Genomic DNA, 60,948 nt, shown 5'->3' on the forward strand with positions numbered 1-60,948 from the left:
TGGTTATAAATCGGCGCTGCCTAAGTCTTAACCGGCGCCGATCAAGAATAATCAGCTCCACCTAAATCTAAATCGGCGCCGGACAAGAATAATCAGCACCGCCTGGTTAAAAATCGGCGCCAGTCAAGAATAATCGGCGCTTCCTGGTTCTAAATCGGCGCCAGTCGATTGTGAATTGCCGCTGCCTGAATCTTACGTGACGTCGGTAAAAATAATCAGCACTACTTGTTATAAATCGGCGCCGGTCAAGAATAATCAGCGTCCCCTGGTTCCAATAAATAGGCGCCGGTAGAATAATGAAGAAGGGCCTGTTGCCAACCAAATCTAGATCGGCGCCGGTCAAGAATGATCAGCGGCACCTGGTTATACATTTTATTGTTGAATGGTCATAACAAAGCGTATCGCATGCCCTTACAGAGTGGACTGGGGCGGGGCAGTTGCCCACAGATGTCATGAAATCTTTAACGTATTAAAAAAAATCCCAGAATCATACAAAAGCGTAGAGCAAATCCTCTAATTTTGATCTTATTTTCCAATGCTTTAATAAAAAAAAAGATCAGTCACTTTTCTTCTTTACACATTCCACATTGTGCCACCTCTATGGCCTTTAGTGTAAGACAGATACTATAGTGTTTAATGAAGATGATTCGATATTTTAGTCCAAAACTTTGCTAAAACCCGTTGCTAGTACCGGGAGTCTATAATTACGCAACCAGACGTATATTCGTTAGACCTTAAACCACTAAATATCATTTTCAATGTATAAATACAGTTTGTCAGTACCTTTGTTTTAACGTTTAAATGTTTACGCCACAAAATTTGATTTATTTTCATCTTCCATTAAGTTAAATATTATTCATCTGATCACTCAGGAAGAAGTTAAAAACAAAGATAACGATACCTGTAAAACTGGAGAACTATTTCCAAAGCTCTGTCTTGAAGGATCTCTTTCTGAATTCAGGTCATAAGCATCATATTCAGTTTCATCAAAGTAGTTAGATAAAAATTACTCATCATTACAAATTGCATTAGATTTAGTGAAAAGCATCACAATACATGTATATACCAAATTCTGTATATAGGCCTATACATCATGTACATGAAAATTGAATGATAATTATATAAACATGGATTGGTGATGTATTCCGAATGATTTATGATGGAGTATCATTGTATATACAGAGGCGTCGATCCTGGGGGGGCGATAGCCCCACCAATGAAAATATTTAGGGGGCAAACATATCGTTTTGTCCCCCCCCCCCCAAATAATTCCGCATGTGCAAAAATAAAATAAGATGGCAATTATACACAGAAATCAGCAAGCGAGATTGAGCTACACCACTCGTTCTTCATTTAAAATCGTGCTCAAATTGTCCGCTTCTCAGATTGGAATATAAAGATTTTCAGCTCGCGCTTCGCGCTCGCATCATTTCTGTAGCAAAACCCCATACTTTTCATGATTAAATAGGTGAATAGAATGTCCCGTTTTCAGTTCTAAACGTCAAAAGAACTCCCGCTTCGATTTGCAATAACCTTTTGTTGGATATAATCTTGTTCTTTATTACAAACGTCCATTAAACTGTCATTTTATTTCAGATCGAAATATCAAAATTTTAAGCTCGCGCTTCGCGCTCGCATCTATTGTTTTTTTTAGATACCCATCTTAATCATTGGTACCAAAAATGCATAGAATATAAAGCTTTCTGGTCAGAATATAAAGAAATTTCAGCTCGCCCTCGGCACTCGCATTATCTGTGTAGTGATATATGTATCCTCTTAATGAGTTACTACAAACATTCCTAAACAGGCACCTTTTTCCTGTTTTCAGGTCAGTATACTTAAAAATTTCAGCTCGCGCTTCGCGCTCGCATTAATATGTTGGTGAGATATGTGTCTCTATCTCATGAGTCATATAAATATATATATATATATATGCATATGTGTGTGTGTGTTTGTTTGTTTTGTGTGCTATCGAGCGCCTTTGGAAAGTTGATTCATGATTTTGCCCTCCAAATCTGAAAAAAAGGATCGACGCTCATGTGTATATATATATATATATATACATATAGTAAAAAAAAACTTGTATCTCTATTATTATACAAAAGTATTGGCCTCATCGCAATAAAAGGGTTAATACACGAGATTTTGAAATCGCACATAACACGCATAATTTGTGTTACTTTTTGCTTGTTTCTTTCTTTAATAAGTTTTTCAATCTCTCTCTATTTATGTTTTAGAAAGATTATATGTTTAAATTGATATATATTTTCTGTTATAATGAGATATTTTTAAGTGGACTTCAGGGAATGGTCGTATGCAGCAAGGGGGAAGGGGGGGGCAAATTCGCGATCAGCTGTTGTGAAAAAAAAATTTCCTTAACATTTCATGATAACTATGAAAAATGTGCAAATGTGAGATGTGCACCAAATACTTTTATTACACTTGTAAAAAAAAATAATCGCCCCATTGAGCAGCTCGGTCCGTTTACTCTATCGTTTTTATTTTTTTTCAAAAATTTGTTCGAGTCTTGCCCCCCCCCCCCCGGAAATATTATCTGCGTGTGGTCATGCAAAATGGCATGACTGGAAATCCTACATTTTGAAAAGAGCATTTGACAGGGTCAGACTTTACCCCTTTTTCAACATTTTCTTTTATGGCGCCGGTGAAGTGCAAAAATATGTGCGCCGCTCGGCAGTGCGCCCCCCCCCCCTTCGCCAAAAGCTGGATCCGCCTATGATGTGAAAGACTATGTAAATGATTTGCGATTGTCGGATGTAATAATTATGTACATCGTAACATATCAAAAAAAAATACAGGGGGGATTTCGTGGGGGTGCTGCCTATGGAAAAAAATACACGCAGCACCCCCAGCACCACCAGCACCCCCAGCACCCCCGCTTCCCAGGTCCCTGGACTTTCAGGTCACAAAACCAAGGTCAAAGGTCAGTTAAGGTCAATAAACTTAGGCCATGTTGGGGTAATTGTTGAATTGCCATCATAACTTTGAAAGTTTATGGCTAGAGTGAATGTAATGTCGACATGGGTGTAGTTGACAAGTCTTAAGCCACCGTTCAAATGTCATTTATGGTCAATGAACGTGGTATTATGTCATTATATGAATGGTGTTTTTATGAATGATTATTTTATAGTAGTTTTCAAAGTTAGCACTGTTGCTATATTAAATCGCGTAATGCAGGCGAGACTGCCAGAGGCGTTCCACCTGTTTTACCTAAAGAATGGAAATTCTAAGCACTTTTTGTAACTTAAACAGAATCCAGCTATTATTAATAGGTATATAACTAAACAATTGATGCGAGCGCGAAGCGCGAGCGGAAAATTTCGAGATTTAGACCTGCTGAACGAGACACTCTATTCATGTTTTGTAAACCATTTAAAGGAGAATGAAACCCTTGAAACCAGCTGAATCCATATCAAAGAGAAAAATCAAAGAAACATATTGTTGAAAGGTTGAGGAAGATTGAATGAATAATAAGAAAGTTATGAGCATTTGAATATTGAGATCACTAATGCCATGTAGATCCTCCCATTGGCAATGCGACCAAGATCTGTGATGTCACACACGTACAACTCCCTCATTACTTTAGTACTTATTTCACTTATATTCTCACTTTTATAGAGTCTATCACAAGGTGAGGTGTTCTCTTTATGAGAGGACAATTACAGAGGTTTCACAACATTATATAATTGATGAATCGTTTGTCATATGATTAGAATGAGTAAAAAGAGATGTTTTGGGGTATATTTTCAGTGTCCAAAAGGGGAGAGTTGTTCATCTGTGACATCATAGATCTTGGTCGCATTGCCAATTGGAGGATCTCCATAGCATTAGTGATCTCGACATTCAAATGCTCATAACTCTTCTATTGCTAGTCCTATTTTACTCAAACTTTTGTTGATCTTATTCTTTGATTTTTCTGCTTTCACAAAAGCTAACTTGCTCCAAGAGTTTCATTCTCCTTTAAAGGATAAGTAATTGGGGATCTTCCTTACATTAATTTTATATACATTTTGAATTGATCGAAAAGGAACCTGTTAAGGACTACTTGAACTGAGCCATAAAGACGTTACATATTTCAAAAGTCAAATAACAGGGACGAATCCAGCCTTCGCCAATAGGGGGGGGTGGCCGGAATTTTTTTTTTCAGCCATATTTTCCCCGATCGGCCGCTCGAAGATGATTTTTGGGTCTTTGAAGGGGTAGTCCTAATAGTCACTTTTTAGCTTTATTCTGATTAATCAACATGAATATATAATATTATAATTCTTGATATAATGCGAGCGCGAAGCGCGAACTAAATATTTTGGAAATCTTGTGTATGTTTTCCTAAAATTTTTCCTAAAAAGTTATCCTGAAAAAGATGTGTATATGCAACTAAATAATTACTACGAACGCGAGCAGAAATGAACTGATGGAAAAGGTACCTGTTAAAGATTGCATGCAGTTAGCCATGAAGACGTTACATATTTTAAAAATCAAATAATGCGAGCGCGAAGCGCGAGCTGAATTTTTTTGACATTTTTACCCGAAGAATGGAAATTCTAAGCACCTTGTGTAACTTAAACAATGTAGGTATATAATTAAACAATTAATGCGAGCGTGAAGTGCGAGCGGAAAATTTCAAGATTCAGACCTACTGAACGAGACACTCATATTTATGTTTTGTAAATCATGAATAAGATGAGTAATTGGGGATCTTCCTTACATTAATAATGCGAGCGCAATGCGCGAGCAGAAAATTTTCATATGCGTTTTGAACTGATCGAAAAGGTACCTGTTAAGGACTGCCACTAATCCATGGAGACGTTACATATTTCAGCAATCAAATCATGCGAGTTAGAAGCGCGAGCGGAAAAAAAATCGAGATTTAGACCTAAAAACGGGACACTCTATTCATGTTTTGTAAATCATGAAAAGAATGAGTAATAGGGGATCTTTCTACATTAATAATGAGAGCACAAAGCGCGAGCAGAAAAGTTTATATATTGTGAACTGAAACTGGATATTGATAATGTCCTTAGGACATGTCATCATATGAAAATGATGACTATTTTTATATTACTCTTGCTAAGCGGGAGATGAAACAAAAGGGACAATTAAATTATTAAATCAATATCTTATTCATTAATGCCTAATGAGGGCGCGATAATCTGATATTATGGCCTGAACACTGGACATTTCAAGCACTTTTGTAATTGCATCAGTTAATTGCGAGCCAAATTTTTTTAATAAACTGTCATGAAAAGGGGATTTTAAGTAGTTTGTTGTATAATCAATATTGAGACATATATCACTCGCCAAACAAAATGCGAGCGTGCAGCGCAATAGCTGATACGTTTGGACAATCAGACCTGAAAAGGGATATTTTGAAAACTTTATGGAATACACGAAAATAATAGGTACCTGATAAATCAAAATTTGCGAGCGCGCAGCGCAAGCAGAAAATGTTAATATTCAGACCATAAAACCGACATTTTTACAGAACAATTTTTAAAAATAAATTTGTGTTTCACAAAAAATAATGAAAGTTGGATTTCCGCGGTCAAATATGTTTTGTATATTGACTTCCAAACTTGATAATTGAACTCCATATTGAACAAGAAATGAAAATCACCTAAAAAGGCAATGCGAGCGCGAAGCACGAGCGAAAATTTTATATAGTGACATGGAAGATTATTTTTATTTTTCCAAGTCTTCCCCTCATCTTATTTTATTCACTCGTCTTCCTCCTCTTCTTTTTTCTCCTCTCTATTCCCTCCCTTTTTTTTTTCTTTCCTTTTTTTGCTCCGCCAATAGGGGGGCCCGGGCCCCTCGGGCCCCCCATGGATCCGCCTATGGATATACCCGGCCCCATCCAATAAAAAATGAAAGAAAAAAGGCGGAAATAAATGAAATAAAAAGGATATTTTCTTTTTTAATGGAGAGAAATTAGAAAGAAAGAGGGTGTTAGGGAAGAAATGCCTAATTGTTTCCTTCTTTTACTAAAAAACGATAAGAGCCTAAAGTCCATAATTGCCTCACCTTGTAGGCCCTACCAAATGAATATAGAAATGAAATCAAAAGATATAGGCGAATCTGTATGGCTAAAAGTGAATGCGTTCCCTTATTGGTGTAAAAAAATGGATATAATTTTTAAAAATGGATGAAAAAGCTTAAAGAAGTGATGAAGAAAGGAAGTAGATGACAAAAAAGTTATCAATGAGGGGAATTCAAAAGATAAAGAGCATTAAGAACATGGCCCTGAGAAGCAGGGGTGTTGGGGGTGCTGCCTGCATTATTCCCCATATATGCCGCAAATTGGGAAAAATATATAGGAATTTTTTTCTTTAGTGAAAATGTTTTTTTTTTTTTTGCTTGTCAAATTTTTTGTGGCACCTAACCGACCTTCACTTTGTAGCGAATCCTTTTTCTTTTTGCTTGTCAGTTTTACCTCCGCACCCCAAGCAAAATAATCGTTCCCATGGCCCTGATTAGCAATTATAGCAAATCTTTCATATAGCAAATCTTTCATATAAAAAATGCTTGTTATACCGCTTCACGTATACGTTATTAGCACTGTCCGTTTCATTTAAAAAAACAAATATTTGTGTGTATTCTATTTTTTTGTTAGCTCGACTTACATCAGCATAATTCCCTGTTCTGATCCTTCATACCATGGGCGGAAATCCCAGGGGGAAGTGTCCCCCCTACTCAAAGTAGTATAGCGTATACCCGGGAGCGTATAGCGCCTCCCTGAGCTGTTAAAAACGGAGGGGATGTCACTGACATATCTACAGGGGCGGATCTAGGGTTTTCTAAAAGGGGGGCAAATTTATTATTATTATAATTATTATTTTGTTTGGCGTCACCTGTGCCTGGGAGGCGAAAAGCGAACTGAATCACTATGACCCGCAGGTCTCTCCTTCCGATATAACTGATTGGGGGGAATGCAGGGGGACCACTACACCGGGGTTTCCCCCTACTCTTATACGAATAGTGCAGTGGGTTCTTAACGTGCAAAGGTGGTGACTCTCCTCTACACGGGGCCTCCATTTAACCAGGCGCGTAGCCAGGGGGGCGGTGGGGGCGGTCGCCCCCCCCAAAACGTCCCCAAAAAGAAAAAAAAAAGAAGAGAAAAAGAGAGGAGAAAAGGAAAAGCGAAGGGAAGAAAGGGAAAAGGGTAGCTTTGTGGGTTTTTTCTTTTTATTTTATTTTTTTCTCAAAAGAGAAACTCCTTCACTCTTGCTCTAAATTTCTATTTTTGCTTCCGCGCTGCGCGCGGTTAAATGACAATATTGCAGTTCTCCATTGTTTCCCCCACCCTTTCTCTAACCTTGTTTTTCCACCTCAGCTATATGTGTTTCTTGCCAGTTAAAGTTCAAATGTATACATTAGGGCAGCCATTCTCAATTAATTTTGTTGAAGCGCCAAATTTCTTGTTGAGAATCTGGACTGCTCCACTATCCAATACGCGAAGAGCGAAATATTGTGGTATGGGGGGGATGCAGGACCACCTGAAGAGCAGAAAACCTTTTAAGGACGTTCCACAGTTATGTTTGTGTGCATTATGATCTGCGCATATTTTACACTCTGCGCGCTGACGTCACAATGAATGAACAGGTGATTAATTAGCTGTGGGTATGAACTGAATTTTCTCATCATCTGCACTCTAACTGCAGATCCGATGCGTTAGTTTATGAAGCTAAAAAACTTTAATTATTCCATGGACCATTAAAAAAAAAACATCTCTACAATTTTAAAATACTTTACTCTGCAGTGCTGCCAAAAATCACAAATATGACCCCGAGTTTAAATAAATGGTAGAGTGGTTTTGATTTTTTTCTTCTCATAGATACAAAGCATTTGGCGCATTTTTGGTGTTTTAAAAAGCACATTTGCTCTAATGAAAATGCTGATAGTTTGAAAACAAGCACATGAAGCCCTATTTTTTAATGTTTGCACCTCTTGGGTATACCTTCCTCTACAAATTTGCAAATTTTGGTGAAAATGACATGGATTTTGAATAAAGTGCAGCATTTATTGTACTTTTGTAGTTTGTTATTGAAATTTCACTTTTTTGAGATTGGGTTTTTGTTATGTTTTACGCCATTTTTAAGAACTCACAGTGCTGTTAGACTTAAAATTGCAAACAAATAACACTATAAATAGATTCTCCATTCTAACGATACACTTATTAACTCTCTTGCGAAATTTGATGACTTTTTCATGTATTTTGACTGAGTAATAGAGGTTTAAACTCATTGTAGTGATCTTGCGAGGTCTAAAAATGCCAAATTCTTTTGAATGCGCAATCCGTAAGAACATTCATTCGGGTGAACTTTGAAGCTCCATAGCAAAAAATCAAGCACATGGACCTATGTTAATTTTTGCATATTTCGAATATTCAGGTTCTAAAGTATCTATGTGCAAAGTTTGGTGAAAATGACATGGATTTCATTTTAACTGTGGAACGTCCTTAAATGGCAGAGAAGGATTCTCAATCAACAGAAGATATAAAAATACCAATATACTACACAATTTATTTGAAAAAAAAATGATAAGTGACTTGCTCAAATTAGTGTTAATTATTATGTTGCTGTATATTAAAGTTTGTTCTTGATGAGGGTCGTGTTTAAAAAGCAAACCGGGTATGTTGATCAGTGGTAGAGCGTCAGCCTCATGAACGGGAGGCCGTGGGTTCGATCCCCAACAGAGTCGTACAAAAATATATATAGGAATGGGACCTTCTGCCTTCTTGCTTGGCGCTCAGCATTTAGATTGGAGAAGGGTAGTAATAACATACATGGAAATGCAGGGCCCGCTGCAGTTCCCTAACCGAAATGGCTACCCTGAGTAAATAAAACGTAATTATGATTATTATTGTTATTATTAAAAGCACTGTTCACAAATCTATGTTCACATATTATGTACATAGTCTTTGTACCAATCGTAAATGAATATATTAAATAGTTCATCCATAATAGGGGTTATCGAATGCTAGATTACACAAAATCAGAGGAAATCAAAGCATTTAGATTTTAAAAAGAGCCGAGTTTTTATTTTCCCTTTGTAATTAAATGATCAAACCTCAATTCCAGATTAATAGTAGATCAACCTTTTATTTTCTAATGTCTTTTCTTTTTCTATACCGGCTCCCACGCGCCACTCCGGAAGGCTCGGTGCGCCACAAGTGGCGCGCGTGCCACCATTTGAGAATCCCTGCATTAGGGCATGGAATTAGAGTAAGGTTAGGCCGAAATATGAAGTTACCTTTTTTTTTATTTATCGCGCAACTTCTGGTCGGGTCGGCTCCGGGCAGGTAAAATCTTTATATCAATTTCTGCCGTCACCTCCATATAGGCAAATTCTCCCGCTTTTCATCTCATCACTAAACAACCATAATTTTGGGGCAAACAGGTTCCTAATTTAAAAAGAGGAAGGTATAAATTTCGTGTCGTATTAAATAAAAAAGTACAATATTTTTTTATCAAATTCTATTAAACTTCATGTCATTTCCCTGCACATTCATCTCCTGTTTTGCGCCCTCAGATTGAAATTTTGAATGACAATTAAGTTTCTTTATCATTCAAAATGAAGCGCTTCAGGATAAGTCAAAGAAATTAGGCATCCTTTTTTATATAATTTCAATAAATCACAGAAGTTTCAACTTTTTGCGCACTATTTTCCTTGTAATGAAGTTCAATAATCTTAGATAATCATTTGAATTAGAGCCAATGTGGTATTAGAGATATCTGCATTTGATGAAACGTCCGCCCTTTAAAATTTCAGAGTTTCATTGCTCTGCGCGGGGAGGAATATCTTCCTCCCGGCATATACACTTCTCCTCTGTTTTGCGAATTAAAGATATGCACTGTCGCTAATTGTTTGTAATCAAATCTTTTCAAGGGAAGTATTCAATATATCTTAGAGAATACCCTTTTCTTGGAACCCTTTTCTTTGAAAAAAATGATAAAACGCTTTAGCTTCCGCGCTTCGCGCGGGGTTATTATTACTTTAATTTCCTCCATTGTATTCCTTTTTTGTGCGTTCACAATCACTTTCGAAAACAAGGTTCAAAATCACAATATAGTCAACTGAATTGGAGCTGATATAGGTACTAGAGACAAGAGAGACGGCTCCTATTTTCATTTTAATTTATGAGACACCAAAAGCTTCGCGCTTCGCGCGGGAGGGGGAAACTCCCCCTCCCTGCACCCACCCCCTAGGGATCGCGCTTCGCGCGCTCTGTAAGTGTTGGCACGCTTCGCGTGCATTTACCGCCCCCTCCAAAATGAAATCCTGGCTACGCGGTTGCATTTAACGTCCTATCCGAGGGACGGAGTGTTTTCCATTGAAACATAGCCTGCATCTATGAAACATGGGAGAGACGTTTACACACAACGTACTGGCTTCAGTCATCCGCCCGGGGTGGACTAGAACCCACGATCTTTGGTTCGACGGGCAGACGCGTTACCGACTGAGCCATCACCGCTCTCGGAGGATATTTCGTACCCGACAAAATTTGCAAGCCAAAAAAAAAAGGTTTTCAACCACAAATAAGAATATTTCGTACCAGAAAAAATTTGACATGCAAAAAAAAAAAAAAGGTCTTTAATTGCTAAAGAGGGGGCACACCTCTGTTTTAATGGCATTTTTACATTACAAATGTTTAATTTTGCTTCTCAAAAGGGGGGGGGGGCACCTGGATCCGCGCCTGCATATCTGGATATCTTTTATAGGCCTATAGCAGCCCTGCAGCCAGGGATTTCAATCAAGGGGGTTTGCCAAATGTCGGCTTGAAGATTTGACAAGTATACATGCAGTGCATATAGGCCGGGACAGTTTTGAAAATTCTATAAAAAACTTTTTTCAAATTATGATATCTCTATTTTGATGTTAATAGATGCTCTGAAATCTTATCTTTGAAATGCCATTTAAAAAAATCTAAATTTTGTTCATGCTTGTGCGAACACGGGACGTTTTTGTCGGGGGTTCAAAAAGGCTTGCGCCAAAATGGCAGAAATGAGAAATTTGATGATCAGACTTCTTGCTAATCAGCAGACTTTCTCTTAACCTTTTCATTATCTTTGCAATGATTCTCGAATTATGCTGTCAAATTTCATTTACAAATTTATTTATTTACTTGAATTATTTTGTTTTTTCATTTAAACTTCTTTTACCTTTGAATTTTCCTTCATAAGTAAGAAAATAAGACTTTTTGTCAACCAGAAGCAATTAAGAATAGATTTGCATTATTAATTGGGAGAACTTGTAATTATTCAAATTCTTTTATATGTGAAACGAATAATGTTATGGTACCTGTAAAAAACATGAATCCTATTTTTAAGGGGTTATTGATTCCTTGACCAAATTTATTATGTGCTTGACAGGACAAACAGGAAAGGATTCATTCATTGGCAATGGTGTATTGAGTCAATTTTGAAGGAGCTAGATATGGCAGATTGGATAAAATGTATTAAAATGTTGTGAACGAGCAAAGCGAGCAAGCAAAAAAAAAATCCTTTTTTAAATTAAAATATCAAATTTTGTGATAGATTTTGACATAATAAAAAAAAAATCATATTTCACTTTCTATCTTTCGTTTTATTTCCTTTCCACTTTTTTCTTTTTTTTTTATTGGGGGAGCAACCCGAGCCCCCGCCCATCTGTATGCCACTGTTTAAAGCACCATAACCTTTGTAGCACACAATGAAAGGAATTGAAAAATAAAAATGCATGCTCTCCCATACTTCGGTTGAAAAAAATTTGTTTTTGCTTAACGAAGGAATATTCAAAGCTTAAAGAGAATATATATAAAAAGAAACAACAACAGAACAATTCAAGCAAATAAACAGATTTGAAAATGAATTTTGACCGCATAATTCAAAAATTATGGCAAAGATAATGAAAAGGTTAAGAGGAAGTCTGATGATTAGCAAACAGTCCCATCATATATATTTATCATTTTATGCCATTTTGGCGCAAGCCTCCTTTTTAACCCCACACAAAAACATTCCGTGTTCACTCAAGCATATGAACGAAACTAAATCTTTTTAATGGCATTTGAAAAATGAGACTTCAGAGCATCTTATATAGACATCATAATTTGAAACAAAAATTGTATAGACTTTTTAAAACTGTCCCGGTGTTTTGTCTCGCCTGCATAGCAGAGCGAGACTATAGGCGCCGCTTTTCCGACGGCGACGGCGGCGGCGGCGTCAACATCAAATCTTAACCTAGCTTCGGTTAAGATTTTGAAATGACATCATAACTTAGAAAGTATAGAGACCTAGTTCATAAAAAAATTGGGCATAAGGTTAATCAAGTATTAGTAAAGATCCTGCTCGAGTTTCAGGTCACATGACCAAGGTCAAAGGTCATTAAGGGTCAATGAACTTTGGTCAAGTTGGGGGTATTTGTTGAATTACCATCCTAACTCTGAAAGTTTATGGATCTAGTTCATAAAACTTGGACATAAGAGTAATCAAGTATCACTGAACATCCTGTACGAGTTTCAGGTCACATGACCATGGTCAAAGGTCATTAAAGGTCAATAAACTTTGGCCATGTTGGGGGTATTTGTTGAATTACCATCCTAACTATGAAAGTTTATGGATCTAGTTCATAAAACTTGGGATACAAGAGTAATCAAGTATCACTGAACATCCCCTGTGAGTTTCAGGTCACAAAACCAAGGTCAAAGGTCAGTTAAGGTCAATAAACTTAGGCCATGTTGGGGTAATTGTTGAATTGCCATCAAAGTTTATGGATAGAGTGAATGAAATGGGTGTAGTTGACAAGTCTTAAGTCACCGTTCAAATGTCATTTATGGCCAATGAATGTGGTATTAGTCATTATATGAATGGTGTTTTTGTGAATGATTATTTTATAGTAGTTTTCAAAGTTAGCACTGCTGCTATATTAAATCGCGTAATGCAGGCGAGACTGCCAGAGGCGTTCCACTTGTTTTTATACGCACTGTATATGTCCCCCAATCAAAGGACAAGTCCACCCAAACATAAAGTATATTTAAATAAAAAGAGAAAAATCCAACAAGCTCAACACTGAAAATTTCATCGAAATCGGATGTAAAATAAGAAAGTTATGACATTTTAAAGTTTTGCTCTATTTCACAAAACAGTTATATGCACATCCTGGTCGGTATGCAAATGAGGAGACTGATGACGTCATCCACTCACTATTTCTTTTGTATTTTATTATATGAAATATGAAAAAATTATATTTTCTTCTCATTGTCAAGTGAAACAACGATTAATTCCTCCCTGAACATGTGGAATTGGCATTGTTTAATTGTATATGGTATATGGTTGAACATGTGTGGACATAATGGCCGTACAGGACCAGCTGAACGTACTAAGTATAAGCAGAGAGTACTGAGGTTAAAATGTAAATTGTTGGTGAAAAAGAGGGATGAAATTGGAGGGCCGGGTGAAGTTTGGTAAAAAAATAAGTGAAAACTACGCAGGTCGCAAAATGATAAAAAAAGGTGGAGTCATTTGTGAGCGTTATCATGGATTTATTCGTGTTTCTGTGGTTATAGATGAGTGGTAGTTTCGGGGTAGTTTGCAGGTATCCGACTTGTCGCAGACCATGGGTGTCGATCGGTATTCTTGGTTGGGGGGGGGATGATTGACACAAATGTTCTTATGGATGGGGATCTTTCAACATTACCCCCACTAAAATCACAAGTTAGGACATTTGGGAGTGGTTGATATGCATGGTGTTCTTGCGGTGGCGTACCGTGAGTCACGACATTGGGGGGGGGGGGGTACCAGCAAAATGTTGAGTCACTTAGTGAGCGCGCGAAGCGCGCTCAGTTGCCAGGTATACTGACCTAATATAGGGACATTTTAAGGACAGTGCCATTAAACGGATATGTATCTCACTGCTCAAATTTTGTAATCATGATACATACCTGTCTCGCTAAACAAACAATGAGAGTGCGAAGCGCGAGCTGAAATTTTTGTAAATATTTACCCCAAACAAGGACATGTTAAGGACTATATTTTAGGAATCCATTAAGAGTATACATATCTCACCATAGTCATCTAATGCGAGTGCAAAGCGCTTGCTGATTTTGCTACATCTAAACACATGAAGCACTTTTGTAGTCATTGTAATCATGATAATACGCATCTCACTCATCAAATATTGCGAGCGCGAAGCGCGAGCTGAAAATTTAGGATATTCAGACCTGAAGAGAGACATTCTAAGGCCTGTTTGTAAGAATTCACTAAGACCATACGATACGTATTTCACTAAACAAATGATGCGATCGAAAATTTTTGATATTCAGATCAGAAAAAGGGACATTTTAAGGACTGATTTTTAGGAATTCATGAAGAGCAGTCATATCTCACCAATCTACTAGTGCGAACGTAAGCACGGACAGGGTATGTTTTATATTAACACCTTAAAATGGGGCAATCACTTTAAGTAGTCATGAAAAAGAACCATATGTTACTACATAAAACAATAATAAGTCAAAGTGCGAGGAAATATATTTGGTGTATATTGACTTAAAAACGTTAAACAGACAATGCGAGTACCGGGAACAATGAAGAAATCTAGGCCTGAGCAAAATAAAGTTATGAAAAAATGTTTCTTATATATTATAACATAACATCATTATAATATAACATTATAATGAACAATAATTTCTTCATTTCCACTACGTTTCTCTTCCTTTCTCCTCTTCCCCGTTTTTTTTGGCCAGCCGATTGGGGGGCACGTGCCCCCATGCCCCCCCCCCGTAGTTACGCCACTGTGTTCTTGGAAATTCTTTCATTATTGCAGTGTACTGTACTTATACATTTTTTTTTTAAATTCAATTTGTGTTACAAGTAAGCCTATTCTAAACTCATACGAAAGAAAAAAATGACAAAAATTGTATGGACCATGTACAAAGTGATCTGTTTATTGGACATGATGTATACAACTTCTCTCTTAAATCGAACCCGACTGGCGATATCTTTTTTCTTGTTAATACATGATGATAAAATGCAGATTCGGACAAATTAAGACTAGCACTAATTACAAACTGTGTGGCTTCTCGTGCGCCATCGGGCTTACCGTCATTCCTTAGACGATTTTAACCCTGGATTTTAACATGTTTTAAATGCTTTATAAGTGCATAAAACAAAAACAAACATAAAAACAATCAAAACTCAACTGTCATGTTATGATATTTCTCCAACATTTTCTTGAACCATCAGTGTGTGATATCAGCTAATATATGTGTTAAAATGAAATTTACGTACCGCATGAGTGTGCTCATATAGAATGCAAAACTGTCATTTTCCAAGCTCAAAAGAGATTTCTTTTTGCCAAAATAAGAAAGAGCCAATCAAGTTTAGTTTTTCAAGTCCATAACAATAACAAAAATAACATGAAAAAAAAAATCCGATGTTCATATCCGAATATACTCTTTAGAGAGAAATGAATGATTATTCTTTCTGAAACCATTAATTGATTTCACTTATTAAAAATTGTAAAAATATGATCATATTACCACTGGTGGGATGGAACACCCTATCAACAAAAGTTGTTTTTCGTCGGGGTCCTTTTATGTCATGTGTTAAAAAATATCATATACGTAAACATTTCATTCTTTTTTATCTTGAACCTCCACCCATCTGTTTAAAAGTCCTGGAAAAGAATGTTTTTATTTAATAACAATATACACAAATTGCGAGGGAAACAAACTGATTGATGGCATACTATAAATCATCACTATAATCATCATGATCAAACCTTTTCATTTTTTCATCATCATTATTATAAATTTTCTACCCTAAATTATTGGGGGGGATGATAATACAGGCCATCCCCCCCACTTGAAATATTGGGGGGGATATATCCCCCCCATCCCCCCCGTGATCGACACCCATGTCGCAGACTCTCCCGAATCCCGATGCAAAAAACAAACTGCTTACATTAATTTTTTCCTCCGCCCCCCCCCCCGTTTGTGTATCGTACTATTAGCCAATCACGTCGAGCGGATTTGCGCATGCGCGTATGTGTGATGAATTTGAAAACAAGAAAGGCAAGCGACGAACTGTTTCCGCAGGCCGCAATCGGTGGTGAATAAACTGAATCACGAAGAAACCGGTAAGATACAAGAATTGTAATTGTTTCCATGCCTTTATTATCATGATGTCTTTTGTTCTAATACCAAAATGTTATGTGTTTTACATTGTAACCATTATTAATTTCACTCCAGTGAGATTTGCCCCTGTACTGTCTGTGCACGCGAATCGGCTCGCTGAAGACTAGTGTACCGGCAACGCTGCCTGTCCCTGCCCCTGCGCCCGGCCTGGCTTTCGTATGAAGCTCCTTCGGCTTCGCGTTTGCAGCGCGGCTTCACATGAACAGCTAACCCAGAGAGCTCCCGTCCGCGCAGCGGGCGGGAGCCCAGAAGCTCACAGTGTATTCTACCATTGCCACCGGACAAGGGTGATTTATGGTCTAAATATTTCTCCAAATGAATTGTGAAAACAAAAAGTGTACAATTACCACGATTATATGGATGAAGGTCTAGCGAGTGGCAGATTCCTGACATCTGAGCACAGTCTGGAACCTCAAAAAAACGAAAAGTTCTCTGCTTCTACCCCGTCTCGATCGGCCATTTTTGTTAAAAATCGTAACAAAACGGCCGATCGAGACTGGGTAGAAGGAAAGAACTTTTGTTTTTTTTGAGGTTCCAGACTGTGCTCAGATGTCAGGAATCTGCCACTCGCTAGACCTTCATCCATATAATCGTGGTAATTGTACACTTTTTGTTTTCACAATTCATTTGGAGAAATATTTAGACCATAAATCACCCTTGTCCGGTGGCAATGGTAGAATACACTGTGAGCTTCTGGGCTCCCGCCCGCTGCGCGGGCGGGAGCTCTCTGGGTTAATGAACAGCCAAACTGCCCACAGCACAGCTCACACTTTTTCAGTCTCAACTAATAGTGAGTAGGTGACTGTAGGCTGTGTATGGTAGGGGGTCCTAAAGCTGCGCGGGTCTAGACTATAGACTATAGTATAGCTATGCCTATGCACCATTCGTCGCGCATGCAGTTTTTAAATTTAATGGCAAATGCGCACTCTGTTTGTGTGTGGAATTGTGACTGCAGAGTGACAGTTAATAATATGTCACCATCTTGATTTCATTGTCTTTCCCTTGGCGACAGCGCGCGATTTGCAGATTTGCCCTGTCCAATTTGGTGCATGTTCTAATGCCATGGTATGATTTTTTTAAAGATTTAGTCTTAGAAATCAGATCACAGTAAAAAAAAATGTGCCAAACTGAAGTTTCATTTCCCCATAATAAACACTTGGGGAAATGGCAAGATCAACACACACACACAAAATAAAGGGTTTGCAATTATCTCTTTGTCCTTATTTCAGATGATTATGTGTTCTTGTCCATAGTGTCAAAAGAAGCCCCTGATTTTCATCTTTCCATACACTGTACATCCCAAACTAAGCGGCTAAGCCTAGGCCAAACAGTAAAAAAAAATCAGTTCAGATCACACGCTGAATTCCCCCCCCCCCCCAAAAAAAAAAACGTGCCTTTTTTTTCTTCCGAAATTAGCCTGTTTCATGCTGACTCTTTGCAGTGTAGCTTCAGTCCAGACACCCTATTTTGAATTTGAGTCAGATCGACTGTGAGATGATATTGCAGCTCAAGTCTTGATGCTTCATTTCTGTTTCGCCCCTTTTCATTTTCTTTTTCTCCATTTATTTTCCTAGTGAAATGGGGGAGGGGGCATGCAATTGTGAAATTAATTTTAGATTCGAGAATCTAGGCCTACGTGTGCCCCCTTTTCAATTTCAGATTTTGAGCCTTTCTCCATGAATCCAGTTCTCTCAGTCTCAGTTATAGAGCCATTAGAGGCATGCCTTGATCTCAATGCAGACATTATCTGTCTTGTGTTTGAGGATGTGCAGTACCCTTGATCTCATTTTCAATGACGGTCCTTATTTTCAGAATGGTATACATGAGTCACCACAGGCTCCTCTATTTACAAGAGAAGTGGAGAAAGGCTTAAAACTCATGAGAATATGAGAATGGTTTCTCTTCACTTGACCGTCACATAGACAGCAATGACCAGAATTGAGAGTGCTAGTATATAAGCTGAAGGCTTTAGATTGTTAAAAACCTAACTTGTTAGTGAATTTGCACAATTATGCTGTGTATCCCTGAAACTTAAACTGAGCTCACTATAAAATCTAACAATATCTCTTCAATATATATTTTTTTCATGCAGGGAGAGAGGATCGAGGAGAGCTCTTTCATCGATCAGAATTCATCATGTCTCGTCAGGTAAGACAAGAATCCTTGAATTGTAAAGGGGATGTAGCATTAAACCAAGTTCTGTGTCTTGTGTTTATCACCACAAGAATTGGATGGTTTTTCAAGTGGTGAAAAAGAAGACAAGAGAGGAAGAAAATTGAAGATTTAAAAAGTGCACTCTGGATTGTGTAACTAAATTATAGTATTCTACTTATTTCTACACCAGTTATTCAATTCAGGAAAAAAATTTCATATTTACTCCCCCCCTATTAAAATACAATTTTTCCACCCCGGCCTCCCCCATATTGCATTGGCGGATGCGATTGCAAGATGAGTGGGTTAGCACAATTGGGAGTCAAGAGGCCCTCTACGTTTTAGTAGCTTTGGTAAGAGGGCTTCTGTATCAAAGTCCAATCTGGGGAGCGTTTCATGAAAGGACTTGTCGGACGTTTTATCCGACAAGTACTGTTTTATCCGACATTTACTATGGTAACAGTGACTCTCAGCCAATCATTATCAAGGAAAGTTGTCAGATCTGACAACTTGTCGGACGGAAATGTTGATGAAATGCCCCCCTGGACTACTCTAGGGGTTTCTTTTTCTATTTCCATGGGTGGCCTTGATATACGAGTTTGACTGTATTCATTAAGCTAATTCTGTGATTCTGTATCTAACTCCCATGCAGGGATCGGCACTGTCCACTCAGGATCCTAATGTGGTCAGCCGTGTAAGCAAGCTGAGACCTCCTTCTAAACTTCCTACCAAGCTTCCCCAACCTGGCTTCAAGAGGGCGCTAGTGGCAGACAATCAGGTAAAGTGTAATAATGCATCATTGAGGGCACTAATAATATGTCCATTTATATAGTGCAGTTACTATGTGCATATACTCAACTGCGCTTTGATACTTGGTATCATATTATTACCCCGGCTGTAGCTAAGCCGCCATATTAATAGGCGCTAAAGCGTTCAAGGAATAAATCCTACCGGGTACCCATTCGCCTCACCTGGGTCGAGTGCAGCACAATGTGGATAAATTTTTTGCTGAAGGAAATTACGCCATGGCTGGGATTCGAACCCACGACCCTCTGTTTCAAAGTCCGGAGACTAATCCACTGGGCCACAACGCTCCACTTATCTTTCAGATCGTGACGTTAATTAAAGTAGGCCCCACCTACCCCAGACCTAAATAATCATGGGTGATTGCTACACGATTGCGGACGAACTCAATAAGAGAATGGGACTGTATACAGTAGACTCTGTAGTCCTCCTTCCATTAGTCGAACAGTCACCATTCTTCAACATAAAATTCTGTTTGAGACAATACAGTGGGTGATTTCAAGTTCAGTGTTGACCTAGATTGGTGTTGGTGTTAGGTAAATTTTTACACGAGTTTAACACCAAACATAACATGAAGATGGTACTGAAAAGTCACTCACTAGTTTTTTAGATGTCAATAATGTGATCTGGATCAGTTTTACAAACTCAGAATAGATTTTAGAGCGAGGGGAAGCATCCAAATTCCAAAGCCAATGCCAATGCCAACACCGGACTTGAAATCACCCATCTTCAAAGTCAAATTTTTACGAGTCAAACAAATTTCTACGGTCCCAAGAGAATCTACTTGGAGACAAAGTGACAGATTCGTCGAACCCTCCTGCTCTCCCCCACCTAATTTCAAAGTTCAAAGTTTAATAGAATTGATATTCTTTTAATTTCTCTAATAAACAGGCAGAAAATGCTGCCCCAGAGAAAAAGAAAACTCGACTTGATACGACCGAGGCTGCGCCTGCAAGGAGACCTGCCCTTCCTGCTGTGCGGAAAACAGGTTCAGCCGTGTTAGCAAGGGGAGGAACTGCGAAACCAATTAGTAAACCGGTAGCTGCTAGACCTGGTTTGGCCACATCAAAGCCACGCCTCGGAGCGCAGTCTAAACCAGCTGCACCTTCTAAATCAGGTTTGTTATTGAATTCTTTTAAATTATTTTCATTAAAACGGTTACAAACGTTATAAAAGCATTGCACTATAAAGGAGGCCCCAGCAAATGTAATATTCATGAGCTAGTCTTGAGCACACTTATTATAGCAATGTCAGATATTGCTTTGAACTTATTTTAGAAAAAAACTTGCAGAGCTCTCAATAATCCAGGCTTTGGAACACATTTCATTTCTTTGCAATCATTAGCCGCCTACAAAGAGTGCTGTTATCAGGCAGTACCTTCGTTCATCACATACTTCTTGCTATTAGATTTATTGGAGCTCTTTCTCCATCTTATTCCTCATTTGTCCTATCCATTCCATTGGTTTTCTTTTGACCTGCTTGTATCACATTGTATTCTTTGTCATTCAGTTTGGTGTTTCATAAAGCCTTTTGTATAAAGTTGCATGCAATTTTATGAACGACTGGTGATCCTTTCTTGTGGTAAATATCATACTGCAAATTTTAATTGGTGTTGATTTAGCTTCTAAGAAAGGATCACCAGTCCTTCGTAAAGTCACTCACAAACAGCTTTATGAAACACCCACCTGTACAAGTTTTTTTTATATACACTGTACAGTCAAACCTGTAATAAAGACCGCTCAAGGGAGCCAAGAAAAGTGGTATTTTGAGCTGGTGTTCTTTATGGACTAATTCAATAGGGAATTCAAGGGTAAACAAACTTGTTGTCTTTATGAATAGGTTCATGAAATACACTTTGGAAATGGGGAATGTTGTAATGGAAACTGAGTTTGTGGCCTTTACGAACAGGTAATGGGGGAATGCTATTCAATGGAAACCCACAAAATTATGGTCGTAGTGAACATTTGGTCCTTCTTTACAAGTGGTCAATTGACAGGTTTGACTGTAATTTTCTTGCACCCCAGCGAAAGTGCACCCCAAAACTAGAGAAGATTGCATCTCCATAATGTGAAAATGCAAAGAATGTATTAAAAGCATCATTACTCCTGCATTTCGCCATAGAGCTGTTAAAATCTTGTGTCTCAGAATTTAGGAAAAGGAATATAGCAACCTCTTTGGGTGAAACATGAATGTACTTTTTATACCCGGAGAGAACTTTTTCCAGACAAGGTTGCCACTGAATTCATGAATAGAAAATCCAGCCTTTTAGTTTGTGTCTTGAATTTGTTACGTACATTTTGAGATACATAAACAGCCCAGCAACAATATATCAATTAGCTCACTAACTCTCATGCAACCATCTAACCCCCAAAAGTAAAACCAGCCCCTAAATCAAGAGCAGCCCCCGCTACCACCAGACCTGGCACCAGGACAACAGCTCCACCACCAAGCAAAACAGGTAACATCCCAAGACGTCTAGTCAAAGACAATTATGATCACTCTCTTTGCTCAACTTTGCACTTTGCTAGATTGAATTTTATACATTTCTTTATTTTATCTACTCATAGATGTTTATTCAATTTTTGTTGTGCATGCACTTTGTAGTGTCTGAAAACAAATTTAGTTTAGGTTAGGGTTGGCAAGTATATTTTCTTGAATCTTGAACAGATAGTTGGCCGAAATGGACTTTGCATATGAATTTCACTAATTGAAAATGCTTTTAAATGATATACATGTAAAAATAAAACTTTTCTTGTTTCTAATTCCCATAATCTAATTTCCTGCTTGAATGATTGTAGGTGCATTTGAGATACTATATTCAGTCACATTTTAAAGGAGAATGAAACCCTTGAAACCAGCTGAATCCATATCAAAGAGAAAAATCAAAGAAACATATTGTTGAAAGTTTGAGGAAGATTGAATGAATAATAAGAAAGTTATGAGCATTTGAATATTGAGATCACTAATGCCATGTAGATCCTCCCATTGGCAATGCGACCAAGATCTGTGATGTCACACACGTACAACTCCCTCATTACTTTAGTACTTATTTCACTTATATTCTCACTTTTATAGACTCTATCACAAGGTGAGGTGTTCTCTTTATGAGAGGACAAGTACAGAGGTTTCACAACATTATATCATTGATGAATCGTTTGTCATATGATTAGAATGAGCAAAAAGATATGTTTTGGGGTATATTTTCAGTGTCCAAAAGGGGAGAGTTGTTCATCAGTGACATCATAGATCTTGGTCGCATTGCCTATGGGAGGATCTCCATAGCATTAGTGATCTCGACATTCAAATGCTCATAACTCTTCTATTGCTAGTCCTATTTTACTCAAACTTTTGTTGATCTTATTCTTTGATTTTTCTGCTTTCACAAAAGCTAACTTGCTCCAAGAGTTTCATTCTCCTTTAACCCTATCTAGGCCGGGGGGGGGGGGGGGGGGCCTCCGAGGCCCCCCCCCCTCAACGATTCGCGCAATATTAGTGAGTAGTGAGTAGTGAGTACGTGGTTCTGAAATTACGCAACATTATGTAAGTGCATGTCAAACCCAAAATTGCTCAAAAACGTGATTTTGTGTACAAAGTCAATTCAAATTGTGTTTTCAACCAAAAATCATAAATGTATGATTATTTTTAGTTTTTCTGGTCTAAATGTATTAATTTTATGCTTTTTATGATCTCAAAAGAGTCCCCAACAAATTTGATTGAAAAAAACAATGAAAAACAAAAGGTCAAAAAAAATACATAAGAAATTGCAAAGAACAATATAATACATAAGAAAATGATTTGATATTGCAATTTTGTTCATGTACACTTGCTAAGAACACCACAAAGAGTTTCTATACCAAAAATTAGAACTTTTGGAGCTTTATTTAGGGAGTTAAAGGAAAAAGTATGATTTCGCATACTAATTACGCATAAATTAGCATAATCATTTAATAGCGATTCGCATGAAATAGATTACTATACAATTTTGTAGATTATGTCCTAGACAAAGCGCATGCCAATTTTCGGCGCGTTCGATGGCCGAGATCTCAAGGGGGGGCCTGGGAGGCCCCCCCCCCCCCCCCCCCCGGCCATATGAACTCCCAAAATACCCCGGCCTAGATAGGGTTAAACGTCTGTGGTTCACTAACGTATCAGACAGACGTGCAAGATGCAGTGAAAACATTTGTTTAAATTGTCATGTAGAAGGGATAAAGAAGAAAAATGCCAACATGAAAAACTTTCTCTCATTGAAGAACCTCTTGAAATATTGATTATTGTTAATCTTGGTTTTTTTACAGCTGGTCCAAAGAGCAAGAGGCAGCCATGGGACTTGAAAGGTCGGTTAGCAGACATGGAAGCCGCTATGGGAAGCAGGGTGGCAGCGAACCAGGTAATTATCAGAGGTGCCAGTCGTCTGGGTTTTACCCGATTTCAGGCCCTGACAACTTGCCAGTTCAGGCACATGGGTTTTTTAAAATGTTTTTTTTTCTGGCCCAGTGAATGACAGAAATTTTCTTTCATTTTTTGCCTTTTTTATGTACAAAAAGTATTTGCAGCCAGCTTAGGCTTTATAGTCCCAGGGTATTATGATTCTGCTCAGGTTAAACCCACCCCTATGAACTTGAAGCGGTTGAAACATTTGGTGTATGCTGCTTTTCAATGTCGAGAAGAAAAATCAGCTTTGGTCATTAGATGTCTATCATGGTTTAATTTCTCTACATTGTTTAGTTACATTACCAAGATGAGTTGAGTATCAGCCAGGGGCTATTTCTTTTGTATTTTCTCTTGGACCTCGAAGGAAGGATCACTGAAAACAATGACACAATTGCATACTTGGAACGCCTAAATCAACAGCTGCAAGGCACTGTTGAGTTAAGAGACTTTATCCAATCAAGATAGATCCTGTACATTCTAGTTACCCCGATATGTTGTCCAGATGAGTTTAGTATCAGTCACTGGCTATTTCATTTGTATTTCCTCTAGAACCTCGAAGGAAGGATCACAGAAAACAATGACAGAATTGCCTACTTGGAAAGCTTGAATCAAGAGCTGAAAGGCACTGTTCAGATCAAGGAGTCTTTATCCAATCAGGCCGAGGAGACTATAAGGTCTTTGGAGAGGAAACTCAGGTAAGAAATCTAATAAGCAATCTACTAACCATAAAACTAGCAACAATTCTAGAAACCAATTTAGCTACCTGTAGTAGCTTATCTAGAAATGCTGAATTTCAGACCTGCCAACTGTCTTGATTTTATTATGAATCAGGACATCCTGATTTCTGAAATATCATGTGAGGAAAACAATCACCCTAGACCCATTCATGTCCCCAGTCCTCAATCCATAGCCCAGTCCTTATAGGGTTAAAGTTGCTAAATGCAGGAATTTTAGAGGGAACCGTCTTCTTCAACCACCCCCCTCACCCCCTATTGATCCAATCAGCCTCTAACCAGCAATGCCACTACCTAAAATGCATGTTTGTTCAAAATGTTTTCTATATGGCATACTCCTGCATTCATCGCTGTCTTCACAATTCAATCTTCCTCATTTTTTTAACAAAGGACATTGTCCAAATTTCATGAACACTGTAGGGGAAAAAATATGACAATGATTGTTTTCCATATATGCATGTAGTTTAGGATGATTGGATCATTTACAAATCTTTGTAAAGATGGGACCATGAACTCGCATACTCTATCAGTGCAACCAATTCTAAAAGAGGGAATCATTATGTAGGAAATGAACTTTGAACATTCATCTCTTTATTTGTGATTATAGGGATGCTGAAGACGAACACGCTATAGTTGAACGGCGTCTAAATCGAGAGAAGGAAGACTTGGAGATGACGAGATCAAGTCTCAAAAGACAAATAGAGACATTAGAGGGTGACCTTTCAGCGTCTCGTCAGGAGTGTTCTGGTCTGAAGAGCTCTATAGCGTCAATGACAGCAGCTCAGGCCGGTTATGTTGCCCAGTTGGACGCCACTAAGGTATTGATTAAATATAATTTGTGGTAGAAAAGGAAATTATTATTAGGAGCTATCAAATTAATTCCATGATTTTATTCAATTAAATTCAATAAATATTTAAATAACATGAAATACACTGTACCAAAGTAATAAGGCAAGAAAGAGTACAGAAATGAAACACTGATAGCAATACAATGATCAGACATAGTTATCGGGTGGCGATGTTTTATGCAGTTTCACTGACAAATTTCATCAAAAATGGCTTGGAGCAATCAGAATTCTGTAGTATTCATATTATCAAGCTGAACTTCAAATGTAATAATTTTACTTCATGGAAATCTCTCATTTCAGTCAAGATGTTAAGAAATTGCGTCATTTCAAGTCTTGCGTGTTCTGGGCTTTCTTCCTTGCGATTCAGCATTCAGTTGTATACTAATTTTATTCACCCATTCTCCCTCGTGTTTGTTCGGTGAGGAATCGCTTGTGATGCTTAAGTAATAAAGTTAGGCCTCTTGATTATGAACATTAATCATGCAAATATGGAAAGCATTAAAATGTAAAAAAAAATATATATGTATATTACTGGTGCAGGTATTCTGAAATATACAAGTTCAACATAGATAGATAGATAAATGGTATTTATTATGATAAATTCACTTCGCAGCCAAAGGCTGAATAACATGAATTTGTACAGAGTAAAATTTCAATATACAAATAGATAGTAAAAAAACAACAACGTATATTGATGTATGATATAGGGAAGGGGATACAGAGAGAAATGCAAACAAAGGAAGAAGTAATGTTAGAAATAATAAAGGGAAGAGAGTAGGAGTACATATGTGTTTTCATTGCTTTCCTGACATAGCACCAGCTGGAGCAGTCTGTGGAGTCTGGTAGGCAAAAGGACACAAGGATATCTGATCTGGAGGCGGAGGTCGAGGCGCTGAAGGCCAGTGTAGCGGAGAAAGAAAGCCGGATCAGGGAGGAGGAGTCCATCAGGAGAAAGCTCCATAATACTATACAGGAATTGAAGGTGAGTCTTCAGACAAAGCCAAGGGGGTCGTGGGTTTGGATACAAGCCTAACCGTGCCAAGATTATCATAGCACAAGCTTCTATGTTAATTCTCGTTATCGACAATAACCAAAGGTCTGGGATGTAGGACACAGCGTGTATTTGCCATCCACTTTCTGTGCACCGAACTAGAAAGTCTGCTTGTTCAGTGACGTGTGACCCAACAAATTCCAGTCTGCTCGTAATGTAGTAAGCACTTGTGTAGTTACATCCGCTTTTGCAACGAATCAGTTACCCCTTGAATCAGTGTCCTTGCTAGCCAGGGTAAAATAGGAGTGAGGACCTAACAAGGTAGATATGTGTGCTATAAAAATACCCTATTTTATTATTATTTTTATAAATAAAACTCCATTTCTCAATTTTCATCTAGGGTAACATTCGTGTCTTCTGCAGAGTGCGCCCTCTCCTTAGCTCTGAACTGGTTGCAGGAGATGATATCCCTCATATTAACTTCCCCGACGTCGACGGTAAAACACTGGTGCTGGACAAACTCAGTGACGTTAGCCTCAATGAGGTATGTCTCATATTGTTCAATTCAATCTTTAAAAAATATTGTCTATATAGAATCCTACTTGAGTATATTGTGTTTATAAGTGTCCCTCATATTAACTTCCCTGATGTCGTCAGTAAAACACTTGTTCCGGACAAACTCAGTGATGTTAGTCTCAACGAGATCTGTCTATGGGCAATTCCATAGGTTGGTGGACATGAGCTCAATGTGTCTTTGTACTGTATAGCCCATCTGAACCGTAACGTGAGTAACCACTTTATCTGCACCCCTAGTAAAAACAATGTGTTCTTTATTTTTTGAATTATATACAAAGTTTGTCTCCCTAATAGTAATATACTTCTTTGAAATGGATATAATCAACTTTCATAAAAGCCTTGTATGAGGACACTTCATTTTATGCATGTCCAAATCATGTAACATGAGTAACCGACACATTTCAAAGATTTTGCAGGAGCATAATAAAATTTCCCAAGTTTTGTTTTTATACAAAGGATAGTCAGACTGCGTACTTTGTTGTGATAAAGAGATGTTTAGTTCCTATCAATAATATTGGAGTTACAGCTCCAAGTATGAGTCAAGGTGTCTCCAAATGTAACGTGGGTAACCATGGAATAGCCCCTATGTAGATGTGTACGTAGTTGCAGGGGGAAAAATACACAGGGGCTTGAGGCGATATCACCCCCGGAATGCTCTAAAGAGCCCTGCAAACTAAAAAAAAATGAGCCAGGGCTGAAAAATTCCCTTTCATTGCAATGTTGCAGATTTAGGCAGTAAGTAGGCAGTAAAAGTAGCCCCCGGAAATAAAATGAAAAATAATTAAGTTTTGCCTGTTTTTTTTTGCCTGTGTTCTAGGTATCCCTCGTCCCTCTCTGAAAAACCAAAATACTTCCTTAGCCCTTTTAACAAAAATGTGCAATTGATCCGTTCATTAGTCGCAACTATGGAAAGCCTGCAACGCTAAAAGCTAGAATGCATACGTTCTCTAAATATAATGAAAACTCATGCATGTTTCAGCCCCCTCTTATATTATTCATGATCAATTAGAAGTGACCCGACAATTTGATGGGATTTCATGCTTTGCTAATTTCTCAGCAATTACGCAATACATTACAGAATTCTTTGCTACAGAGTTTTATAAATGCATACAGACACCTTGGTGTAATTCGATTGGATTCTGTAGAATCTCAATTTGAATTATTATCACAACTGGGGAGTGTTTCACAAAGATTTAAGTATGACTTAGAGTCGCACTTAAATACCGAGTTGCATACGGTATAAAAGGCTTGACTGCATTGGTCAGATTGTGTCATGAGGACGCGCAGCACTGCGTATCTATCAATAAGATCACGCGTTGCATATCATATTCGCGTCGGCATTTAAGTACGACTTAAGTCATACTTAAATCTTTGTGAAACACCCCCTGGCCTTTATCTTTAACTGTGTTACTGGATAATTTATGTGTTGACAATGCGTTTCTTTTTTCTAGAGTACAATGAGCACGAGGAATGGGCGAAACGGAACATCCCATTACGAGTTCAATTTTGATCGTGTCTTTGAACCTGTTTCAAAGCAGTCCGAGGTCTTTGAGGAAATCTCCCAGCTTGTCCAGGTAAATACTGGATTTAATCCACATGGTCTACTAGCTGGTAGTCTAATTCTCAGATTGTTTACTCCATCATGGCCAAACTAATTTGGTCTACTAGCAGATAATATAATTCTCAGATTGTCTGAATGCTTAGAAACACCTGTATTAAGTGCCCTACAAATATTATAATTATTATTATTGCTGTTTATTGTCTAACACCATCGTTGGCTAAACCCACTTGGTCTACTAGCAGATGGTCTAATTCTCAGATTATCTAACACCTTCACGGCTAAACCCACTTGATCTACGAGACAAACTTGTTGGAGGGAAGTGGGATGACACAAACAGAAAGTGGACAAATCGCAGCCCTGTCAGCTGTCCTGATTTTATCAGGATTGTCCTAATTTTCAATATTCAAAATGGCCAGTGTCCTGATTTCTGAATTTCATGTGAGGAAAAAATGTGGGAAAAACTGCCATAGACTGATTCACGTCCCCAAGTCCTAAATACTTAAAAAGCCAATCACCAATTAACTATCTTTTGCTGGTGTTTTTTCAATGTGGATTTGTTATATTGGCTTTAATGTTTGGGTTTTTATCTCCATTGTTTTATACAACAGAGTACCTTGGATGGATACAACGTATGTATCTTCGCCTACGGTCAGACGGGAAGCGGTAAAACCTACACGATGGAAGGACCTGAAGAAGTCAATGAAGAGAACGTTGGTATGATCCCGAGAGCCGTTCAGCAAGTCTTTACAACGGCTGCAGATCTAGAAGAGAAAGGTTGGAAGGTAGGTAGCATGATCACTTATGCCAAATAAATATTAGGGGATTGGGGTTAGATAGCAATTTCCACCTAAATGAAGACAATGTTGGTATGACCCCCAGAGCCGTTGAGCAAGTCTTCACAACAGCTGCAGATCTAGAAGATAAAGGATGGAAGTTGGGTAGTATGATTGCGAAACCCTATAAATAAATGACAGGGTGGTTGTGGTTGATGTAGTCCCCATCTGTAGTTGGTCAGCAAGTCTTTGCATCATAGTGATGCATTACAGTAATATATTTTATTTGAGAAGTGATATAATCCTTTACGTATCACTAGTCACCCAATATCAAATTTTTAATAACGAATGTAGCAACACTTACTAGGTGTAAATATAATATAATTTATTATAGTACACATTCCAAGCCAGCTTCCTGGCTATACAACGAGACAATCTATGATCTGCTAGGAGCACCTAACTTTTAAGGTCAAGCATAAGGTCCATATGTGATCTCGTTCTTGATATAGAATTTCATTTATTGCAGTACACATTCCTAACGAGTTTCCTTGAAACCTACAAAAGACTTGGTGATCTGTTAGAAATACCTAATTCTAAAATTGTAGTACACATTCCAAGCAAGCTTCCTTGATATTTAAAATGAGACTGTCTGTGATGTGTTAGAAATACCTAACTCTTCTCTTATTATTGTAGTATACATTCCAAGCAAGCTTCTTGGAGATCTACAATGAGACTATCCGTGATCTGTTAGGATCGCCTAACTCTAAGGTCAAGCACGAGGTCCGTATGGTGGAAGCCAAGTCCAGTGAAGTGGAGGTGACGAATATCAACATCGTTGATGTCACGTCAGAGAATCAGGTGAGTCCAAAGTGAAGGGTTTTTATCCACTTAGTCCACTTTCAATTTGGTCCTGGGGGAAAGAATACACTAGTACACTAGAAAATCCCCATTCATTCCAATGCCAATGCTTATCAAATGATGCAGATTTAGGTAGTACGATCTAAAATGTAGTCCCTGAAAATTGAGGGGGAAAAGATGATTTTTTAAAGATTTGGTCATGGTCATGTGGTCCAGTTATTAATTCTTAGATTATCTAACACCATTATGCCTAAACCTATGTGGGCCCTGTAACACAAAGGTTACTGATTAATCGCTAAATAAAATGGCCTATTAAGATCAGTGTTGCATGCGCATTTTGCTCAGTAGACTGACTTGGAACCAATCAGAATTCAAATTAACGATTTATCGCTAGCCTTTCTGTTAAGGGCCCTGGGGGCCGTTTCATAAAGCTGTTCGTAAGTTAAGAGCGACTTTAAGAACGACTGGTGAATGTTTCTTACGCGCTAAACCATCGCCAATGGTGTATACCATTTACCAAAAGAAAGGATCACCAGTCGTTCTTAAAGTCGCTCTTATCTTACGAACAGCTTTATGAAACACCCACCTGGTCTTATTACTGCTTAGTTCAACCATCATTTGGTCTTCTATCCAAACATTCTAATTTTCACTTCATCTGTACTGTACTATTGCTCCAAGGGAATGAATAGCACCTTGCTCCACATTGTCTTTCATTGGCCAGGTGGATGTTTTGTGAGGCTGTTCGTAATATACGAGCGACTTTATCGACGACTGGTGGCCCTTTTTTTTTGGAATTACATCAACAACTATTACCACGAGAAATTGGAGAAAGGGTCACCAGTGACAGTCGCTCGTAAAGTTGCTCCTGACTTATGGACAGCTTTATGAAATAACCAGCTTCTCTATCTTACTGTTGTAATATGAGTAAGATGAATCAATAATTCTCTCCGTAATACCCATTCGCTGCAGGTGAACAGTCTTTTACATAAAGCATCGCAGAACCGAGCCGTAGCAGCGACTAACTGCAACGAGAGATCTTCAAGAAGTCACAGCGTGTTCAGATTGAAACTCACCGGTCAGAACACAATCACATCAGAAAATTGCCAAGGTGAGCTCTTATACCATTTACTGTACAAGCTGTGATTTTCGCGTACAGAACTTTTCGCGAATCGCGGGGGTCCCGACATTTTCGCGGGTTGTTATATTCACGATCGGAAGATGTACAAAACACTTCCACAGCATTTCAAAGAAGCAAAACTAGTGCAAATCATGTGCAAATCTATACTCAAAGTCTCCATGCTGATGCCTCTTTTGTACATAAATTTGTCCCTGTAAAAACAGTTACAAACTGTGGAAAAAGGTGGCTTAAATTAGGAGTGGGCTATAAATGGGTGATTTTTGGTTTTACTGTGGGAACAGTTTTTTTGTGTTCCTTTTACCTTATCTCAACATGAAATGACAATATTTTTTGTCTCGGGTCCGAGAAAAAAGTGTGCCGGGCCAAAATCCAAAATGGCCGCCCAAACCCCCCCAAAATCACAGTTTTGGCCACAACTTTTTTATTTGGTGGTCATTTTCTCTGGTTTTGGTGTCTATTCATATGTTTTGGGAGGCAGGCAATTTGTTTTTCCTATAATCAGTACTTTTAAACCATTATTTTTAGAGTTAAAAGGTAATTATACCTAAATTTTCAAATTTTTGTAGCCTTTTTTCAGCCAAAAAGTGGGTTTTATCATCTGGGGGTTCTGGGATATTAGATGGTACGAGGTCAACGATAGCAAGCAGCTTCATGTAGCTATATTGCTTTTATTCCTCCACTTTGGGTTTTACGGATATTTGTGAAATATATCTTATCAAATAAAAGAAAATGTCATTTATCCATAGGGGCTATACGGTGTACAATGCACTGTACATACTCTGATACTACACTGCATATATCCATGCATTGACCACCATGGCATATGACAAGGCCTGTATACAAACTATAGTGTCATAGAAATGAGCTTCAAAGGTTTAGAATTAGATTGTGAATTTGATTCCTTGTCAGCTGATGTACATTGTGAAACCAGCAACGTAAATTACACTTACATGTAAATATCACATACTGTACATGTATATATACGTACATCACATTTTTAGCCATATCTTCTTCATTTGGAGGCTTTTTTTAAACCTGGTTCTGGTGTCTAACTGGCCTATGTTTATGGGGTCAGGTAACTACTAGTATCATGGTAACGCTGATCAACAGCCAATCAGATAAAGGATTGCATGCAAGTTACCATTAAGTTAAGTTATTAACATAATGGTAAAGTTTTATGCATTGGGGCCCAGAATAGCTACAGTGTAAATTACCTCTCTCCGCCCCCTGAATTAGCATATTTGACAAAACATGTCCTCAATTTCTGAGACAAAACATATCTTCAATTTCTGAGGCATCTAATTCTAAACCTGAGAGCTCATTTCTATGACACTATAGTTTATACAAGCCTTGTTATCTGTCATGGTGGCCAATGCATTTATGCAGTGCAGTATGTATGTACAGTATATTGTACATATGTATACTGTATAGCCCCAATGGATAATTGACATTTTTTATTTAATAAGATATATTTCACAAATATCCGTAAAACCCAAAGTGGAGGAATAAAAGCAATATAGCTACATGTATATGAAGCTGCTTGCTATTGTTGACCTCGTACCATCTAATATCCCAGAACCCCAGGATGATAAAACCCACTTTTTGGCTGAAAAAAGGCTACAAAAATGGGAAAATTTAGGTATAATTACCTTTTAACTCTACAAATAATGGTTAAAAAGTACTAATTACAGGGAAAACAAATTGCCTGCCCCAAAAAACATATGAATAGACACCAAAACCAGAGAAATTGACCACCAAATAAAAAAGTTGTGGCCAAAACTGTGATTTTGGGGGGTTTTGGCGGCCATTTTGGATTTTGGCCCGGCACACTTTTTTCTCGGACCCGAGACAAAAAATATTGTCATTTCATGTTGAGATACATTACAAGGAATAAAAAAAAACTGTTGTCCTATTGAAATTACAAAAAAAGTATTTTTGACCCATGTATAGCCCACTCCTACTTAAATTTCACTTTTTTTACCTTTAGATCTAAAAATTCATCATGTCACAGTTTGATCTGTAATCCATAGGGTTTAGCAATCTTTGGAATTGTGCTTTGTTCGATTCATTTTTCAAAAAGTTGGTTAAACTGCAAAAATGTTGAACTTTGTGAACAGAATCTTCACCTCTAAAAGCTCTGGGGTGGTATTCTGAAAACGTTCTTATCTTTGTTCTTATCTTTTATCTTATCTCACTGAGATAAGAAGACGCTGAAATCATTGCAAATCGGTATTCTGAAAATCTTCTTAACGCGTTCTTATCTCTGTAAGGACTGCCCGGGGACTGCCTCCTTCTTATCTTCAACACGCCCATTTTTAGGACATAACCAATCAAAATTCGCTTTATATTGGCAGTTTAACCAATAGAAGCGTTCCTTATGTGAAGAGAATATCATGGGCGCTGCGCGTACACTGTTTCTGGCGCATTGCGCGAAATAGGCATTTTGTACGCAATGACTGATTTTATTATTTCGAGACGTCCACGTGCACAAAATAAAGAAAAGTAAATAAAGCAGGTACGAATAAAGAATAAAATATGAACAAAGAAAGTAAGTAGGTATTGAAGTAAGAAGACAGAAAAGGGTCAGAATGAAAAAGATGAAAGGAACAAAGCAGAAAAATAAAGAGTAAAACAAAAGAAAGCAAGCGAAATAACTTAAAAAGAGAAAAGAATGAATAAAAGAACGAAAAAGAAGAAAGAAATAGACAAATTATCAATGATAAAGTGAAGGGAAAAAATAAAGAAAAAATAAAGAAAAGAAAGAATCTAAAAGGAACAAAACAAGAAAGAGGTCAGACTAAAAATAAAAAATAAAGTAACAAGGAACCGAAAAGGAAAAAAGTTTGAAAAAATGAATGAAAGAAAGTTAGAGAGATAAAAAAGAAAGAAAGAGAGAAAAAAGGGAATAAAAATGTAAAAAGTGAAGAAAGAAAAAAAGGAAAATGAAACAAAGAAATAAAGATGAGAGAGAAAAAAATGAAAGGAAAATTAACGCAAACATGAAGACTACAAAAATATAAAGGAAAGAAAGCTAAATTCAAAGAAAGAAAGAACAAAAAACGAAAAGGGAAAATAAAAAGTTAGGAAAATGAAACGAAAAAAAAAATCAATGGAAAGAATAAAGAAAAATTTAATAAAAGAAAGACAGAGAGAAGAAAGAAAGTAAAGACAAATAGTAAATGAAGAACGAACAAAAAAATGAGCAAAGTAAAGAAAAAATAATAAAAGATTCAAACAGAATAAAACAAAAGATATAATTGAAGAATGAAAGAAAATAAGAAAGACAGACAGATAGAAAGGAAGAAAAAGATAAAATAAATTAAATAAAAGAAAGAAAGAAAGGATAGAAAAGAAGAGACGGGCAAAATAAAGGGTGAATTAAAGAAAGGGTGGGAGGAATACTTGTTACTATTGTGGCCATCGATTTTGAGCAAGAAAAAACGCGGACATCGTGAGATGTGATAACCCTCTAGCTATCTTAAATATTATCTTAAATATCGTGAAAGATAAGAAAGAAAAAAAATAAGAACGTTTTCAGAATACCACTTATCTTTATTTTGTTCTTATCTTTTAGCGCGCTTTTGTAATATATGCGTGAATTATAAATTTACGCGCTCAGCTTCGATGGAAAGCAAGATAGGAAAAAGATAAGAACAAAAGATAAGAAAAAGATAAGAACGTTTTCAGAATACCAATTTGAGAACGTGACGTAGATAAGAACAAAATTAAGATAAGAACGTTTTCAGAATACCGCCCCAGGTCATGTGACATTGTGACTTATGAATATTAGTGAGTATGCAAATAGCTGCCAATACGTGTGTATAGAGTCAATCAGATGACAATAAAATCAAATTATTTCATGGAAAATACATTTTAATATTACATTGAGTGAATAAATATTGATAAAATAATGTTAGAAAATAGTTTAGGCTCTGATTTTGTTTAAGAAATTAAAAAAGTGAAATTCTAGCTTACTTTTTGAATCAGTAACTGTACTTTCTAAGCCTTATTTTTTGTACATATAAAGGTGCATATCTCAACTTTCTAACTACATTGGGTGTTTTCAATAGCAAAGCTTTGCTGTTGGGGACATTGGCACTGACTAAGAAATGTGTAAATATTTTCGCGTGTTGTTAAATTCGCGGCCGATCGGCAATTCGCGAAAATAAAACCCCCGCGAAATTAACAGCTTATACAGTAATAAAGGGGAAGTTCACCCTAATGATTAGTTTGTTTTACTAATAGCAAAATAATTGTTGAAAAACATTGATAATCTCTTTGTTATTTCGTGGAATAGGCACTTTGAATCTGGTTGATTTGGCTGGAAGTGAGCAACTATCATCGTCTGGTTTGACCGGGGATCGTCTCAAAGAAACCCAAAACATCAACAAGAGTCTAAGTAACCTGTTTGATTTATTTATCTCTCTCTCTCATACTACTTGACATAGGCACATTGAATCTGGTTGATTTGGCTGGTAGCGAGCGACTATCATCATCTGGTTCGACCGGCGATCGCCTCAAAGAAACCCAGAACATCAACAAGAGTCTCAGTAACCTGTTTTATTTATTTATCTCTCTCTCTCATACTACTTGACATAGGCACATTGAACCTGGTTGATCTGGCTGGTAGCAAGCGACTTTCGTCTTCTGGTTCGACCGGCGATCGCCTCAAAGAAACCCAGGATATCAACAAGAGTCTCAGTAACCTGTTTTATTTATTTCTCTCTCATACTACTTGAAATAGGCACATTGAACCTGGTTGATTTGGCTGGTAGCGAGCGACTTTCGTCTTCTGGTTCGACCGGCGATCGTCTCAAAGAAACACAGAACATCAACAAGAGTCTCAGTAACCTGTTTTATTTATTTCTCTCTCATACTACTTGAAATAGGCACATTGAACCTGGTTGATTTAGCTGGTAGCGAGCGACTATCATCGTCTGGTTCGACCGGGGATCGTCTCAAAGAAACACAGAACATCAACAAGAGTCTAAGTAACCTCGGTAAGGTGATCCTGGCCTTGGCAAACAAAGACTCTCACATCCCCTACAGGAATAGCAAGCTGACACACCTCCTTCAGAACTCTCTTGGAGGGAATTCAAAGACGTAAGTTTACCTTTTATCGGCCTCCTTGTACTCTCAGAACAAGCTCATTAGCGACATTGTACCACTTGTCATAACTAATTCATACGTCGGTTGAGGGTTTCAAATTCAAATCAATTTATTTATTAGGTAGAAAATCACATGAGTAGATATATACATTGTAAAATGTGAGGATCAAACACCCTATGAAAGCCAGATGCTTGAAAAGCAGGGGGATCCATGACAACTAAATTACAGTGATACAAATACAGCAAATAAATTACAGTATTGAATAAAAACATAGGAAAGAACAAAAATACATGAAACAAGTTACAATATTTACAATACATGACAAAACAAAATATATCATATAACTGTTTGTTTAGTTTTGGTTCAATTCAAATGAATAGCATTAGGTGTAAAGTGCTTACGTACCAGCAGCCTGAATCCTCAAAAGGAGAAGGATGGAATCCATCCACCCCTCTCAACATAAATTTTGTGATAAATCTGCAATTAGAAAAGCTGGTGCCACGCAGATCAGGGGGGGGGGATCTGGATTCAAATTTTTTCTTCAAAGATATGTATTTAATATACTAATAAATGTAGTGTCGTAAATGATCTTTTAATTTACTTTTTGACTTAATTTTCTTCTTGTAATTTATTTGCATAGGGACATTTTGCTTTGTTTTTGTAATTAAAAATATTATTTCCATGTTTTCTTGCATGGAAGTAGATGCTATTATTATGATACTGTAATATATATATATCTTGTCCTTTTATGTACAATCGTCATAGTCAGCAAATCGGACGTGAGACATAACTAAAGGGGGATGATTAATATATAATGGAATATTGTGTTTTAATTTATCTCAATGATACGCCAGTGGTTTCCAGATCGGTGACTTCATGTGTTTGTTTGTTTTGTTTTTTTCTTATAGGTTAATGTTTGTCAACATTTCACCCAAAGAAGAGAACTTTCAAGAGACACTCTGTTCTCTGAGGTTTGCTACCAAGGTAAGCCATTGCATAGTTTATTGCTAAATGGCAGGAAAAAATGGAAAAATATTGGTGAAGGTTTGAGGAAAATCCATCAAATATTAAAAATGTGAGAATTTTATTTTTCATTTTATATGTGACATCATATTGAGCAGCTTCCCCACATATTATATCGTGGAGAAAGTAATCAATGGAATGTCATTTTCTTGAAAATTTAAAAAAAGTTTTTTTGTACCTCTAGTATATCAACAGAAAAATCATTTCACACCTGCTCCTTCAATGAAAATTAATTTTATTCATGAACCATTTAAAAAAGTGAAATTTATGCATATTTTATTATATAACGTATGGGGCAGCTGCTTGTATATAACATCACAAATAAAAATCATGTACTAATAACTTTCTTTATAAATCTTTGATGAATTTTCCTCAAACCTTCACAAAAAATATTTTGCATTATTTTGCTAATGTCAGACCAGTAGACATACAGGTTTTCTATTTTTTACTGGTCCCCAAAAAGTAAAGAAAATCATTAAAAAAAAGACTTGAGTTTATTTGCTGTCTTTATTGCCTTTATTGCCCCCAAAATACCATACAAACAGTACACACACACACAACATAATTCATGAGAGCTATTTCTCAATTTTAAAGAGCAAAGATGCCAGAGCCATTTTTATAATTTACTAAAGAGGAGAAAATATCTTTTGTATCAGTTTGATATATTTTTTACTGGTCATGTTTGACCAGTAAATCTGGCTATTTCTGAAAAGTTACTGGCCCAACAGCAAATTTTACCGGTCTGGGACCGTTAGACCAGCGCCAGTGTTGTGTGCTAATAAATAATAATAATAGTAAGACGTGTAATAATAATATAGGGTATTTGAATAGCACACATATCCACCTTGATAAGTGCTCAAGGTGCTCCTATATTACCCCGGCTAAGCTCTTCATCCGATTCCGGTGCTCACAGCTTTTTGAGGAATTACCTCCTTCCATTTACCTCACCTGGGTTGAGTTCAGCACATTGTAGATAGATATCTCCCCAAAGGATATGATGTCAAATTCTAAAGTCTTTTCTGTCTTGATCACTTCCTGTCTACAGGTTAACCAGTGTAACATTGGGACAGCACAGAAGAAGATTAAATAAGCGCAGCTTCACGAAGCATGGGGATAACCATACATGGATGAATGAACTCTTTGTCGTCTATCACGGTGTTCTACATAGTTATTACTGGGCAGCATTTCATCCGCAAGTTGTCAGATCTGACAACTTTCCTTGATGTTGATTGGCTAAGAAGCACTCTTACTATGGCAACTGTTGGATAAAATGGGACTTGTCGCATAGATGTCTGACAAGTCCTTTCATGAAACGCTCCCGAGGTAGTCTTCAAATATACCTTTTGAGATACAAAGAAAGAAGTAGCCTATGATTTTATTTGTTTTAGGGAAACTAAAGTGATCTGAGGGGTAAAATACTTGTTTAGCTACTTGGTAACATAATTATTGTGGTATGAATGCATTGAGTATTGATTTAGTGTGTTATCATTCAAGTGGTCCTTTATTGACTATACACTGTGCAGAATGTTGCAATTTTTCTCACAAATTTTAACCCTTTTTACTGGGAATTGGTTTGAATCCTCTTCATAAGATTTTCTTCAAGTATGCAACACATTTTTTTTATATAACGTGTTTGTGATATCAGAAAAGGAGCTATTATCTGAAATATGTATGAAAAATATGATTCAGAATTTTCCACTTTGCTTCAGAATAGTTACCAGTAAATGTTCCATTGCATGATAAATTGTCATGAAATTTGGAATTCGGTTTCAGGACTTTTGCTTTCATTGTTGAAACATTGGCATGGAGTGTAAAATTTAGCAATTGAACGCGAAGATAGAACCTATACTAAGTACAAAGTGTATGCAGAAATGATCATCTGGATAAAAATGGCAGATCTCCACAAAGATGATGCTTTCTATTCTTACTGAATCATTTATTGGAGTAATGCTTAACATTGCTTATTCATTTAATTTAAAATGGTGTAATACCATTTGCATTGACACCGGATGAGCAAGTCATGCCCAGGGAAATTCCTTTCACAATTCATTATTATCTGTCAAATCGAGCATTGCATTAGATATCGCAATTCTGCCATTTTGTAAATCAGAGAATGATTACTGAAATGGATTGAGTTGGATTAGGAAGGAATATTCCAGCCATTCCAGGACCAGTCTTCATCGGCAAAAATTTAAATGAAAATTTAGGATGTTTATGGGTTCATTTGATGTAAAGAAGTTCATTTCCATGGTGTTATGGATGATAGAAATATTAAGAAAATAAAATATTGGAAAAAAAAGTGATAATCAAAATAAGGAATTGCCTGCAATAGATGTCTTGGGTGAAAATCAAAACAAGGAATTACCTGCAATAGATGTCTTGGGTGAAAATATAAGAAATAATGCCGGCAAGAGAATAGGCCAATTGATAAATAATCCAGGCAGGGGTGGCGCAACATGGGGGCAGAGAGCAACATCCCCCCCTCCCTCCATCAAATTACTGTGATTTTGGATGAATGATGATGGGATAGGGGAGGTTAGACCATGGCATTACATGTAGACTGTAATGATAATAAAACAAGAACAATTAAATTGTAATGACACTGTAAATTTCTTGTAAATAACTTTTTCATACTGTACATAATGTAAAATGATAAAGAGGTGTAGATATTTGCTGATATGCCTTTTGTAAAAATGCATCATGCATACAATTTGAAGTCAAATTACCACAACATTCAAAGTAACTATTATTCTTTTGTACATTTATATTTATCCAAGTTGTGGTATGTACACATTTTATTTTCCAGCCAAAACAATTTCGATGATAGATCTACATGTACTAGTATGTGGTATGAATTGGGTGGCAATTTTTTCTGAAATTTTTATTGTTTTGATTCATTTGCCATTCACATGTATGTGATCCAAACATTTTTCAGGTGATAATGAAGAAAAGTAGAAAGAATATTGATATTGTAGCATTTTAATGAATTCAGGCCTTGAAAATGAATATAAGTTTGTCAACAATTGCTTTATTCATTTGATTTTTGTGGGATTGAATTTGGACTAGGAAAATGAATTTAAGCTTTGGTCGTTAAGTAATATTATATATATATTTCATTTTGTGGGTTTAAACTTTTTGTTAGGAATGTATTGATATTAGCAATTGATAAGCCTACTCTTGTTAAACTTTTCTCATGTTGTAAATAATCATTGATTTTTAAAGGAGACTTTTTAAAGGGGAAGAAAGGTATTCAAATTTTGGTTTTTAAATTATATTTGTATCGCCTTGCACTGTTTAAACAATTGTGATTTATAAATTGTAAATGTGCCAGTATGATTTTAACTTGGAAACAGAGCTCAGAAGGTAATCAAGTTTTCTTTGGTACCATAATAATTGAATAACTCCACATAATTGTACATTTTTTGTGAATATTCATGAAACAGGCCTCTCAGGACTTGTATAAATGAAAATGTAATTGAAAATAGGTTGAAAGTGGAAGTGCCTTAGTCCATTGCTGTGTATTACATTGTTTTGCATGTCTGGCTCCGCAACACAAAGATTAGCGATCAATTGCTAAATGAACTGACCAATCAATATAAATGTTACACGCGCATTAGGTGTAAAATACTGACCAGGGACCAATCAGAGCGGTTCTTTCGTATAAATTCATCGCATACCTTTGTGTTACGGAGCCCAGGTATGTGTTTCATAAAGCTGTTTGGAACGTATGAGAGACTTTACGATCGACTGGTGGTCCTTTTGTAGGAACTAAATCAGCACCTAATCTGGTGTGTATTATTAACCACTAGAAAGGATTACCAGTCGTTCATAAAATTGCTCGTAGGTGACGAACAGCTTTATGTAACACCCACCGAGATACTTCCAAGTTGAAATTATTGGTAACCTTACATCAGTCAAATCTATTAGAACAAAATCTGTTCGATTGAAGAGAAATTTTAACATATCTTTTGCAAAATCTGATCTTAAAACATTTCTCAACTTGGGCGAAACTTCCAAGTTGAAATTATTGGTAACCTTACATCAGTCAAATCTATTAGAACAAAAAATCTGTTCGATTAAAGAGAAATTTGAACACATTTTGGCAAAATCTGATCTTAAAACATTTCTCAACTTGGGCGAAACTTCCAAGTTGAAATTATTGGTAACCTTTACATCAGTCAAATCTATTAGGAGTACAAAAAATCTGTTCGATTAAAGAGAAATTTTAACATATTTTTGCAAAATCTGATCTTAACACTTTTCTCAACTTGGGCGAAAATTTGACTTATAAATGGAAGGTTGACTTATGCAAATTTGCCTGAAAAATTATGAAGTTGCACCGGTGGGCAGAGTTTATTGTTTTTTATCAATGAATAATGAAAGGTAGGGCCCACAAGCAAGAAAAATTAGGGTACGTGTCACTTCAAAGATTTAAAGTATTTGTGAATTAAAATGGAAGGGACTATGTTCATAAAGGCCACCGCACACCTTCCGTTTGGTCTGCGACCCGATTTTGGAATTGAACGTAGTAGAATGTGACTTGAGACAAGGAATATCTTACTGTGTAATGTTCTAAATCATCGTACAAATACATATGTTCGATCTGTCACTGACATCCTTATTAGAATAAAAGCAAATTTAATATCTAGTTGTAATGACGTCATAGCAATCGTACGACTCGCTATGATTTGAAACTAATATTCTTTCAGTTGATTTGATTCACATTTCAGAAAATGAGCAAAATGCGATTTGTTCCGAAATTGGATCGTGGACCAGTCGAAAGGTGTGCGGTACTGGCCTTTTGAGAGGGGTCAAAACCCAACATTTGGGGGTAGGGGCTATGCACTGAAATTACCTCTGGGGTACAAGTGCACTCACCAAATTTATTATTTGATTGGTTGTGTATGCTTAATTTCAAAGGCCCGTATTCTGAAGTCGGGCTTAACTTAAACTCGGGTTTAAAGTTGTGGTTTAAGTATGGATAGCCAATTGTTACATAAATTACTAGCGGTAGAGATATTATATTTCAGCTCATTTGGCTCTGAAATCATTCATATTATCTAGGAAGTATAAATATATAGATGATTGTCTTCACCATCGATGAATCATGAAAGAGCACAGTTAACATAAAACCCATACAACTTAATAAAAATTTTGACACTTTTGGCTTCCCATAATTTTAGCACAGAGTTAGACCATGGTCTAAGTTAAACCTGACTTCATAATACGGGCCATAGAGTGTAGTTCGCAAACTTTGTATTTCAGTATTGAGACCATGTTTTTTCTTTGTCTTTTTTTCTTGATGAGAATAGATATGATATCTGTAAATAGTGATTCTTGCATTGAAATGCCTTTTATTAGTGTGAAGCTAAGACTTAACTTAGTGTAAAGTTATACAGGATGTGGTGAATTTGATGAAAATCTTAAAGGGGGAAGAGTTCTATGACATTTGCTCTGGCGACAAGCACTCCTATGGAAAATCTGCACGTTAAGCCAAACATAAAACTTAATTTCCAAAACTAAATAAACCCTAATCCTTATCTTTACATTGTTTTTAACCTCTGTGATATTACGACTGGAGCATATGTCGTGTCACCGCCAATTTTACCCTAACAAAAAGTTTGTTGTAAAAATGCCAGAAAAAAAAAGTGATTTAAAATAGTGATGAAGATTTGAGGAAAATGCATCAAAGGTTAAAAAAGTTATTAGAATTTTAAATTTTTGATTTGTGACGTCTTGTATGAGCAGCTGCATTTGTTATGTAATATAAAATGCATTGATTTCAATTAGTTAATGGTTAATGATGACTAAAATGTTTGTTCTTTCAGGAACGGGCATGAATGGACTGTGACTATTAGTATAATTAAACCCATTTTCATTTTTTTTGAGAAAATTACATTTCATTTAATAGAATTTTTTACTTTATGATGTAAAGCTGCTGCATATGATGTCACCAATCAAACAAAAATTGTGATAACTTTTTACATTTTTGATGGATTTTACTCAAACCTTCATCTTCTGCCGTTTTTACAATAAACTTTTTTGTCAGGGTGATTTCCCTTTAAAAGGCATGGCATGTATTATATCAGGACATTTCTATGGTAAATAAGCAGGTAGTCATTTGCACCAAATTGCCCATTAAACACAAAGTGAAAAAAGAATAACTTCTAAGGGGGGTGGACATCCCTCTTCTCTTACCCTGAAAATTCACCCTTATGGTCACTGATCACTCCACATGCATAACTACATGATGTAATACTATTCAAGTGGGAGAGAGATAGCACAATTGTTCACTCCCCCCACCCCTGCTGCTTGAATTTATGCCCGTGGATCACACAAAAATCTGGATTGTATTAACCCAATATTGGTGCCGGTGGGTTTTTCATGAAGCTGTTTGTATGTTAAGAGCGATTTAAAGAACGACTGGTAATCCTTTCTTGTGGTAAATGGTATACACTAAATTGTTCATTGGTGATGATTTAGCACATAAGAAAGGTTCACTGGTCGTTTATAAAGTTGCTCTTAACTTACAAACAGCTTTATGAAACTGCCCCCTGGTGTGTTTTAACAGTTGCTGTTAGTTCCATTGGGCATTTTATCAGAAATAGTTAAAACTGAGATGGAGGAGTAATAAGTTGTAAGCTATATACAGTGCGTCCCCAAAAAAACTATACACTTTTGAAATGGCTGCTAAATAAAAAATATATCACTTTAGGGAAAAAGACTTTTATATATGGAAAGCCAATAAAGTCAACTTTCAAATGACACCAAAAAGTTGGAAAACTAGTCATGCTTGAGCGAGCACTGCCCACTGAAACAAAGGGTATGAAAATTAGGCTGGGCTGGAATTAGCCTTACAATTTCTTTCAGGTTATTTTGTTTGGTACTTGCAAAGTTGAGGGTTTTGTGAAGAATTAATGATCAGTTGTGATCAGTTTGCTGTTTTAGAAAATTTCATGCGTTATTGAATTGAAATTTAATGCATGAGTGATCATGAATTTCAATTTTTACTGCAGCATTTTGACTTTATCATGTGGATCTCAGCACTGTGTTCATGAGAGTCAGGAGAATAGGGGGTAAGATAGGACTTAAGTAGGTGAAGTACGTGGATGGGATAAAGGTCAACAAAACATTTGGCAACCCCTCCCATCTCTACCCCCCTCCCACTTCTCTCCTCCTGTGAGACTAAGCTCGGATAGGCTGGGCAGGAATTAGCCTTACAGGTTTTTTGAGTGGTTAGTCCTTTGAAACTTGCAAAGCTAAAGGTGTTATGCCAAATTAATGAGTGAGATAAGTTTTGGTTTCTTAGGCAAATTTCACGAGTTACTACATTGAAATTTAATGCATGAGTGAACAGGAACTTAATTTTAGTGTAGCATATTCATCTTGTGGACCTCAGCAGTGTGTTCGTGAGAGTCAGAGTAATGTGATGGTACCTGTTACAAGCAAGTGGGCGAGATATGGTGTCTTGGTTAAAAGGGCATTCCTCTTCTTTTTGTCCTTTTACAAATTAAAAGTCATAATTATGTACCACCCCCCTCCACCTCCATTTCCCAGGCTCCCTCCCCCCCTCTCTCTCTCTGTCTCACTTTCTGGATTTTAGCCTAGCTATTAAAAACCTAACTGCCAAGTGACCGGTCGCTGATGGTCAGTTTTTTTTTCATTGAATGATTACCAAAAAATTTACTGATTATAATGATCTATGAAATAATTTATTGAAAAAAACTGAATGATTGATTGACGACATTGCACATTGAATGAGTTGATTTACTGATAAATTGTTGATTAAGTGATTGATAGGAAAAGCTGATGCCCCATTCAGAATTTAATTATCATTAAATCAACATTCTGCTCTGGACTTCACGCGTACGTAACAATAGCAATCAGTCTCTCAACAGGAGGAGAGAGCGGAAGAAAGGAAGGGGGGGGGGGCTAAATGACCCTTATTCCATCAACCTACTGCTCCCACTTAGTCCTATCTCACCCTCTATTCTCCCGACTCCTATGAACACATTGCTGAGATCCACATGCTTAAGTTGAAATGCTGCCCCCCAAAAAAAGCACCTTAAATAAAAATAAAAAGAAACACATTTTTATTCAAATAGGGTATCAAATGATTAGATCATTATTTTACTTCCTCTTCCTACTCCTTCCTTTTCCGTCTTCTTTTTTCATCTTCTTTCTTAATTCTTTCTTTCTTATTTTTATTTTTTTTCTTTATATTTCTATCTTCTTTCCTTCTTGCTTCCCTCCCTCACTTCCTTCTATTTCTTCTTCTTCCTCTTCTTCTCCTTCACCTTCTTCTTCTTTATAAGGCTTCTTCTTTAAGGCTTTCTTACTTCTTCACCTTCTCCTAGCTAGATCATAGATAGATAGAAAAAATAGGTAGTGTAGGATGGTTATCGACCATTTTCCTGTTTTGTTCATTTTCTTTTTTATAATGTATAATTGACGAAACTAATGATTTGAAGAAATATCAAACTTTTCAAGTAGGGGCCTATTTCCTGGGGGGGGGGGGGGGGGGGGATTCCCCAGGTGCGCGTGTGCATGTTGTGTAACAAGGGTAAATGTTATGTGCACGTTTTTCCTCCAATGGCAATGCCTGGGTTTAGTACAGTCCCGCAAACTGAAGTCCCTGTCATTTTTTGGAAACGCGCGCCACGAATTTAGGGTAGCGCGCTGTTGTTCTGACTCCCGCGACGAAAGATTTTGGGGTCTTGTTTGAAGAGGAAAATTACATTATTTCTACCTCAGTTGATCTGAAACATTCAGAAAAATGGCGTACAACTACGTTGTTACTGCGCACAAACCAACAGCTGTTAATGGATGTGTTACAGGTGAGAAAAAAGTAGTTTTATTACGTTGGAGAACTCTAAACTATTGAGGACTAACCTTGGCCTTGCCCAACCAATGTGCATGCTAGACAGGACTAATTTCTTGTGCAAATCGAACGATTGTATCATAGAATCGTGATAACCCCCGTAGGATATATGTGCGTAAGAATTGCATGCACAGGTAATAGTAATGTGTCATGGTAATTGTGATTGTACTTTTATCCCAAGCCCAAGGCCCACTTCGGCTCTCATCCTTTGCAATGTTTGCCTTGTTGTATAGTAACAGGCTGAGTAGCCAGGAGGCTAGTCCTAGAGAGTAAAAATCATGTACTAATATATGCTTACGCTCCACAGAGCCAGGGATTCCATCCCATTCATCTGCGTGTACCACCAAAATGCCTGAAACTTTCGCCCCCGGCCCGGCCCGGCCCCGAGATTTCTATTTTCCAGGCTAGTCTAAAGATCTAACAAATTTAGCCCGAAATTATGTAAATGGAATAATGTTACAACTTCATTTCCGACATTTCTATGCAATCAATTTCATTTTTGAACAAGAATTCATCAAAAAAATGAGAAAAATATTTGAAAAGACGGGTGAGACTTGCCCGATGTATTTTATTACGGCTTTTACGCCACTATCTTGTTTCTCATTGTTCTTCGCAAACGTTACTGACTTGTGCTTCCGTAACGTTGGCGAAGAACAATGTAATGAGAATGCACCGGCTGATCTGGCGATGATAGAAAACCAATTTCACCTCAAATATTGTCAAATTTTTTTGCCATATATATCTTTTGGATCCCTAAATGATATCAGCCACATCGACATCGGGCATTCTGTACGGCTGTATTTCACCTTCGATCTCGATGTGATAGTTCAAATACTCAGTCAGGCATCGCAGCGCTTGGCCATCGCCATAGTTTCGATATGGACTGAAAGTCACCGACCAAAATATTTGGCTGTGGCAGCTCCCCCGCGCGTTCGCAAGATTTTGGTAACTTTTTACTTTTCGTCAATATAAAAATTACGGCGATGGCCAAGTGCCTCGATGTCTGACTCGATGTCTGACTGAGAATTTGTAATGACATTGAGATCGAAGCCGATATACAACCTATGCCTGATGTAGCTGAAATTCAGGTCAAGGATCGATTAGATAGATATTCGGCAAAAAATCCTGACAAATTTTGAGATGAATTTAGTTTCCTAGCATCGCCAGATCGGCTGGTGCAAAACTGGATTAGTGCCAGAAGATCATGAAGATATGAAACTGAAAAGCCTATAGTATATAAGTTCACTCTCAGCTCAGCAAAGCCCCAACTTGGGCTCCGTAACGCAAAGATTAGTGATCAATCGCTAAATGAACTGACCAATCAATATCAATGTCACACACGCATTTGGTTGAGAATTCTGACCAGGAACCGATCAGTGCCGTTCTTTCATACTTACGAAGCCCTGGTCTTGTCTTTAGAGGTTTTTGTCAGAGTAACACTTCTCTTACCATTGTGAGGTAAAAATATCAATAGCGCGTGCATATAGTGCATTTTTAGAAAAAGTTGGCGGTAACACAAATGAACACAATGATGACGACAAGGCTTTTCGGCTGATTGAATTGTCTAGTGATTTTATTATTTTCAATATTAATTCCAAACTTTTTTGAGTGAAATTAATTATTGTATGGTGCAGTTTATACATGTATATCACAAATTATATCTAAGGTAAAAGTTTTGATTAAATAACTGATTTTTGTACAATGGTGCTTGAATGTTCGACTACTCTGGCAGATTTGTCAATGTTGTAGAGGTTCCAATGCCCCCGAGAGTGATAATGTATTGCAAAAAAGTGCATATAGACAAGTAGGGACAGTGATTTTCCATTTCAAAAATTGCCTTTTCCGTATCAGAAAATCTTAAATTCCGTTTCAGCATGTCAGAAAACAGAAATTCTGTTTCCCCATAGACTTTGTGTAAATAAAAAATTAACGATTCCGTTAACCCATTCAGTGGCAATATCACAACACTCACGCTGGTCAAAATTTGTATCTGCCACTACCAACAAGGCAGTAGAATCCGCTCTAATCAGATCTACAGTATCGCTCAAAATAAAGTTGACACCATTAACGGACGTAACGCCGCACCGGCCCGTACTGCGTTTATTTTTTCATTAACGTTCACGCGCGTTATTGCCAGCGCGGAAGGATATCAAACAAAAACAAAAAAAAAGTACCTCGTAGACGTACGTCGCATTATTATCGCGATAATGAACGCGATAATAGCGCAATAAACAGGAAGATTGTCATAATAAGATGAATCGGCGCGCCGATGTTTTACTAAAACCTCGTGTAAATATCTTGAAATTTACTACCCTCACGGAGATCGAAATCCAGGAAATCCAAGGGTGTCGATTTGGGTTGATTAACGGTGCGCTAGTTGACAAGTCAACAAACTCAAGCCGTCTCGGAGGAGGTGACTTGGTATGGCCAGACCTCGGAGATGGCAGAACACTCGTCTCGCGCCATCATGAAGCTCGATCCGTTCTGATTTGGAGTTCAGTTGTTTTCCCCATGATTCATTAATATATTCGTTTTAACTAGTGTCACTGTTTAAGAATTCTCAATTTTCTTATCTTGTTCCACAGGGGTGGTATTCTGGAACACTGGCATAACTTTTGTCATAAATTTTGTCATTTCTCTCCGAGATGTGACACCGCTATGATTGTCACAAATCGGTATTCTGAACATTGTCTTTTCCCTGTCATATCTGTCAAAGATCCCGCCCATCTTTTCGGAAGCAGTCCAATCAAAATCATCGTTAGTTCTCAGTGGGAGCCCTTCTAGCCAATATGAAGGCCCCGTGACAGGTTGGGCGTATCCCCAATACAGTTGTTGGTATCGCGCAACTACGTGATTATTAATGCGCTTAATTACAAAGAGAGACAGGGAGCTGTGAAGGATTTTAGAGGAGAAGTAGAAAAAGAAGGAAAACAGAGAAAAAAAGGAGGAATAGATATGTGGGGCCTAACTAATTGTAGCATGAAAAAATAATTTTGAAAATTGTCATGGGTGACGAGTGAAACTAATACCACAATCTAATCTAAATAATATCATTATATGCTTGACATTCAGTCGACAGGGTATCGAGATATTTGGTACTAAAAGATATGACAAAATTTATGACTGCTACCCCCCTGTCATAACTTTTGTCATATCTTTTGCTTGTATAAAAGGATTACGCGTATTTAAAGCCGCGTATTTTTGGTGTGCGCTAAAGAGAAGAGACAAAATTTATGACAATTTTTGTGACAAAAGTTTTGACATCCACCAGAATACCGATTTTGTCATATCTCTGAGAAAAGATAAAATATGGAGAAAAGACAATGTTCAGAATACCGCCCTGATATTTCAGGGGGGGGGGCACATTTCCCCCGAGGAAAAAAATGACAGGAAAAAAAAAATTTTCAACTTAAATAAAGACATTTCGTCTATTAAAGAAAGTTGTTGACAAGCAGAAATAAATTTTTAGAAAATAAAATAAATGTCTTCACTTTCAAAAGAGGCCACACTTTTGTTTTCACAGCATTTTTACATTTACAAATATTCATGGTGCTTCTCGAAAGTGGGGGGGGGGGGGCAAGGGCCGTCTGTGCCCCCCTCCCCTGGATCCGCCAGTGGATACAAGATAATACGCGCGTGTTGTACCCCTGTGTTGTGAGTATCAACCATGAACTTGTTACATGTAAGAGTAAAGCAATTAAAGTAACTATCACGGCTACATCTTCAACTGTTTAAAGAAACCACAAAAAATCAGCTTTTACCTGCAGTTCAGGGAACTGGTTAAAACCCCCCCCCCCCCTTATTTGCGGGAGCTGGATCCCGCCCCTGTTTCTGTCAAGTATTCAAGATCCCTTTGATGGTGTAGTACTAAGCGCGGATGCTTAATTGTATTATGAAAAATGATAACAAATGCCTACTTTAGTATAATCAGATTTGATAGAAAAATATTCAGCAGCACTAAAAACAGAGTAGAAGCCCGGAGTAGAAGACAAGTATGCTATGCAGCAAGGGAGAAGTAAATACTACCCGCAAATGACATAGATGCTCTGAAATTTCGAAGAAGAGCTCAAAGTGTGAAAGGCAAGATGTAAGCTACAAAATAAAGCATTTTCCTTTCCTAAACCTCTATGATTTATTTTTTTGGGGAAAAATGTCAATTTCGCTCAAACGTTAGGCCACTTGTATTGAAAAAAAAAATAATTGGTTAAATTCTAATAGTTTTATTTCTGATAGTCTAGATCTACCCATCAGGGGCGTATCAGCGTACAGCCATGGTCGGTGGCCGGGGGGGGGGGGGGGGGGGGGGGGGCAAGAGCAAAAAAATTCCCGGTCATATCATGGTAACACGAACAGGATTTTTTTATAATTGTGCTCGGGCATTATTAGCTCAATGCGTGATATTTAAACACAAAAAGAGGGGGAACATCATGGTGACTTCTCTTTTATTTCATTTCCTTTTCGCCATTGTCAGAATAATGTTTCTTTTATATTTCTTAGAGTTCATAACAAAAGGTATATAAAATATATGTTAACTCCTTATATCATCTCAAAACAATTTTGAAACATGTCCTGATCATTCGTTCATTAAATCTGAGATGTTTGTGACTTCTATTTTATTTCCTTTTGCCGTTGTCGGAATGTTTCTTTATATTTCTTAGAGAGTTTATAACAAAAGGTATATAAAATACATTTTAACTCCTTAGCACCTCAAAACAATTTTGAAACATATCCTGGTCATTCGTTCATTAATCTGAGATGTTTGTGAATTCTCTTTTATTTTGTTTCTTATTTGCCGTTCTCGGAATAGTGCTTCATTTATCTTTCTTAGAGAGTTCACATCGAAAGGTATATAAAATATATTTTAACTCCTTAGCATCTCAAAACAATTTTGAAACATGTCCTGATCATTCGTTCATTAATCTGAGATGTTTGTGACTTCTACTTAATTTCCTTTTGCCGTTTTCGGAATAATGTTTCATATTTATATATATATTTCTTAGGGGGTGTTGCAAGAAAATATTTGCAATTCAATTGCAAATATTCTGTTGCAATTCACAACTGATTTTTACAACGTTAGCTGTAGCAAATCAGATTAAACTTCTTGTTTCAAGGAGCAGATTAACAATCAATCACTAATTTGCAATTAATTACAAGACTTATGATTGATTTAGGGACCAAGAATAGACTTGCAATTGATCGCAAGTTTCTTGCAACACCCCAATAGAGGGCTCATAAAGAAAGGTATATAAAATATATTTTAACTCCTTGCACCACAAATCAATTTTGAAACATGTCCTGATCATTCGTTCCTTAATCTGAGATGTTTGTGACTTCTATTTTATTTCCTTTTGCCGTTGTCGGAATGTTTCTTTATATTTCTTAGAGAGTTTATATAACAAAAGGTATATAAAATATATTTTAACTCCTTGCACCTCAAATCAATTTTGAAACATGTCCTGATCATTCGTTCCTTAATCTGAGATGTTTGTGACTTCTCTTTTATTTTAGCCGAGAGGTGCTTAAGAGTTAAAATATATTGTATATACCTTTCGTTATAAATTCTCTAAGAAATATAGAAGAAGCAATCATATTCCGTCAACGGCGAAAAGGAAATAAAATAAAAGAGAAGTCACAAACATCTCAGATTAATGAACGAATGATCAGGACATGTTTCAAAATTGTTTTGAGGTGCTAATAAAGGAATTAAAATATATTTCATATACCTTGATCCTTTAGAACTAAGAAATATAGTCACTGCATAATGAGTGATTTCGGGGGATTTCATGCAACGGTCTAGAGTGGGCCATAATGTGCCTGCACGTACTGTGTTATAGAAGCGTTGGTGTATGGTTGAAGTTAATGACCCTATATAGCTACTACGACCTGTTGAACCTGACTGGGATCAATATTCGTCAATTACGCCGTCTAGCACGTTTTGAGAACAATGGACGAAGGTGTGAAAATCACAAAGCAGCCAACAATAGGAAGAATCCGTTTCAATTGAAGTTATACTCAGATCTCAAACGTAGCGGTTTGAATGTGAATTAACCCTGAATGGTCTTCATGATAAAAAAACATTTCGCCTATTTTATCTTCAAGACAGTTATGAGAAAAAAAGGATAAATCAATTAAATAATTAATGTATGGGTTTTACTTTTTACAAGCGTGTATCAATCGATCATCTGATTTGCTGTATTGATGAAGAGTGCCAAGGTCGATGACATGATTTATTGATAATACGCCATCCGAGTTCTCAAATAATGGTACAAGATTTAAAAAAAAGAAGTTTTGAGTGTCGTCTCGTTTATATCAAATCTCAGCAAAATTTAAAAAGTTTCTGAAATGTCATTACTTTGAAAGTATGCACTTCATTAAACTTGCACATCAGGATGGTCTCCCTTAAAAGGAAAACATTTTGCCCTATCAGGGTGCAACTCCTCTTGTAAGGAGACAAAGGAGCTGCACCCCTTCCCCATTGTCAGCGGAAATGAAGAAAGTGATTACTCAGAGAAGAAGTCGGAGATGGAGGGGAGGAAGAGCAAGAGAAAGGTAAGGATCTGTTAAAGAATATTAAAAAAAAAATGAAAGAAACATAAACAGAACGGGGGGGGGGGGGGGCGGAAGGAGAGGTTGGCCAAATAACCAATTATTAAAACATTTAGGTCACTGTATCAAAAGCAAGTTCAAGATTATTTATTCAAAATGTTATAAAAAAAATCACGTTATAATAAAAAAAAGGCCTACATGCGATGCAAGTGACTACAGTAATAGTATAATTTTATTTAAATGAAATGATATGTATGTACTCTGCCTTCTATCTCTTTTTTCCCCTCTTTATTTTCCTGATCACTTCAATCTTTCGTAATTATGATTTATCATTAAATTTATTGTGAACACTTTGATGTAAAGGATTGGTATGTGATGATTTATTAATAAAACATAAATAATAAAAAATTATAGTATAGACAAATTGGTTAATTAAAGCCCCCCCCCCCCCCCCGTGGTGCAAATCTAGCTGGTCCAACAGTTGGGTAATAACAATTTATATTGGCCTGATCAGACCCCCTTCCCCGGGCGGGATATAAAATACGGGAAAAATAACCAGGGGGTATAACCTATTATGCAAGCTGATCTGAGGCCCCATGCACTGTCCACATTTATTATTATTATAAGGTTGCGTAGAACATGTTTTAATCCTGACAAAATGGCTTTTATTATATTCTATTGTATTTTATTTTCACCATTCGTTGTGCCCAACCTCGGCTCCAACTACTCTCTTCCTTTCTATTCGTTTCAACGTTTCCTCTGCCTCTACATCGGGGGACGGGGGTGTGCGGCTGAAGGTTCAAAACCAATACCCACTCAGGGTCATTTCGGCTAAAAGGTACCCATTATTAGGGATTTATTAAAATTTGAACCCCTCCCCCCCAAAAAAAAAAAATGGAGAATATGGACCCATGTTTAAGGCCAGTATCTAAAAATTAGGGCCATGTTTAGGGAATTTTCAGCATAAAACCAAACCCCACGTTTAGGGATTTCTTCAACAAAAAAAGAGCGACCCATTCCAGCGGCACATCCCCGTATGCCTTATTTCGTGAGAACACCCCCCCCCCGGGCTCTGAAGGTATTAACAATTTTCTGAACGCTAATATATTTGACTTAATTGCTCGTAATTAATTTCCTCGTAATTTTCAAATTATGGCTCGACTGCATTGATTTTTTATTTGCATTTTGCAGATACCATATTAAGACTCGTGTCTAAATTAGATCCAACTACTGTCTTGGAGAGAAGCGACTATCACATAAAGGGCCGCAATCGGTCATGCATTGAAGTTTTATTTATATCGGTATTAGAAATATGTATTTGTTTGCGATTTTGGTATATTTCTCCTAGGGCTGGCTTCAAATTGTAAATTTTGTGCGTGCCGTGGAATTGTTTAACACAACTTCCAAGTCCGGACGGCTGCACACGCGTTGAGCCCGTTGACTGTAATGTACCGCCTACCGGTACCGGTAGATCCACCGTCGTCTCGACTGGAGTGAAAGGGTCTAGTCACTTGTACAACTACAAAGTACAAGAACAAGTTCTGCTTTTGCCTGATCTTTGGCAGAGCCTTTCTATTTCTATATAGGCTCAGGTTGTGGAGTAGGGATTTTCGTTTATTTCGTTCTCTGCTTATTTTATTGTTATTCTTTTACGGGCATTTGAACTAATTAGTACTTTCTGGTACTAAAAAGTAATGCCTGGCCAGGATTAAACTTGGGGGTAAATCGCGGAATTTTCTGTTTATGGGGGGGGGGGGGGGGGTGGTTCGAGTACAAAGTCGGACATCAAATTCTTAGCAAATGTGTGGATGCATACGTTATACCGGATGTGGTTTATAAAGATATATAGGTCAATCGATATCTATTGTTAGGTTAAGAGTAAGGATCAGGACATCATGTAAAGGGTGTACATGCTAGCTCGGAAGGACAGGTGTGGAAAAGTAGATCAGCCAATTACCTAATTGTGAAGACAAATCTTCTTCTTTTTAACCTTCTTTCAAGCCTAAAATTCAATTTTTCTTTAAAATTTTGAAAAATGTAGTCCTACCAAAAACCATCATTCTTACAAGATTCAAAAATCATGTTTCTTGGAGAAAATCCATGCAGCGTGTTTCCTTCCCCTTAAAAATCCCACACTTAGTCTTAGGCAACTTTTAAGAAGTCACCATGTAATCAAAATAATGTTTGCCTCACTGTAATGGAAACCTTACGATAAATAGACATAAGGAGAAAATTGTGTCCATTGACATCGTATGCCATTATGTTACCTGGTTATTGTTCATTCGTTCACTGTTTGAGGTTCATGGGTGGAATCCCGAACCAACTGGAGAGTTGCAGCTCTGTAATTACCGATAGCTTGAAGTAGAAGTTCGCCTTGGTGAGAAACACGCGGTGAAACTGTTCAGTATAGGACTTACCTTTAATTTTCAAATGGAATCTTAAAAAAAAAAAAAAAATGCATACATGCCCCTTTCCCACTGCCATGTCATCACCATCGCCATAATCATCATTGACATATAATTATTGTAATCATCAAACTTTTAGGATTATTATCATAATTATTCTCGGCACATTCATCACTATCATTATCACCGTCAACATCATAAAACATTAATTAATCATCACCGAGGGGGCCGAAGCAGGGGATATATCCTATGTTCATAGGGTGCATCAATATTTGTCCCCCATCGCAAAATATTATCTTCTGATCCGCCGCCCATGATCATCACTATTATTGCTATTCTCGGGATTATTTCATAATTCTAATGATCAATTATTAAGATCATTATTACCATCATCATAATCTCAACATTATAATTATCATCATCACCATTCTTGTCATTGCCATCATCGTTAGGATTACAATCACAATCATCACCATCATGATCACCGTCATTACCTTTCTTTTCGATATCATCATCACGATCATAATACCCATCACTGTCATCACGATCATAATAACCATCACTGTCATCACGTAAGTTACTCAGAAAACTGATTTAAAGACTGCCTAATTCGACGAATTATTCACTCAATTATTGTTTCAAACGTAAGCTTAAGTTAATGCTGCATCGTACTGATGAGCTGCAAATAATAATAATTGTAATTGTGTTTTTCTATTCTTTCTTTCAGTATACTCTCTATTAATGAATGAACACAAAATTATCATAACGGGGATCATAGTAGGTGGAGAAATAGGGAGAAAAGAGAGAATTATAGGGAGGTAAATTATGTGATATTCCCTCAAAACAATTATCATGCTTGAAACAAAATCACTAAATCTATTTTTTAACACTTAAGAGGTCCACATATTTTGGTAATTCTTAGCTTACATTCGTGTAATTGCACGCAAGTTAAATCAATCCATTATAGGGCTCGGGTCTCATTAGAAAAAAAAAACCCGGTATAGTGGTAGAATTAATGATAACATCGATGATTATGATAATAATGATAATAGAAATAATAGTAGTAGTAGTAATAATAATGATGCAAAAAGCTATGTGACTCTAAATACGGGCCTTGAGATTTGGCTCAGCCAGCAAAGAGTCGACATCAGGCAGATACTCGGACCCAAAGACCTTATAATATATTACTAGACCGAAAGCTGCGTGCGCGTTCAGCACAAAACAAATGAGATTAGGCTCCGCCTACCGCGATCATTTGAAGACAAAAATAAGCCCTCATTGACATTCATGAGCATGAAGATATTCATAATCCGGCCTTTTCATTGGCTAAGAGCGTCATTGATATGCGATATCCCCGATTCTTTGTCATCGATACTAGTGGTATCGTGTTACAGAATTAATTATTCATTTGACCTCATTACGTCATCTAATTTATTCATTATGAAACTTTTCTTTCCACACAAAAATGACCTACGAACACTCCGGTGAGTACGTATAAATTGATATAACCACATTAATTCAGTGGACTATTTACACATTTCACACTGTATTTTGTGATCTTAGGTTATTTCTTTAACTAATTAGAGAGTTTGCTATCATTCTTCTGTTAAAGAAAAGCAGAATTTGGTCTTCAAAATTGAAGTTAGATTGTCATCGTCGCCCGGCACAGTGCAGCCTGTGTGTTGCTTTTCAGTGGTTATGCCGCTGTGTCAACCACATGTATTTTGTACGGGCTCCTAGCCGGCTGGGCATCGAGAGAAAATCGGGCCGGGAACCCACGATTGATTAAAACAAGAAGAATGAAGCTTCTTTTTGTACACGGTATAACGTTAGATCTAGAGGTAGTAGAGGGAGATCTGCATCTATCTTCAGTAGATCGAGACTCAGTCAGGAATACTGTGAAGCGGAGTGTGGAAGAAGATATGCCTGTCATCATGGTGTCAATCCTCACTAGATTCTCGTCAGTTTCAGATATCAAATTTATTTTGCATAACTTCAGGCTTCTTCTGCATTTAGCCCCCACCCATTTTAATTCTTATTGTTATTTATATAGTTAGACTCGGTATTAGAAATAACATGCTGCTCTGCATGTTTGTCTTACTCTTATTATCAATAGATCAAGATCTAATTTCTAACATGGTTAACACTTAACAACAGAGCCTAGTCTTGCTTCTTAATTTTACTTTATCAGTTTATGTTACTTTACTTTTATCCATCGATGCTTGTACGGTACGTAGATCTGGGCCTACCTAATTCAAATCTAGTCATCTAACTTATACTTTCCCAACCCTCGACACGTACCCCCAGTGCTTAGGAGACTAGGTCTATAATTTTAGGCCTAGATGTAGGTCTGGGCCTTACTGCGGCAGCCCGAACACGTACGTCGTGTCGAGGTCCCCGGGGGAGGCGGGGCAAGTCTGGGCCTAAACGACTACATTTACATGTACAGTATGACTGTCGGTGGACCAAGGACTAGATCTAGAGATGATAGATCTACTCTCGGTCATTAATGGCAATGAAGGTTTAGCCAGGAATAAAAGTCAGACATCAAAAATTTCTAAAACGATATACATCTAGGTAAAGTCACCGAAGGGTTAGCTTTACATTCTAGATCTAGACCTTAGTTATGTACATGAATGCTGTCACGCAGCACTGATTCTGGTTGGACTAGATCTATAGATAGTAATAGTATACTTTCTTACAAATAGATCTAGACCTAGTGCATGAGATTATGAAATTATGTTGTTAAAATCAAATGAATTAAGATTCGGAATAAAAGGATGCACATTTTTTTTTTTTTTGGGGGGGGGGCAGACATGTGAAAAAAAATTAGTGAAACCTGAAATTCAGAAAGTGAGGGCCCGAAGCTACCAATATTGCCTAGGGCTGTTTTTTGCATTTTCTAAAGTAAAATTGAAGGATTTCATGCAATTCTTTTTTTTATGAAGGTTTTCACATTTCAGCTTCCACCCAAACCCCTCCCCCTACACTGTTAGAAAATGTATTCTTAAACTAAAAGAAGTTCCTGCAGCAGAGTCTCGAGCGAGAACACCTGTAATTTTACCAGATTGCATAATCTTACATTATATCATGTAAAATTACAGGAAATTCGTATTTGGTGTATGGAACCTTACAAATTTCCTTGAATAAAACACCATTTTCCCCTTTTAAAACAGACCTGTTCTGTAGAAAACTTCCTGTTTTATGAATTTACAGAATGATTCTGTTATTGCTTTCTGCAAAATCTTGTTTTTTTTCTGTAAAATCAGTTTTTTTTTAACAGTGTACATACATACGGCCATGAAAGAGATCACTTGACACTTATTGTTCTCTCTTTTTCTTTCACAAACAGGTTGAGTTTGAAGAACAAGAAAAACAGTAGAGGTCTACCAGGTACCTATGGTTAAACATGATGATCATAAGTGCATGTATCATTTTGCAGATTCTCATCCAGGTATAAAACTTAAACTAACCCATAAAAAATTACAGATACATTACATGCATTGAAATTAATGTTAACCTTGTTTACATTAAATAAAAATAACCTGAGCCACTGCTAAGAGGTAGGATCTATTACTGAATATACACTTCTTATATATACAGGCTCTCGAGTCTAAAATAGAACCAATGCCAAAAGTTATGGACCTTGGGCAAATTTATAAAATAAGGTCATGTCCTTGATCTACTATTATTTAAATGGCCTTTTTATTTCATATTTGTTTATAAACAAAGCAATATTTATTTTTCATGTTTTATATTTTATAAAATTCATTTTATTCATTCTTTAGTGTGATATTCATATTTCATATTTGTAGATTTACAATTTTTTTTAAATCTTATTATTTTACATTTTGTCCAATAGGATGATGCAGCTCTACAATTTCCATGGAGGTGATTGATGATGATAAACAATTGGTGAAGTAGGCCTAATAGAACAGTGATAGGACCACAAAGAGAAATACAACCTGCAGCAGTTATATGAGTGAGTTAATAAGTAATTATTTTTAATAATGGGGGGTTTTCACAATATTTTTAGGCAACAAATAGACCTGCCTTTGAAAAAAACATTTCAATTCTGTTTTTAGTTTATAGTTAGGTGTTGTTTTTATTCGCAGATCAAAATATTCTGTGCAACAAAACATATCATCTTTAATTCTGACTATTATATATAATTTATATATGTTAATTCATATATTCATATTTATGGGAAATCTCTGACATTTTTTTAATAGAGTACATGTAGTTATAATGGAGAGTGGTATGCAAACTGCAAAGAACAGGTTTAAGTGATATGCTTTGTAGAAGTACAAGTTTATAATTAGTAGAAGTAAGATTTCCTATGTTATGTGATGAAGAAATTTATATACCGGTATGTATAGTCTTACTTTTCTTAAAACATTTATTCAAATTCAAATTCAAATTCATTTATTTCACTTCCATCAAACAAAAACAAATTGTATACCATATATAAAACATAAATATTTGTATCCGTTGCAAACAAAATTAATTATACATATGTAGTGAAAAAAAAAAAACACTTAGACGATTTGGGCAACACATTGTAGGTTTTAAATATATATACTATTTTTCAATAGAAATTAAATTTAGATGGAAATGGAGGGACCCATTTATGTTTTACAAATCATGACAATTTTAATTTAAATTCATTGATTTTCTTTCTCTATTTTTTCAATCTGCAGGACTGGTGTAACAGATGTAAGAAATCCAACGAATTGAAGAGTGACTTAGCTTAGGAAGCACTTGATAAAGATGGAAAAGGTGTTTTTTTTCAATTCCAATTTTTTTTTTTTTTATTATAATCACAACCCCAAATTCATGAAGTATGAAATTTCCTGTCGATTTTCATTGAAACTGGTTGCAAAAGGAGAAGCTATAAACATACAAACAGAAGCGGCGAAGTGAAGTTGAAAGTGTGGGGGGGGGGCACAGGGAAAATGCTGTATTATGTGAAATTTTTAAGAAGTTGCGAGAGAGCACAATTTTGACGTTTTTAAAAAGAAAATCAAATTTTGTGATAGATTTCGACAAAATATTCAGAATGATATATTTCACCCTTTTTTTTGGGGGGGGGGGGGGCAAGAGTCCTTCAAGCCCCCCCCCCCCTCCTCCATCTGTAGTGTACGAAACTGCTTATCTACCCCCACTCACATGAATTATTAAACTTAATGCACAAAGGATTTCCTTATTGTTTTCTTGTTTCAAAGGGCACTCGTCATGGTGACCATAAAACGGGTCCTTCTCAGGTGAAAGGGGCACAGAACAAATTCTTTAGGAGCACTTTTCTTGGGTAAAAGGGGGCAGTTATTCGAGAAAGGGCACTTACAAGAAGGCGAGGGGGCACTTTTTAACACTTAAAACGGGCCCTCAGATGAAAGGGCACAGAACACGTTCGGGGGGCATTTTTTTGGTAAAAATTTGCATACAAGGAAGAGCACTTGATAACACCTAAAACAGGTCCTCGTCAAGTGAAAGGGACACAGTACACGTTCGTGAGGGGGCATTTTTCTTACATAAAATTAAAGGCACTTTTCAGTGCTTCAAAAAGTAGGGGGAACTGTGCCCCCCAGGATCGCTGCCCCTGCATACAAAAAACATTTTCGTTCGATTCAAAGTATTAACATACGCTTAAGAAAAAAAGTAAGGCTGAATCCTCTGATAATGTGATATTTTTTCTGGCTATTAATAAAATTCACAACTAACCAGAAAATGCCTTCATGTCTTTCATTTGTATTCATATAGTATTTGTACAGAGCTAAAATGAAAGGGATTTGGAATTGGCAAAATTCAAATGAGATGGAGATCGAGAGAGAGAAAGAGTGATGAGAAGGGGGTTGAAAAGAGATGAGAAAGAAATGGAGGGGCACATATGAAGAGATAATTTAGAGGGGGGTAAGAGAGCACGAATGGTGGGA

The 60,948-nt window shown here is 36.9% G+C and overlaps 1 protein-coding gene and 1 long non-coding RNA gene across 3 annotated transcripts; both read left to right on the top strand.

The window, feature by feature from the left end:
- The first annotated feature begins 16,017 nt into the window (after positions 1 to 16,017).
- LOC129268147 (carboxy-terminal kinesin 2-like) lies at positions 16,018 to 42,517 on the top strand. Of its 2 annotated transcripts, XM_064104891.1 has the most exons (17): positions 16,018 to 16,128; positions 18,279 to 18,334; positions 18,990 to 19,115; positions 20,033 to 20,258; positions 21,516 to 21,599; positions 23,437 to 23,528; positions 24,122 to 24,267; positions 24,914 to 25,124; positions 25,969 to 26,136; positions 26,546 to 26,689; positions 28,173 to 28,295; positions 28,891 to 29,064; positions 29,749 to 29,913; positions 30,883 to 31,021; positions 35,941 to 36,154; positions 37,069 to 37,144; positions 38,229 to 42,517. In XM_064104891.1, the coding sequence occupies exons 2-17, from the start codon at positions 18,323 to 18,325 to the stop codon at positions 38,271 to 38,273; spliced, it is 2,145 nt and encodes a 714-aa protein (XP_063960961.1). In that variant the 5' UTR covers positions 16,018 to 16,128; positions 18,279 to 18,322; the 3' UTR covers positions 38,274 to 42,517. The 2 variants fall into 2 exon arrangements, with proteins under 2 accessions (XP_063960961.1, XP_063960962.1); XM_064104892.1 differs by lacking the exons at positions 35,941 to 36,154; positions 37,069 to 37,144; positions 38,229 to 42,517 and adding an exon at positions 35,500 to 35,660 and having other exon boundaries at positions 16,026 to 16,128.
- A 13,928-nt stretch (positions 42,518 to 56,445) lies between these two features.
- Positions 56,446 to 60,739, top strand: LOC135155526 (uncharacterized). Its single transcript, XR_010294675.1, has 5 exons — positions 56,446 to 56,499; positions 58,368 to 58,469; positions 58,878 to 58,997; positions 59,716 to 60,396; positions 60,491 to 60,739. It is a non-coding gene; the product is annotated as an uncharacterized LOC135155526 (long non-coding RNA).
- Positions 60,740 to 60,948: the final 209 nt, after the last annotated feature.

Source organism: Lytechinus pictus, chromosome 9 (assembly GCF_037042905.1).
Source record: "Lytechinus pictus isolate F3 Inbred chromosome 9, Lp3.0, whole genome shotgun sequence".
In the NCBI taxonomy this organism is placed as follows: domain Eukaryota; kingdom Metazoa; phylum Echinodermata; class Echinoidea; order Temnopleuroida; family Toxopneustidae; genus Lytechinus; species Lytechinus pictus.

What these genes read in the sequence shown, in the direction of transcription:
- LOC129268147 (XM_064104891.1), top strand. An exon ending in GTGACGTTAGCCTCAATGAG is followed by an intron (nt 26,690 to 28,172) that starts GTATGTCTCATA and finishes TCTTTTTTCTAG; the next exon opens with AGTACAATGAGCACGAGGAA. An exon ending in CACATCAGAAAATTGCCAAG is followed by an intron (nt 31,022 to 35,940) that starts GTGAGCTCTTAT and finishes TACTTGAAATAG; the next exon opens with GCACATTGAACCTGGTTGAT.